Here is a 72,089-nt window from a genome sequence, read left to right as displayed (position 1 = left end):
GAAAGCCCACTCCACGAGGGCCATGGCGACATCTTGGGCGGAGAGAGCAGATGCTACCATCGACCAAATCTGTAAGGCGATTGGTCCTCTCCGTCTACATTTTTTAAACATTATAGGCTAGACCTATCTGCTACCTCTGATCTCACATTTGGGAGAAGAGTGTTACAATCAGTGATCCCTCCCTAGAAGAGAATACAAATCTCTGTAACTCTCTCGTGGTGCCGTCATGTATGATGGAAAAACACGGGTATTACATACCTGGTAATGTGTTTTTTTCATGAGACATGACGGCACCCTTATATTCCCACCCTTTTGATCACGTCATTAGTTGGGTGCATTATTAGCATTATTTGTATTATACACTCCCTGGGGTATCGGTGAATAGAACCGTATAGGATGTATTATTTATGTGTACACTAACCAGCGGAGTTCCTCTCGTACTCTGTAAAACAACTGAGGTGGAGAGAGGAGCCGCCCCTTTTATCTTGAAGGTTTCCTGTCCTTGATGGGCGGATCCCCTCTCTCGTGGTGCCATCATGTCTCATGAAAAAACACATTACCAGGTATGTAATACCCGTGTTTTTGGATTACAAGACACACTTTTTTCCCAAAACATTTTTTGGGGAAAAGGGGGTGCGTCTTATAATGTGGACATACCTTACTGGCCGTGGTGCAGCAGGGTCCCAGGGTTGCTGCTGGAGGAGGAAAGAGTGGAGGATTGCTGCAGGCCGCAGGCTCAGATGAGGGGGTATTTGGATGTGTGCCGCTGGTGGTGTTCGGTGGTGAGGGGGCTCTGCCGACATTTTGGGAAAGCCCAAAGCCCCGCACTTGGTTTACTGTGTGGTGGACTCCAGGAAAATGGCTGCCGGAGGGGGCGCATGCGCAGATGGAGATCTCGGCACCAAAATCTCGGGAGATGAGATCCAATAAACCCCTCTCGGCACTTGTGCTGGAGCAGTTTCCCTAGGCTCATATCACTAAAGCGAACAACCTTAGTGATACATTTCTCCCATCCAGTACATTACCAGTGACTTTGTCATATATCCCCCACCTCTGCCCAAAGCCGGGGGGTTTGGCACCTTTAGTCACTAAACAGGAAAGTCTGGACAGGACATCTGCATTACCATGCAGCTTCCAAGGCCGGTGTTCCACATGAAAGCTGAAGTCCTGTAACCCTCAGTTTCAACTCTTGGAAGACTATCTCTGCTTCAAAAGACCATTATGGCAATCGACGTCTTCGTGCCCTTAAGAATTTCGGCCAGGGGTGCGGCTGTGAGTAGGTGGCGGGATGCAGTGACGCACGAGAGGCAGAGCAAGGGTTAACAATTTAATTTAACGATGGGATACTCCTCGCAGGGAGACAAACAGTTAAATGAGGGAATAAACAGTTCAATTGTAAAGAATATATGGAGTTAATGAACAATAAACAAGGTAACGGCAGTCCTTTCAACCTCTTATCGTGTTAGAGGTTTCTCAGGCTGTAGATGATGCTAGGGAATCAGTATCGCCAACAACAGCTGGCGGGGTGCTTGTTCAATGAGGTCCTGTAGGCAATGGTGGTCTGTCTTCTGGTGGCAGCGGTCAGTCTCAGTTACCTTCCACTGAGCCCCTAGTCCATCAGTGGCTGTGGCCAACGCAAGCAAGGACGCAGTACTGTCAGAGTCCTGGTCAAGTGGTGTGGCAATGTCTGGTAGGGAGGGCAGCGGCGAACAGTCCTGCACTCTGTCCTGGCTCTTAGGCTGACGAGTGGGGCTTAGCTGAACAGGGCTCCCGGCTCGCTCCGTTACTGTGGTGGACTCCATCAGCGTCCTGGCATCGGATCGGCTACGTGTCCTTGCGGCCTGGCTGCGCACCCTGCGGAGCACGCTGCGCATGCACCTTGCCTCTCACTGCTGGCGGGAGACTACCTGATGCTGCATGCGCTTTTAACCTCGCCCCTGGCTTCCGGGTCAGAGCATCTGTCTGAGCCTTTTGCCTTCCTCTGGACAACATGGGACACAGCCTCGACAGTTTGGGACCCGGTATAGTACAGGTACCCGCAGTCCGGTGTTCCTCCTTACATGGCTATCATGACAAAATTCAAGATACACCGCTCATAGTATCCCAGCATTTCCAGAAATGCCCGAATCTGTTTCTTGGAGACCGGTTTTGGCCAATTTTGGATTGCCTCCACCTTAATCACTTGTGGCTTTAGTTTGTCTCTTCTTACAATGTAGCCTTAGTATTTTTCCTTTTTCCTCATGGCACACTTCTTTGGGTTTATGGTAAACCCCCCCTTCCTCAGTGTATCCAGCATAGCCTGGACCTTCTGCATATGACTTCCCCAATCCAGGCTAAGTATCACAATATCATTGACGTAAACTGTGGCAGACTTTTTGTTATGGACTAAAATCCAGTTCATGGCCCTCCAAAAGGTAGCTGGGGCTCCTTGCAGCCCGAATGGTCTTATGGTATAACGGAAGCAACCATCAGGTGTAGGATAGGCCTTCTCCAAAGTTGCACTATGAGAGGAGGATTTTCCAGTAATCTTTCGTCCAGTGTGGTGATGTATCTGGCTGACCCTAAGTTCATTGATGTGGGGCATTGGATATGCTTCAAATATAGCCATCTCCTTCTAAATCACCTCTTGTCTGGCTTCGGGGATTCCCTCAGGATTTCATGTTCAATCTGAGTATGTGCTGGCAACTCCAAAAACAGATCCCGGTTCCTCTGAAGCAGCTCTCAGCACTTTTGTTTCTGGGCCAGTAACAGTGTATCTGGCACTGTGACATCTTCAGTGTCCTCTTCTGGCCTGTCCAGCCAACATGGAGTTCCAAGGGGTCCCTCTGTTGCCCTGCCTTGATGGGTAGCAGCATGAGTAGATTTTGGAAGGGAAACATGCTAGCAGTTAACTGGCTGGTGTGACAGGACTTGCAATACCTAAGGCTTTCCCGGTGACATCTGGGCCAATAGAACCTCCGCATGATTTATTCTTGAGTTTTGTTCAACCCTTGATGGCAACTCAAGACATGTGAATGGGCCATGTCCAACACCCTTTGTCTATAGGGTCCTGGTACCAACAATTGCTTGTCTATCTCCTCCCTCACCTTAGTAACCCCGTACAATAAGTCCACATTCAACATAAAGTAAGGAAACCTGGTGTCAACCCCCGACTCCTGTGTTATGCTGTTTATAACGGTTACCTTATTTAATGCTTCTTTTAGAAATCCCTATGTAGGGTGAACCCCCAACTCTTCTCTGGTCACCCCTATCTCAGGAATATCTGCCTCAAGGGATACTACTTTCTCCTCTTTTCCCATTACACAGAAGGGAAACCCATCAGACTTTGGGGTTGGTGAGACTTTTTTAGGGCCAAACCGTTTCTTACCTGAGCAATCGAGGACTACGCCCCTCCTCCACAAGTCCTAAAACAACACAAAGTCCCAGCCTATGATAATTGGGTGCAATAAATCCTGGACCACGCTGACCTAATGAGACTCAGTACCTCGGGTCGTCTCAATGGCCACTCTATCTACTGGATAGTTTTTAGCATCCCTATGAATTCAGCGGATGCTCAACTTCTTCACAGGGATCAATTGGAGGAGTGTGGCCCTTACGAGGGTCACCAAACTCCCTGAGTCTAGTAGTCCAGCCATTTGCAGACCATTCACTTTTATAGAACAAGCTTGGGGCCCTTCGCCGGAAGGACAGTCCATACTGCAAACTGCATATGCGTAGATTGAACACCGGTGTCCCATGCTACAGTCCATTGGCTCGGTGATCAGGGGACAATGGGCAGTTATATGACCTGGGCCGTAACATCTCCAGCAAATTATATCATCCAATGAGGCCCTCAGCATCTTTTGCTGCCCCCTTAGACTTTGGATGCTCCACCCCCTTAGTTACCTCTGCCACCCAATATACAGTGGGTTGCCTCCCCAAGGACCCATCGAACCCCTGATACCTTTCGACCAGTCCGACCAAGTCATCGGGGATCTCCCTTTGCAAGCCAAGTCTGCATCGGGCTTGGAAGGGAATGCACGAGTCGGTCCATTACAACTCACTCGACCATCTGCGTTAGTGTAGAGAACTCCAGCTGTAACCACTTTTGAATGAGGTGCAGTAGATCAAACATTTGGGAGTGAGGGGGTTTTTCAATCGATATTCCCAGCGGTGGACCCATTGTGCCCTCACAGACATTGGCACCCCCATGCACACCAAAATTTCTGTTTTCAATTTTGCATATTTTTTTATGTCTTCTAATGCAAAATCATGATAGGTCTTTTGTGGCCTCCTTGATCATTATAGCGCCAAGACTTCAACCCACTGATCTGGCTGGAGTTTCTCCCTATGAGCGACCCTTTCAAAAACGGTTAAAAAGGCCCGTCATCACCCAGGGTCATTTTCTGCAAGGCTCTCCTTACAGTCTTCAGAACAGAGAAATCATCAGCTGACATTGGAGTCAAAGCTGCCACCGTGCCACGAATCACCTCTGTGACTAACTCTGCTGCTGTTGTTGGTTCTGTTTCATCAGCAGCTTATTTGTCTCCTGTTGTGCCAGCTGTTGCTGCAGCTGTTGTTGCTGGCTTTGGAATAGATGCTTGATCAGTTCCTCTATATTGTCTGACCGCTGTTCCATCCTTACAGCTGCCTTCACTCAGGACATGCAGTTTGTCCTCAGCTGTCACACTTGCTTCCTGAGGATCTTGGCATAGAGAAAAAAATATATAAAAGATAACTTTTATTTCAATTCCTTAAAAATTACCCATTAAAAACACTATGTTCAGGTGCATAGTATACAGGCACTTGACTACATATGTCCAATCGGACCAAACACATAGGGATCACAGATAAATATCACGGACCCTATCTAGTATAGTAAACGCACGTTCCACAGCTGACCCTTTTGTTAAATAGCCCTAGCCGTCCCTGTACATCCCGACGCGTTTCGCTCCTGCAGGGTGACCACCAGAGCCCGTGAGCTAGAGGAGAGGAGCAGTTACCATCCTGTTCCCGAGATAGCTATGTACCCTAATACAGCGTGAGGTCCCCTGAGGAGTCTATATACAGACGAAACGCGTCGGGATGTACAGGGACGGCTAGGGCTATTTAACAAAAGGGTCAGCTGTGGACTGCCCTTGTAAGGGCGGGAGTAAATTGGGGTCAGGGCCGCAATAGCCTGTACAGGGCACAACAGGGCCAGTGGACCTCATCTATCCCAGCTCGCAGGACGGAATTCTGGAGGGGAAGAAGCATTAATCATCACCAGAACGACTTATGGGTGAGATCTTTCCAGTATTTCCCACTCTGCATGTTTGTATTGTGGGTATGTAATATAACTACCCAAATAAGCTGGTCCACATATAGACTGTGATGTGTTATAACTCGATGGTCGCATATGACACGTAGTTTCTTCATTACATAGTCTAGTTATACATACGAGTTAATATCCAATCCTTGTTGGTTTAAAAAGTGGAACGTGCGTTTACTATACTAGATAGGGTCCGTGATATTTATCTGTGATCCCTATGTGTTTGGTCCGATTGGACATATGTAGTCAAGTGCCTGTATACTATGCACCTGAACATAGTGTTTTTAATGGGTAGTTTTTAAGGAATTGAAATAAAAGTTATCTTTTATATATTTTTTTCTCTATGCTGGGATTTATTTCGAACTAGAGAGATTTTTTTTTTTTTTTGGGACACAGAGTCCCGGTGCTGTTTTTCCTGAGGATCTTGCCCTCATTTCTAGCAACAACTGTGGTAGATCGGCTCACTTGGCTGTACATAGAGGTAGACACAGAAACTGTTTCTATTTAATGTCAGCCTGGATTATTGCAGTCCTCATAAACCACGTCGCCAGAAAACATAAATGTAGATTTGTCGAACATAAGGTAAAACAAAAAGTAACAAGTCCATACAATAATGCTGGTTAGCCCACCCTGGCTTACAGTTCATCTACTTAGTCCTTTCAATAAAGGCATTCAAATCCTGGAGATTTGAAACCTCCACACACTCAGCTCTGGAGTTCACAACTAAAGACACACCCACCACCAAATGACTCAGAAGGCTATTTACCTTTTAAACCCCACCCTGGGGAGGAGATATGATGAACAACCTCCCATCTGCTCTTCAGCTGTTCACTTAAAGACCAAGCACTTAAAGTGGCCGAGTAACCCCTCTCAGCATTTGTGTGCTGGAGCAATTTCCCATGGTTCATATCACTGAAGCTACCAACCTTAGTGATTCATATGTCCTATCCAGTACTTTACCATTGACTATGTGACAGGGAGGACCTATGTTACTCAAAATCTCAAGGTGGTGCAGAGTGGGTTTGAACATAGGATTGAAATAGTTCTATAATAAACATTTGTAACGTTTTCTGTCACAATTATTAGGTCAGACCTGCCGTTAAACCTATGGGATGTTACTGAACATGACATGCACCATAGGGAGGAATAGTAAATAGTATAGTAGATTATATGGGGCACTAATATAGCACATCATACGGTGCACTAGTAAAATGCAATATGCACTATTTTGATAATTATGCCCTGCACTAGCATAGTAGACTGTTCATGGTACTAGTATAGATTATTATGTAATACAAGTATAATTAAAATGTGTTTCCTGTAATCCTCCAATGTGAAAATACAAAAAAAAAATCAGAATAAAAGCAAACTAATTTATTAGGTGGTTTATATTTTCTGCCTTTAGACTTGAGGAAAACAAATACTGGTAAGAAATTTTCACTTTCCTCTGTGTCCTCAGGCAGCACATAAGGGATCTGAATAGCTCTAAAAATAAGGGTGGGAAATTATTCAAGCACTGCAATTAGTGTCTCTCTGATAGCCGAGCTTTTGGAAATTTCAATGTGATGCCTGTAATGTTTTTTTTAAAAGCAGACGAGGCAGACCATGACATGATGCTGATTTTAGCTTCTTCTGCCCATGATATGGAAGGATGAGTTTTATATACGAAAAACTGAGATAGTTCTTCCAGGTTATAAACTTGATGATACAAGTTTTTTATTCACCCGGCTAGAGTCTTTAGAAGACTTCGAGCCCTTCCTAAAGATTGAGACTAGCAGCAAAATATATGATAGAAGACAATTCATTTGAAAAGTTAAATCTCTATTGTTGATATCCAAGTGGAAAAAAACTTATTCATTACATGGATTTAAAGCAAATGCAGCTAATAATGATTCTGGAACTATTCCCCTTGAGGATGTATTGGTCGCAAAGAACCAAACCTTAAAGAACAACCAGCTGATGTCAACTTCAAAAATGAGGTCCAAACAGAGAGACTTTTAAAGAACAGAGAGATCTTGAAGATACTAGTGAGTAAAATTTGGCCCGATGGTTTTTGAGTCTTCAAGAGTTTGGGATTGTAAAACTCCCCATCCGTAAAACCGTTGATAGCAGTTAAGGTCATTGGTTCTGGGATCCTTAACAAAACCATCTTGCAGAAGTAAGCACAATAGATAGCTACAACCCCGGGCAAAAATTATGGAATCACCAGAGGATGTTCATTCAGTTGTTCAATTTTGTAGAAAAAAAAGCAGATCAGAGACATGGCACAAAACTAAAGTAATTTCAAATGGCAACTTTCTGGCTTTAAGAAACACTAAAAGAGATCAAGAACAAAAAATGTGGTAGTCAGTAATGTTAGTTTTTTTTAACCAAACACAGGGGAAAAATTATGGAATCACCCTGTAAATGTTCATACACAAAAATAACACCTGCATCAAATTAGATATGCTCATTAGTCTGCATCTAAAAAGGAGTGATCACACTTTAGAGAGCTGTTGCACCAAGTGGACTGACATGAATCATGGCTCCAACAGGAGAGATGTCAATTGAAACAAAGGAGAGGCTTTTCAAACTCTTAAAAGAGGGTACATCATCACGCAATGTTGCAAAAGATGTTGGTTGTTCACAGTCAGCTGTGTCTAAAATCTGGACCAAATACAAACAACATGGGAAGGTTGTTAAAGGCAAACATACTGGTAGACCAAGGAAGACATTAAAGCATCAAGATCGGAAACTTCAAGCATTATGTCTCCAAAACAGGAAATGCACAACAAAACAAATGAGGAACGAATGGGTGGAAACTGGAGTCAACGTCTGTGAGCGATCTGTAAGAAACTGCCTAAAGGAAATGGGATTTACATACAGAAAAGATAAACGAAAGCCATCATTAACACCTAAACAGAAAATAACAAGGTTACAATGGGCTAAGGAAAAGCAATCGTGGACTGTGGATGACTGGATGAAAGTCATATTCAGTGATGAATCGCGAACCTGCATTGGGCAAGGTGATGGTGCTGGAACTTTTGTTTGGCGCCTTTCCAATGAGATTTATAAAGATGACTGCCTGAAGAGAACATGCAAATTTCCACAGTCATTGATGATATGGGACTGCAAGTCAGGTAAAGGCACTGGGGAGATGGCTGTTATTACATCTTCAATAAATGCACACCTTTATGTTGATATTTTGGACATTTTTCTTGTCCCATCAATTGAAAGGATGTTTGGGGATGATGAAATCATTTTTCAAGATGATAATGCATCCTGCCATAGAGCAAAAACTGTGAAAACATTCCTTGAAAAAAAGATACATAAGGTCAATGTTATAGCCTGCAAATAGTCCGGATCTCAAACCAATTGAAAATCTTTGGTGGAAGTTGAAGAAAATGGTCCATGACAAGGCTCCAACCTGCAAAGCTGATCTGGCAACAGCAATCAGAGAAAGTTGGAGCCAGACTGATGAAGAGTACTGTTTGGCACTCATTAAGTCTGTGGCACCCCTAGGGGTATTTGCCACAAAAACAGTTACTGACACTAAATACAAATACTAAAATAGCAAGACTGCACTACCACATCCGGCCAGAAGGGGGAGCTCCAGAGACTCCCCTTGATCCATTCTGGTCTGAGAGAAGAACTGGCAGTTGGGCTAAGGAGCTGAAAGTGAGAGGTCATACAGCTGAATTTCTAACAGCCCGATGACGGTTTCCAGGCCCAAATCACCGGCCTGAGGAGAAGAGGGACAGAGAAAAAGGACATTGTGAGAACCGGGTAGCATTAACCACTACCCAGAACAGGGGCAAAGACGGATACCGGATCCGTGGCTGTATTCATTATATATAATACAGCAACCGGAAAACGTGAGGTGATATCAGCTTCACTAGGGCCGGACGCAGCAACAGACACAGAGTTCAGTGGTACTCCTGGAGGGGGTAAGCCGATAAAAGGACTCGGGTTGCCCGTCGAACCAGGACCCGGAGGGGACAGATTGGGCCGGCAGCCAGTTCACATACAGCAGCAGGGCCACATAGAAACTGCGTACAATAAGAGGCGAAGACCCCGGCAGGGTCAAAGTAACTCAGAGTTCCCATACAGACTCCAGTGACAGGACTGGTTGTAAATCCCTTTATGTTGAAGTAAACTGGTTAAACGTTTCAGTGCCTCAGTCTTTCATTTGGACAATAGCCATCTATCCAGGATCGGGATCATCACCGCTGGGAGAACCTGCTGCTGATCAAGTAAGTGCCTGTTCCCTCACGATACCCCTTACACTGTGCATTGCCTGAGGCCACAGCACCGGGTCAAGCCACCCGTGACATCCCCCTCAAGAGACAAACCCCATTGGTCCGGTGCTGGGTACCCCGGTCTCCTGGGCGTCACAAGTCCATGCCTCAGAGACTGCAAGCTGTTATAAAAGCCAGAGGTGGTGCAACAAAATACTTGTGATGTTTTGGAGTGTGTTTTTGTTTGTTTTTCATGATTCCATAATTTTTTCCTCAAAATTGAGTGATTCCATAATTTTTTCCCTATGCTTGGTTAAAAAAGTAACCATTACTGACTACCACATTTTTTTGTTCTTGAATACTTTTAGTGTTTCTTAAAGCCAGAAAGTTGCCATTTGAAATGACTTTATTTTTGTGCCATGTCTGTGATCTGCTTTTTTTTTTTTTACAAAATCAAACAACTGAATGAACATCCTCCAAGGCAGATGATTCCATAATTTTTGCCAGGCGTTATATTTAACCCCTTTACCCCCAAGGGTTGTTTGCACATTAATGACTAGGCCAATTTTTACAATTCGAACCACTGTCCCTTTATGAGGTTATAACTCTGGAACGCTTCAACGGATCTTGGTGATTCTGACATTGTTTTCTCGGGACATATTTTACTTCATGATAGTGGTAAAATTTCTTTGATATTACCTGCTTTTATTTGTGAAAAAAACGGAAAGTTGGCGAAAATTGTGAAAATTTCGCAATTTTCCAACTTTGAATTTTTATACAATTAAATCAGAGATATGTCACACAGAATACTTAATAAGTAACATTTTTCACATGTCTACTTTACATCAGCACAATTTTCGAACCAAAATTTTTTTTTTTGTTAGGGAGTTATAAGGGTTAAAAGTTGACCAGCAATTTCTCATTTTTACAACACCATTTTTTTTAGGGACCACATCTCATTTTAAGTCATTTTGAGGGGTCTATATGATAGAAAATAACCAAGTGTGACACCATTCTAAAAACTGCACCCGTCAAGGTGATCAAAACCACATTCAAGAAATTTATTAACCCTTCAGATGTTTCACAGGAATTTTTGGAATGTTTAAATAAAAATGAACATTTAATTTTTTTTCACAAAAAATTTAGTTCAGCTCCAATTTGTTTTGTTTTACCAAGGGTAACAGGAGAAAATGGACCGCAAAAGTTGTTGTACAATTTGTCATGAGTACGCCGATACCCCATATTTGGGGGTAAACCACTGTTTGGGCAGAGCTCGGAAGTGAAGGAGCACTATTTGACTTTTCAATGCAAAATTGACTGGAATTGAGATGGGATGCCACGTTGCATTTAGAGAGCCACTGATGTGCCTAAACATTGAAACCCCCCACAAGTGACACCATTTTGGAAAGTAGATCCCCTAAGGAACTCATCTAGATGTGTTGTGAGAGCTTTGAACCCCTGAGTGTTTCACTACAGTTTATATCGCAGAACCGTGAAAATAAAAAAAACTTTCTTTTCCCCACAAAAACTTTTTAAGCCCCCAGTTTTGTATTTTCCCAAGGGTAACGGGAGAAATTGGACCCCAAAGTTGTTGTCCAATTTGTCCTGAGTACGCTGATAACCCATATGTGGGGGGGGGGGGACCACCGTTTGAGCGCATGGCAGAGCTCGGAAGGGAAGGAGCATAATTTGGAATGCAGACTTAGATGGATTGGTCTGCAGGCGTCACATTGCATTTGCAGAGCCCCTAATGTACCTAAACAGTAGAAACCCCCCACAAGTGACCCCATATTGGAAACTAGACCCCCCAAGGAACTTATCTAGATGTGTTGTGAGAACTTTGAACCCCCAAGTGTTTCACTACAGTTTATAACGCAGAGCCGTGAAAATAAAAAAATCCTTTTTTTTCCACAAAAATTATTTTTTAGCCCCAGTTTTGTATTTTCCCAAGGGTAACAGGAGAAATTGGACCCCAAAAGTTGTTCTCCAATGTGTCCTGAGTACTCTGATACCCCATATGTTGGGCTAAACCCCTGTTTGGGCACACGGGAGAGCTCGGAAGGGAAGGAGCACTGTTTTACTTTTTCAACGCAGAATTGGCTGGAATTGAGATCGGACGCCATGTCGCGTTTGGAGAGCCCCTGATGTGCCTAAACAGTGGAAACCCCCCAATTATAACTGAAACCCTAATCCAAACACACCCCTAACCCTAATCCCAACAGTAACCCTAACCACACCTCTAACCCTGACACACCCCTAGCCCTAATCCCAACCCTATTCCCAACCGTAAATGTAATCCTAACACTTACTTTAGCCCAAACCCTAACTGTAGCCTTAACCCTAGCTCCAACCCTAGCCCTAAGCCTAGCCCTAACCCTAATGGGAAAATTGAAATAAATAAATTTTTTAAATTTTTCCCTAACTAAGGGGGTGATGAAGGGGGGTTTGATTTACTTTTATAGCGGGTTTTTTAGTGGATTTTTATGATTGGCAGCTGTCACACACTGAAAGACGCTTTTTATTGCAAAAAATATTTTTTGCGTCTCCACATTTTGAGAGCTATAATTTACTCGGACTCCCATGACAGCACGACGAGAGAGGGGATCCGCCCATTAGGAACAGGAAACCTACAGATACAAAAGGGCGGTACCTCTCCCTTGCCTCAGTTGGTTTCCTGTTCCTGAGAGGACGGGTGCCTACAGACAGAAGCCCAGGCCGGGCGGCCGATTACGGTAGCGGGGGGGTCTCCTACCTCGGCCGGTGCAGGAGATCCCTGGAGACGCCACAGTGGTCCTTGCTGGATTGAACGTCGGTGGCGTTCGCAGCAGGGAGCGGAGTCCGGAGGATTTCCTGCATCCATCAGCGTCGGCGCAGGTAAGTATTCCCATTGGTGGCGCAGTGGTGCGGCGTGGCTGTGGGTGCCGGGCTCAGGTGTGTGGGTGAGCTCCGGAGTGCTGCCAATCTGTCCCCGGCGTCCTGCACCGCTCTCAGCGTGTGCTGGAGCGTTTCTGGGTGCGGTGACGTGGGGGGGCGGAGTTTGGTAGCCGCTTCCGGGTCGCCGGACGTCTGCGCATGCGCGGTCGGTCCAAAATGGCGGCGCCCATGGCATCTGGATGCCGGTTCGTCCGACAGCCCTCCTGCCCTCCCTGCGGTGTCCAGAACCAATAGGGATAGCGCTGGCCCATCTGCTGACCGGATCCAAGGGGGGGATATAAGCAGGTTAAAATGTCAGAACCTTGCTTTTTGATCGCAATTCGTCATGGAGAGTGGTGGTGAGCAGCAGCAGCAGCTGTCAGACGAGGTGCGTCAGAAGCCCAAAAAGGATAGAGGCGACCAGCCCAGTCGAAAAAGCTCATCCGAGCAGGGATCCAGAGCTTCGACTAGGAAAGAACCCCCTCGGATTCCGGTACTTGACTTTGGCGCACGGGTAAGTGATCTACGTGAAAGTTCACTCTGTGACGCAGGCCCCTTATACTTTATCTTTCCAGGGGAAGAAGAGTTCGGACAAATCAAAACATAAGGAGTGTGCCCTCTGTGGAGTCCCCTTACCTGACTCTTGTTTGAAAAAGTTATGTGCCCCCTGTATACAACAGACGGTGAGGTCTACAGGAGTGGTTGGGTGGAAGTGACTTTAGGTCAGATAGTGGTTATCACCTATATTGTCCTCCCCTAGGTAGCTGAAGAGTCCGTGAGCACAGCAAACTTAAAGGAAATGATCCGGCTTGAAGTAAGGGAGTCATTACGATCCCTATCCCAAGCGGAAGGCTCGAAGCATAGGACGCCTCTGGACTCTAATTCGTCAGATGAGGAAAGAGAAGAAAGAACCTATCTCTCTAGTCCTTTCTCCTCTTCATCAGATGAGGAGTCTGGACGATTTTGTCTACCCTTGGATAAGATTGACAGGGTGGTCAAATCAGTTAGAGGCACGATGGGTATAGAGGAACCCAAATCACAGCCCTCAAAACAGGAGTTAATGTTTAGTGGATTAGATCGTAAAAAACATAGATCTTTCCCGGTAAATGAGAAGATCCAAGAACTGATCCTCCGAGAATGGAAGAAACCGGAAAAAAAGGGGGCCTTACCGCCAGCTTTAAAACGCAGGTATCCCTTTGATGATCCGGTGGTGGATACATGGGATAAAGCCCCTAAGTTGGACGCGGCAGTAGCAAAAGCGTCGAAGAAAGCCTCATTACCCTTTGAGGATATGGGGTCCCTCAAAGATCCCCTAGACAGGAGGGCGGATATCTTCCTAAAAGGTACCTGGGAGATGGCGGCAGGATCCCTCAGACCAGCCGTGGCCGCAACATGCACAGCCAGGTCATTAATGGTCTGGCTAGATCAATTAGAGTCTCAGCTTAAGGACGGTGCATCCAGAGATTCTATTCTGAAAGCGCTACCGACAATTCAGAATGCTGCGGCGTTCCTATCGGACGCATCTGTGGACTCTGTCAGAATGGCGGCTAGAGGGGCAGGACTATCTAACGCGGCTCGCAGAGCCCTATGGTTAAAGTGCTGGTCGGGTGACATTCAGTCCAGAACTAAACTCTGCGCCATTCCGTGCGAGGGACAATATCTCTTTGGTCCAACGCTGGATGAATTACTAGAAAAGGCAGGCGATGACAAAAAGAAGTTTCCCAGCCTGTACTCGGCATCCTACCGCCGACCCTTCAATCGAAGAAGGTTTGGACGCGGGAAGAAACGCGGGTCCTCTCCCACTAGAGAAAGTTTCAGATGGGAAGACAGACGCGGTAGAGGTACGGGCTACATGTTTCGCCGTTCCTCAAAGGATCAGAAAAAAACGGATCAATGACTAGCGATCCCTGTGGGGGGTAGACTGTCAGCATTCTCCTCAGCGTGGCTTGACATTACGAACAGTAGATGGGTCAGAGGTATTGTTACTAAAGGTCTAAGGCTGGACTTCAATCATTGGCCTCGAGATAAATTCAAATTAACCCCTTTTCGTTCCTCCCCCCTGGAGCAAGCAGCTCTAGAGGCAGAAGTCATGAACTTATGCGCTAAAAATGTATTGGTGGAAATCCCAGAATCAGAAAGAGGAAGGGGATTCTATTCTCCTCTTTTTCTGATCAAAAAGCCAGATGGATCTTTTAGAATGATCATTAATCTAAAATGTCTTAATGAGTTCCTGGTTAATGAATCCTTCAAAATGGAAACAATTAATTCAGCAATAAAAATGTTGTTTAACCACTGTTTCATGGTAGTTGTAGATCTTAAAGACGCATACTATCATGTCCCAATACATGAAGATTTCCAGAGGTTCCTGAGAGTAGCTGTGTCAATGGAGGGTAGCATTCGCCATTTCCAGTTCAGAGCTCTCCCCTTTGGCTTATCAGCGGCTCCTAGGGTGTTCACAAAACTAGTGGCTGAGGTCATGGCGCACTTGCGAGAGTCCGACATCCTGATCATTCCCTACTTGGATGACTTTCTTATAGTAGGGAGCTCAGCAGACCATTGCCTGTCCCAGCTAGAAACAGCCACATCCAGACTGGAGCGTCTGGGGTGGATCATAAATTATGAGAAATGTCGTTTACAGCCTCAAAAAATACAAAGATTCTTAGGACTGTCATTAAACTCAGAATCCCAACAGTGTTGTCTTCCACCCGACAAATCATTACATATCCAGCATCAGGTGTCTAAAGCAATTGACAAACCATCCATGACCCTTAGACAGGCTATGTCACTATTGGGTTCCCTAACCTCTTGCATTCCCGCTGTCCGTTGGGCCCAATTCCACACCAGACCGTTACAATCCGAGGTGCTGGTTAATGACAGAATCTTACAGGGGTCCCTGCAGAGTCAGATTACCTTAGGTCCAAAAGCGCTTACATCTCTTAGGTGGTGGCTAGACAGTGAAAACTTATCGGCGGGAGTTCCCTGGGTGTCACAGATAACACGTGTTGTAACAACAGATGCTAGCCCTTCGGGTTGGGGAGCACACATGGATGACATGATGGTTCAGGGTCTATGGCCCCCTCCCCTAACATCAGCCTCCTCCAACCAGAAAGAGTTAATGGCAGTAGAGCTTTCAGTGAAAAAATTCCTCATATATCTGCAGGGTCATCATGTAAAGATCCTATCGGACAACCAGGTGGCGGTCGCATACATAAATCATCAAGGTGGAACTCATTCCGAGTCACTGATGAGAGTGGCGGATCGTCTGTTCCAGACAGCGGAAAATCACTTCTTATCCCTAACCGCTCTACACATAAGAGGAAAAGAAAACGTCAGAGCGGACTTTCTAAGCCGCAACACCTTGAGGCAAGGGGAGTGGTCCCTAAACAATTGCGTGTTCGATCAGATTGTCCAAAGATGGGGACATCCAGAAGTAGATCTATTTGCTACCAGGGACAACCGGAAGACAACAAAATTTTGTTCCCTAAATCCCAGGGAGAATCCTCTGGCAGTAGACGCCCTTCTGATCAATTGGGATTTTCAGCTGGCGTATGCATTTCCTCCACTAGGCCTGTTACCCTTAGTAGTCAGGAAGATAAGAGAAGATCGAGCCAGAGTTATATTGATTGCCCCATTCTGGCCCAGAAGGGCCTGGTTCACTTGGCTCAGGATCATGTCAGTGGAGGATCCCTGGGTGCTTCCGGAGATTCCGGATTTGCTCTACCAGGGTCCGATCAGTCATCCGCAAGTAAAGAACCTTCATTTAACGGCATGGATTTTGAAAGGGCGTTACTAAAAAACAAGGGGTTTTCCCCGAGGTTAATTGAAACCCTTATGAAAAGTAGGAAGCAAATAACCACAACAATCTACGCTAGGACCTGGCGAAAGTTTCTGGCCTCTTCTGATTTCAATTTAGAAGAAGGAATACCCGTAAAACAAATTTTAGAATTCCTGCAAAAAGGCTTAGAGCTAGGTCTATCTACTAGTACTCTAAAGGTACAGGTCTCGGCCCTAGGGGCTCTATTCTCCTGTAACATCGCCAATAATTACTGGATCTCAAGGTTCATTAAGGCATCTAGTAGGTCTAGACCCATACATAAAGACAGATCTATGCCTTGGGATCTCAACTTAGTCCTATCAGCATTGACTAAAGAGCTGTTTGAACCTTTACAATCAGCTTCAATTAAGGCCTTATCCCTTAAGACAGCATTTCTGGTAGCAATTACATCTGCCCGTAGAGTAGGAGACATACAAGCTCTCTCCAGGGTATCCCCTTATACAGAGTTTCTACCAGACAGAGTAATCCTCAGACCGGACCCAGCCTATTTACCAAAAGTATCATCACGGTTTCACAGGTCACAAGAGATAATTTTACCATCCTTCCTCCCTAATCCTGCTAACCCTAAGGAAGAACTACTCCATACATTAGACGTTAGGAGATGCTTGCTAGAATACATCTCTGTTACCGACACATGGAAGAAAGATGATGCATTATTTTTATCTTTCCAAAATCCTAGAAAGGGACTCAGGGTATCAAAATACACGCTAGCAAAGTGGATTAGGGAGGCTATCTCTTTGGCTTATACTGCAGGTGGGGGTCCGGCTCCGCAGAATCTGAGGGCGCATTCCACCAGGGCCATGGCTACATCCTGGGCGGAAAAATCTGGAGTATCAATCGACCAGATATGTAAGGCGGCCACATGGTCATCCCCGTCCACCTTCTTTAAACACTATAGGTTGGATTTGGGGGCTTCCTCTGATCTCACATTCGGGTTAAGGGTGCTACAAGCCATAGTCCCTCCCTAAGGTACCTTACATCTCTGTAATTCTCTCGTCGTGCTGTCATGGGAGTCTGAGTAAAGCATTAAGCTACTTACTGGTAGCGGCATTTCTCGGAGGCCCATGACAGCACCCTTAGTTCCCTCCCTATTCACGTGGGGGTTGCACTTCCTATAGATGTATATATCTCACATATGATACCCAGTTCCAAATATATGGCTGAAATTTTGTATATAATCTGTATATAGTGTATATTTTTTGTGCCACTAACCGCGGTAGTCCTCTCAAGACTCTGAAATACAACTGAGGCAAGGGAGAGGTACCGCCCTTTTGTATCTGTAGGTTTCCTGTTCCTAATGGGCGGATCCCCTCTCTCGTCGTGCTGTCATGGGCCTCCGAGAAATGCCGCTACCAGTAAGTAGCTTAATGCTTTTTCCATATTTGGGTCCACAGAGTCATGTGAGGTCTTGTTTTTTGCGGGACGAGTTGACGTTTTTATTGGCAACATTTCCGGGCACGTTACATTTTTTGATCGCTTTTTATACCGATTTTTGTGAGACAGAATGACCAAAAACTATCTATTCATTAATTTCTTTTAGGGGAGGCGTTTATACCATTCCACGTCTGGTAAAATTGATAAAGAGGTTTTATTCTTCGGGTCAGTACGATTACAGCGATACCTCATTTATATCATATATGTTTTAGCGCTTTTATACGATAAAAACTTTTATAGAAAAAATAATTATTTCGCATCGCTTTATTCTGAGGACTATAACTTATTTTTTCTTTGACGCTGTGTTGTGGCTCGTTTTTTCCGGGACAAGATGACGCTTTCAGCGGTACCATGGTTATTTAGATCATTCTTTTTGATAGCGTGTTATTCCACTTTTTGTTTGGCGGTATGATAATAAAGCGTTGTTTTTTACCTCGGTTTTTTTTTTTTAACGGTGTTCACTGAAGGGGTTAACTAGTGATATAGTTTTATAGGTGGGGTCGTTTCGGACGTGGCGATACTAAATGTGTACTTTTATTGCTTTTTATTAAATTTAGATAAAGAAATGTATTTATAGGAACAATATTTATTTTTTTAGGAATTTTTTTTTTTACACTATGTCAATATATATATATATATATTTTTTACACTATAACATTGCCCCAGGGGGGGTGCATCATGTTATAGTGTAAGATCGCTGATCTGACACTTTGCTGTGCACTGTGTCAGATCAGCGATCTGACGTGCACTGATGCAGGCTTACCAGCAGCTGGCGCTGGTAAGCCACCTCCCTGCAGGACCCGTATGCAGCCCCGCGGCCATTTTGGATCCTGGCCTGCTGCAGGGAGGAGGTAAGAGACCCTCGCAGCAACGCGATCACATCGCGTTGCTTCGGGGGTCTCAGGGAAGCACGCAGGGAGCCCCCTCCCTGCGTGATGCTTCCCTATACCGCCGGAACACTGCGATCATCTTTGATCGCGGTGTGCCGGGGTTAATGTGCCGGGGGCGGTCCGTGACCGCTCCTGGCACATAGTGCCGGATGTCAGCTGCGATAGGCAGCTGACAGCTGGCCGTGATCGGCCGCGCTCCCCCCATGAGCGCGGCCGATCGCGTATGACGTACTATCCCGTCGGTGGTTGTACGGGCCCTCCCCACCTCGACGGGATAGTACGTCACATGTCAGAAAGGGGTTAAAGAATAATTCGGCACTTTGAACCAAAAAGAGAATTTCTTGAAGCCTACAGTACTGCTGAATTTTTTTTTTTATATATACCTTTGGACCATGTAAAGAATTTTATTATACCATGAAGAGAGTGCCAATCTTCTTTTTGATATAATCCCAAAAATGAGTCTTTACTCAAGAGACTGCACTGATAAAAGTTAACAGCCTCAGACCTCTGATTGCTACATGTACTGAAATAAAAGAATAAATAACAACTAAATTGTTTCTTGAACATAAAAAATATTTTCCTCAGGAAGAAACAAGGTTTGGGAAGTTGAGTCCATCATAAAACTAAAAAATCCAAAGAACAACTTTTTGGTCTCTGGAGACAAATTTGGTTGAAAAGGAACCAGAGTATCTGGAGAAGATGGAGAGTCATTCGCAAGGAAGACTGAAGGCTTATTGCGAAAAGATGCTATAGATAACCAATCAACATAACATAAAGCTCTTATGGCAAAAAAATTGGGAACAACTCTAAAGCTGGTGAAAATCCTGAGAGCTCTTTATAGGAAATGGAAACTCTTCCATGAACCACAGCACTTCTTTAAAATAAGAATGTGCAACTAGTTATTTAAAATATCTAGACTGCCCATAATGTCTTTAGGCTGCAAGATGGCAATAGTGAAATTTGATTCCATTGTGAATATCGCTTTTCACCAGAGCACTCATGGTTACAGCCCTGGAACCACTCATTTTACATCATACGGTACCCATTTGTTTGGTCAGGAACTTTTTAAGGCGACATATGGATTCATTTTACGTAACAGAATAACCTGGCTGGTTGAACTTGAAAAAATATAGGCAGTACCCTTCTTGTGTGATCTTTAACATCCATTCATCTGTAATGAAACCTATGGCATAGAATTTAGACTTGCTAGGACTTACATTACTCTTTACTTTTTTGTATACATCCTAAAATTGTTTACCATATTTGACCAGATTTACTTAGAGCAAATAATTTCCTATTCCAGTAATGAAGGACTCAAAGGGATTGTCTACTTCTGAAACAACCCTTACTCAATCTGAATGTTTGTCCCCGTTAAAATAAAAACACTTCAACACACCTCCGGTGCCATTCCAGTGGTGTTGGCACTCGCGTTCCCTGGGCTCACATGAGTTTATTACGTCATGTGAGCCCTGTGCTCATTTCACACTGGAGTCCATGTCTCCACCTTCCTCTCAAGACGGAGTGGGAGCTGTGACTGGCCTGAGCACATGGCTCACATGACGTAACAACCTCATGTGATCATCGGGAACGCGAGTGCCGACACTTGAAAAGAGGTTGAAGTAGTGGTTCTCATTGTGAAGCCTTGAAGAAGCACACAGCCATAGCCGTCCATATTGGCCTGTAAAATTTTAAATCTTGTCGTATTTGCCAAGATAATATTTATAGAAATATTTATCCTTCCTACTTTCATATTAATAAAAAATTGTCCTTTGATACTGGTGCATCAGACTCCTAAGAGTCATAATCAGAGGAATATGTTCCATCAAAATTAACAGGAGACCAAAACAATTTTACAGAAACATCTAGGAGGACACCTGCTGGCTTTAGATGTAGAGAACAGCATCAGCCACACAAAACACTTATTGACTTTCTATTTCATGTCTAAAGTCTATTGAAGGATTCCCATAGAAATAGCGGAAAAAAGGAGCGCTAGCTAAGCGTAATAACCAAGGTAATAAATGGATTGGGTGAAAAAATGGTATGTGTGCTCATCTGGCAGAGTTGTGCTAATTGAGGCACAACATTAGAAATTAATGAATCCAAGATGTTGCTCATGTTGTGGACTGCAGCCGGCCTGGTGGAGTGTAGATGATTCCTCCCAACGGGGGTTCCAGCGTCCATGAATAGCAATAAAAATAAACCAGGAAAAGGCTCTTCCACCACAGAGGATATGGGTATCACGAAAATTATAGGTAAAAGGAAGTTTGCTCAACCAACAATTAGTTTAATAAAAACAATGATTAAAAATGTACATAAAGCACCAGGTGTCTACAAACAATGTCACATACAACCTTCATATACCCTCTCTGGTTAAAAAGTGGTGGAGTTAATGGCAGGTAAAATAATTCTGTTATTTTTAATATTTATTTTACATATAGAAAAGGTATTCATAGCGCTATCATGGCCTCAAAATAGAAAATGCAAAAAATGTCTCATACAAACAGAAAACTATGTCATCTGTTGATTTACATTGATTATGAACACCAATGCAATCATATTAGTGAATGGGCTACGGAAGCCCAGATGGCTCTAAAAAAGTGTGGGAAAAGTTGTTCATTTAAACGCTGCCACACATTTACCAAATATACTCGAGTATAAGCCGACCCGAGTATAAGCCGACCCCCCTAATTTTGCCACAAAAAACTGGGAAAACTTATTGACTCGAGTATAAGCCTAGGGTGGGAAATGCAGCAGCTACCGGTAAATGTCAAAAGTAAAAATAGATACCAATAAAAGTAAAATTAATTGAGACATCAGTAGGTTAAGTGTTTTTGAATATCCATATTGAATCAGGAGCCCCATATAATGCTCCATACAGTTAATGATGGGCCCCATAAGATGCTCCATATTAAAATATACCCCATATAATGCTGCACAAAGGTTAATAATGGCCCCATAAGATGCTCCATAGAAACATTTGCCCCATACAATGCTGCATAAAGGTTGATGGCCCCATAAGATGATCCACACATTAGGGGCCCCATGAGATACTCCACACATTATGGCCCCATAAGATGCTCCACACATTATGGCCCCATAAGATGCTCCACACATTATGGCCCCATAAGATGCTCCACACATTATGGCCCATAAGATGCTCCATACATTATGGCCCCATGAGATGCTCCACACATTATGGCCCCATAAGATGCTCCACACATTATGGCCCCATAAGATGCTCCACACATTATGGCCCCATGAGATGCTCCATACATTATGGCCCCATGAAAAGCTCCACACATTATGGCCCCATACATTGTGGCTCCATGAGATACTCCACACATTAGGGGCCCCATGAGATGCTCCACACATTATGGCCCCATACATTGTGGCCCCATGAGATGCTCCACACATTATGGCCCCATGAGATGCTCCACACATTATGCCCCATACGATGCTCCATACATTGTGGCCCCATGAGATGCTCCACACATTAGGGGCCCCATGAGATGCTCCATACATTATGCCCCATAAGATGCTCCTCATATATGCCTCATAAGATGCTCCTCATATATGCCCCATAAGATGCTCCATACATTTGCCCCATTTGCTGTTGCTGCGATTAAAATAAAAAAAAATCACATACTTACCTCTCTTCGCTCAGGCCCCCGGCACTTGCGATAGTCACCTTCCACATTCCATCACTGCGCGCTGCTCTGTCTTCCATCCTCGGCACTGACTGTTCAGGCAGAGGGTGGCGCGCACACTAATCGCATCATCGCGCCCTCTGACCTGAACAGTCACAGCCAGAGGATGGAAGACAGAGCGGCGCGCAGCGATGGAACGTGGAAGGTGACTATCGCGCAATGCTCCCCCTCCCCTGATATACTCACCTGCTCCCGGCGCGGTCCCTGGCAGCGTCTCACTGTCAGATGGTTTTCCGGGAGCCGGCGGCATTTTCCTGTGTTCAGCGGTCACGTACCGCTCTTTAGAGTAATGAATATGCGTGCATATTCATTACTTTAATGAGCGGTACCACGTGACCGCTGAACACAGAAAGCGCAGCCCGGAGACCATGGGACATGCAGGGACAGTGCCAGGAGCAGGTAAGTATATCACAGCCGCCGCTCCCCCTCACCCGCCAACCCCACACCGACACTGACTTGAGTATAAGCCAAGAGGGTCACTTTCAGCCCAAAAAAGTGGGCTGAAAATCTCGGCTTATACTCGAGTATATACGGTATGTTACTGCGCTAGACTAACTGCGTGGAGATAATGTATCTAGTTTTTTCATGCTGGATACAGTGGCATGTAAAGGTTTGTACACCACTAGTCAAAATTACTGTTATTGTGAACAGGCTTGTTTTGATGTTCTTTTGCATACTTCTGAAGCTGAATTTTATGGTGAGGGCATAGGAGAGGTTTTCTTCTGATGACTCTTCCATGAAGGCCATATTTGTGCAGGAGTCTCTGAATAGAAGAATAATGTACCACAACTCCAGAGTTTGTTAAATTTTTCTAAAGGTCTTTTGTAGTAGTCAAGCAGGGTTTCTGATTTGCCTCTCTAGCAATCGTACAAGCAGTTCTCACTGAAATGTTGAAAATTCTACCAGACCTTTTGTTGACCTCCAATGTTCCTGTTTTTATCTGCCATTTCTTAATTACATTTCAAATTGAGGAAAGGGCAACTTGAAAACACTTTGCTATTTTCTTATAGCCTACTCCTGCTTTGTGGGCCTCCACCATTTTCATTTTCAGAGTGCTTGTCAGCTGCTTAGAAGAACCCATGGCTGCTGTATTTTGCACGAGGTTAGAGAAGGCTGGGTTTTTATAAAATTGGGAAATTTGCATTACCTGGCCTTTCCCAACGATGATAGTGAACAAGCCATAACCCTAGCAGGCTAATTAAGGCCTGAAACATTGGTCAAAGTTATCTGAGCACACAAAGCCCATTTTACTTTTTGTAATTTTTAAAATTTAAGAAATTACAATTTTTTTTTTGCCTAAAATAAAAGGAAATGTGTCAACTTTAACGTTATGACTTTTAGAGATCATTTCTTCTTCAACTTGTTTAACGTTTCACAATAACAATAATAATTTTGACCAGGGGTGCCCAAACTTTTACATGCCACTGTATATGTATAATAATTCATGCTAAATCTATTATATTCAAACATTTGGTCATGTAATAAGTTTTGTATTTAGAATCTGTCACACAATGGAAAATGTAGGTGTATTGCTACTCTAAATAAACCGCTGGGGAGTTATTTGTGCATATTTCCATATTAAGTGTGTTCTATTAGATCGCTTAATCCGTCTGGATACAAACTTTGCAGTTTGTATATCCAGTAAGATTCTTTGGAATTTAGAATTTTTCTTCTATTCAGCGTTTGAAATAGGATCTGTTCTAGAGGTGTGACTCGAACTAGATGAAAATTCTTAGGGTATGTGCACACGTTGTGGATTTCCTTTGGATCCACAGCGTTTTTTTTGCGGTGCAGAAATGCTGCAGATCCGCAATTGATTTACAGTACAATGTAAATCAATGACAAAAAAAAAACACTGTGCAGATGGTACGGAAAATTCCGTGCGGAAACGCTGCGGATTAAAAGAAGTAGCATTCCCCATACCCATTCCATTATAGAAATCCGCAGGGGTAAAAAACACTGAAAATCCGCAGCAAAACCGCACCAAAAACGCTGCGGATCCACACTAAAAACGTGACAAATCCGCAGCTGCGCTTTCTGCCAAGAGATGCAGAATCCGCTCCAGAAATTCCTAAGGCTATGTGCACATGATGTGGATTTTGCTGCGGATCCGCAGCTTTTCCGCAGCTGCGGGTCCGCAGCAGTTTGTCATGAGTTTACATTTCAATGTAAACCAATGGGAAACGGAAAACGCTGTGCCCATGCTGCGGAAAAAAAACGCGCGGAAAAACAACTGTTTACATTCTGCAGCATGTCACTTCTTTCTGTGGATTTCGCAGCAGTTTTACACCTGCTCCAATAGAAAACCGCAGTGAAATCCACAAAAAAAACAAGGTAAATCTGCAGCAAAAACGCAGCGTTTTTGCCCTGCAAATTTATCAAATCCGCTGCGGAAAAATCTGCAGTGGACCATTCTACGTGTGCACATACCCTTAGGCTAATCCGCAACATGTGCACATAGCCTTATTATTCCTATTTGTTGTTTACTTCAAAATGAAAATAAAGCCAAATGTTCAAGGTTGTAGGCATGTTCTTTACATAAACTGATGCAAACCTAAAAAAAACACAACTGTGAAATTCCAGGTTCTGAGGTAGTAAAACACGAAAAATGCCAAGGAGGTGAATACTTTTGCAATACACTAACTATGGACACAGTAATATGTTGCAGACAACAAAAACTCATGAGAAAATGACCTAAATGACATAAATCTATGTACAGCCCTGATACAATATTTTACATGTAATCTGCAGCAGCGTAATTTCCATACACACCATGGACTGCAATTTAAGCAGGAGCATTTAATGAGCAGCAATGTAATTTGTATATGCATTGAAGATTACTCCGGACACTGCAAAATGCTAGACAGGAAAAAGCACTATTTAATAGGCTGCACATTTTCCACCAACACTGAACATCCTTGACGCTGCAAAATACATGTAATAACATCAGCGTGATTTCCATACATTATGCACAGGGCACCGGCACCCCCTGCCATAGTAATATAATACGGTATATATAATATATAATGCAACAGTTGGGGGCAAACATACAGCATTATAGAACGCTGTATATCAGTCATGAAAGGTGTTGGCCGTATCTCATATGGGACAAACTTGGTGACATGCTCCCTTTAAACATGAAATCAATGTGTGTGAACCCAGTTCACCGTGCGTTTATCCACAAATGCAAGCTGAAGCTCTATGATGCAATGGAGAAGTCACAGATCAATATAATCCTGAAATTCTACCGTCTCCTCTGGGCCACAGCATATTTAAGATGCGGTCAGATAAATCCACATGTGAAATTCTTTATGGAAACCACTTTACCCCCGACAAAGACGGTAGCCGAAACGCGCATTGGGGTGGACGCCACTTGGAAGAGGAAGCCTGACCAACTATGTACTAGCATCTGTTATATACCATACAGTACAATATAATCCTTATTGTGTTAGCACTTTACCTACCCACTAATCTGGCCACTCTATGTGCTGGCAAATACAAGTGCTTCTCACAAAATTAGAATATCATCAAAAAGTTACAGTATTTTTTGGACTATAAGGCACACTTTTTTCCCACCAAAAATGTGGAGGAAAATGGTGGGTGCGTCTTATAGTCCGGATGTACCGGTTCTATCTGTGGTGGGGAGGTGGGAGAGCGGCATTGGCAGAGCAGCGGGCCACAGAGGCAGGAGCCGCTGCTGTGGCTAACTCCTGTGCCCGCTGCTAAAGAGAAGTTAATATTAACTGCATTCCACACCCATGGGCATGGAGGGCAATGAATATTCATTACTCTTTAGCATCCTGGTATGATTGGCCCCCATCCCGGTCCTGGCATGCATGGCCCCATCCTGATCCTGGTATGATTGTCCCCCACCCCCATCCTCGTGCGCATGGCCCCATCAGAAAACATTTAAAAAACCAAACCATTACACTTACTTTCCCAGCGCTCTCTCACAGCATCTTGTTCCGATGCCAGCAACTGCTCTATGCTTGTAAGCAGTGCATGGCAGGGACTTCATGCGCTGCTTGCCAGCCAAAGGGGAGCTGCCGGAATACTCACTGCTCTGCACACCAAGACTGTATGCGTGCAGAGCAGTGAGTATTCATTGCTCTTCATTAGCGTGCACAGTGTCAGCCGGAGCCTTCTTGCAGCTGCCAGCGGGTGGTCACGTGTGCAGCTACTTAAGAGAAATTAATATTCACCGCATTCCACGCCCATGGACGTGGAATGCGGTGAATATTCATCCCCTTTAGTAGAGGCACACCTGACTGCTGTCAGCTGCAGGAAGCCGGCGGCTGACACTGTACTAGTTACTGAAGATGGCATACCAGAATGGGAGTGAGGGCCAATCATACCAGGATAAGGATGGGATGGGGCCATGCATAAAAGGACAGAGATGGGAGCCCTACATACCAGGATGGGGGTCAATCATAAAAGGACTGGGATGGGAGCCAATCATACCAGGTTAAGGATGGGGCCATGCATATTATGACGAGGTGGGGGCCCTGCATACCAGGATAGGGATGAGGCATGCATACCAGGATATGGATGAGGGGGCCACACCTACCATATGGATGAGGGGGCCATGCCTACCAGGCTAGAGATAAGGGAGACATGCACACCAGGCTAGGGGTGAGGGAGTCATGCATACCAGAATGGGGATGAGGGCCATGCATTCCAGGATCGGGATAAGGGGGCCATGCACACCAGGATAGGGATGAGGAGGCCATGCATACAGGACAGGGATAAGGGGGCCATGCATACCAGGATAGGGATATGGGGGCCATGCATACCAGGATAGGGATGAGGGGGGGCATGTGTATCAGGATGGGGATGAGGGGACCCTATATATATTCCAGGATAGAGGATATTGAGTACAGAATTGACCACATTTTTGGCTTCAATTTTTTCCCCCCTATTTTCCTCCTCTAAAACCTAGGTGCTTCTTATGGTCCAAAAAATACAGTCATTTATTTCAGTTCTTCAATACAAAAAGTGAAACTCATATATTACACTATGTTCCAAATTATTATGCAAATTAAATTTTTCTCGGATTTTCCTAAATGGTCGGTGAAAATGACAGTCAGTCTAATAAAAGTCATCACCTGTTAGAGTATACATTGAATTTCATTGAAGAAACCTCCCAATGATAACAGTATAATCTCCAAAATTAATAAAAACTCAAAATGCACTGTTCCAAATTATTAGGCACAGTAGAATTTCTAAACATTTCATATGTTTTAAAGAACTGAAAATGCTCATTTGTGGAATTTTCAGCATTAGGAGGTCACATTCACTGAACAAAAAAGTTATTTAACTCCAAAACCTCCTAACAGGCCAAGTTACATGTTAACATAGGAACCCTTCTTTGACATCACCCTCCCAATTCTTGCAACCATTGAACTTTTGAGTATTTTGGAGAGTTTCTGCTTTTATTTCTTTGCATGAAGTCAGAATAGCCTCCCGGAGCTGCTGTTTTGATGTGAACTGCCTCCCACCCTCATAGATCTTTTGCTTGATGATACTCCAAAGGTTCTCTATAGGGTTGAGGTCAGGGGAAAGATGGTGGCCACACCATGAGTTTATCTCCTTTTATGTCTATAGCAGCCAATGACTCAGAGGTATTCTTTGCAGCATGAGATGGTGCATTGTCATGCATGAAGATGATTTTGCTCCTGAAGGCATGTTTCAGATTAAGATTGATCTCAGTGAGCCATGAGAAACAATACCATCCATGAGTTTATTTGCAAAACAAAACAATTAAATCTTTATGACACTTAAATCCAATTTGCATAATAATTTGGAACACAGTGTATATAAAGTCATTACAAACAGAGTGATCTGTTTCAAGTGTTTATTTCTGTTAATGTTGAGGATTATGGCTTACAGTCAGCAGTCATCCCCATGATTTTGGAGCCTACTGAAACAGACTAAGGAACCTTTTTAAACGCTTAGGAAGCCTTTGGTTTTTTTTTGTTAATTATTCTAATTTACTGAGATAATGACTTTTGGGTTTTCATTGGCTGTAAGCCATAGTCATCAGCATTAACAGAAATAAACACTTGAAAGAGATCACTGTTTGTAATGACTATATAATAAGAGTTTCACTTTTTGTATTGAAGAACCAAAATAAATGAACCCCTTTCTGCCAGCTAACGGAATAGTATGTCAGCTGGCAGTATCCCCCGCTTTGAGGTGGGCTCCAGCGGTGAGCCCACCTCAAAGCTGCGACATGTCAGCTGACATGTGCCCGCAATGGGTGCAAGCAGAATCGCTAGTTAAATGCCGCTGTCAAACTCTGACAGCGGCATTTAAAAAGCCCTGCCGGCCGCACGCGAACCGCTGACCCCCGTCATGTGATAGGGGGTCATCGGTGCGTTGCCATCACAACCAGAGGTCTCCTCGAGACCTCTATAGTTGTTGATGGCAGATTGGTATGAGCGCCACCCTGTGGACGGCGCTCATAGCAAGCATGTAATTCTGCTGCATAGAAGTGATCTCTGCATCACCTCTATGTAGCAGAGGTGATCGAGTAGTGGATGCTTCTAGCCTCCCATGGAGGTTATTGAAGAATGCCAAAATTTAAAAAAAATGTGTTTAAAAATATAAAAAAAAATCTGAAAGTTCAAATCACCCCCTTTTGCCCCAATCAAAATAAAACAATAATAAAAAAAAACCTACACATTTTGGAATTGTCGAGTTCAGAATCACCCAATATGTCAATAAAAAAAAATAGATTGACCTGATTGCTAAACGGCGTAGCGAGAAAAAAATCAAAATGCCAAAATTACAGGTTTTTGTCACTGCGACATTGCATTAAAATGTAATTAACGGACAAACAAAATAAAGTATCTGCACAAAAATGGTATAATTAAAAACATCAGCTAGGCATGCAAAAAATAAGCCCTCACCCAACCCGAGATCAAGAAAAATGGAGACGCTACCGGTATCGGAAAATTGCGCAATTTTTTTTGGCAAACTTTGGAATTTTTTTCCCCACTTAGATAAAAGAGAACTAGATATGTTTGGTGTCTATGAACTTGTAATGACCTGGAGAATCATAATGACAGGTCAGTTTTAGCATTTAGTGAACCTAGCAAAAAAGCCAAACAAAAAACAAGTGTGGGATTGCACTTTTTTTGCAATTTCACCACACTTGGAATTTTTTTCCCGTTTTCTAGTACCCGACATGGTAAAACCAATGGTGTCGTTCAAAAGTACAACTCGTCCTGCAAAAAAAAAAGCCCTCACATGGCCATAATGATGGAAAAATAAAAAAAGTTATGGCTCTGGAAAGAATGGGAGCGAAAAACAAAGAAAGCTCCAGGGGTTATGGGGTTAACTTTTTGATGATATTCTAATTTTGTGAGAAGAACTTGTATCTGATATGAGTAATGGATAAATATAGATGCTATATCCATATGGATTTAGCTATCAGAGGGGATTATCCAGTTGGCATTACAATAGGCACTTCTATATGGTGGAGATTAGATCCTTTGTGTGACCTGTAGAAGCAATAGTATGTATTAGGCTGGTTTCACATTTGCGTTTTTTGCCGCTGCGTTTGTACCGCATATAAACGCATGCATCGTGTTTTCCTATATTTAACATTAAAAACGCATGCGTTTTTTTTGTTCGCGTTTGGCCGCGTTTGACAACGCGTGCGTCATTTCGATGCTTGCGTCTTGGCGCGGAAATGCAACATGTAGTAATTTCTAGAGGCGTCTATTTGCCGCAAAGAAACGCATGTGTTCGATTGCGCAAGGTTTGCGTCAAAAAAACATATTGCTGTCTATGTAAACGCATGCGTTTTTAAGCACATGCGTTTGGTTGCGTTTTTGAACGCATGCATTTCAATTAAGATAACCATGTCTAGACACTGATAAGCCACTCCCCACCATCAAGGTGATAAAAGGGAGGGTGTGGACAGTTGCAGGTCACTTCTCACCAGACTCTGAAGCCGAAGAGACACGGACAGGCCACATCTTGGAGGACAAGACCCTGAACAATGTGAGTATATCCTAGCCAATGCCTTTATTTTCTATTTTCTGTCTCTACATGTCCTAATTTCTGCCATTTCTTTCTTTCTACATGGATCAGAATCTTCGGATTCTTCATCTGGTGAGGAGTTTCAGCCACGACAGTCGGAAGTGGAGCATGTCAGTGAGGTGAGTATTTGCCTCGTCAGATTGGTAAGTATTCACTGTCACATCGACACGTGACAATTTGATTTTTCCTTTTTTTTAGAGCTCTTCTACTGAGGCACAGACAGGGCAGGAGCAGAGGAGTCAAGGTCCGGTGGAAAGACGGCAGCGGGTACGTATACAAGGCTGACTGTCCTCAGTGTAATATTCTTGAATCTTCCTTTCTTTCCACTCGTATTTCTAAACTTTTTCCTTCTGGAATCCTTTTGTATCTTGACTTTCCTATTCATGCCATTTCTCAGCATCTTTTTTCTTTCTTTTCCTTATGTAATTGAGCAAACTTTAATGACTTTCTTTAATTTTTAGGTTTCACAACGGGACGATAACCTGATAGACAATGACCTACTTATCACCCTGGTCCAGGAGCGAGTCCCGTTGTGGGACACCCGGGATCCACTGCACTCGAACAACACCACGATCCGGCGTTTATGGAATGAGGTGGCCCAAGCGATGTGGGATGGCTGGGACAACGCCACGCCACGGATCCGAAGTGCATTTGGTAAGTATTGCACTGCAGTGTGAAGCAACAGAGACCTTGGCCGTGCTCACTCGACTGTGTGTGATGAAAGAAACTCTCTGGAGTTTCTCTCATCACACACAGTTGTCTGAGCACGGCAAGAAGTCCATTTTCTGACCATAATGGTTTTTTTTTTTTTAACAGTGGACAAAGTAAAAACACGTTGGCGTTCGATGAAGGACCGCTTCAACAAGGACCTGCGTCAAGAGAGTCGTGTTCCCAGTGGTTCAGGAGCAAGGATCCGAACATACAAATACCATCGCGTTCTGGCATTTTTAAGACCGGTGCTTGCCCAGAGAACGTAAGTATTTATCACATGCTTTATGCTTCCTATGCTTCACATGCTTCCTATGTTACTATACCAAGGAAGGTGACGGGCACAAGGGGGCATTCTTTGCGTCTGGAGGATAGAAGGTTTTTCCACCAACATAGAAGAGGATTCTTTACTGTTAGGGCGGTGAGAATCTGGAATTGCTTGCCTGAGGAGGTGGTGATGGCGAACTCAGTTGAGGGGTTCAAGAGAGGCCTGGATGTCTTCCTGGAGCAGAACACTATTGTATCATACAATTATTAGGTTCTGTAGAAGGACGTAGATCTGGGGATTTATTATGATGGAATATAGGCTGAACTGGATGGACAAATGTCTTTTTTCGGCCTTACTAACTACGGTATGTTACTATGTTACTTTAGGTTGTATTGTATTGCCAGAATCTGTATTTTTAAATTCCACAGGATTTTGCGTCTGGTAAATTAATTTTATTTTTCCTTTTTTCACAGCACATACAGCACGACTGTCGGCCTAGGTTCTAGAGCGGTCCTTCATCCGACAGCCACGGACCCGTCCCAGCCATCCAGCAGCGCAGCAACAAGCGGGCCTTCCACACTAACTGGAGACCAGGGAGCTGGTCCATCAGGTCTTCCCCTTTCGCAGTCCTCTTCCACTGCCCCCTTTTTTTTGGGCTCATCCCGGCAGCGGCAGAGGGCTTCGGACAGGTCACTCATACCCGAGTTTTTGCACTTGAGCTCGGTTTTACACGATGCAATCAAGGCTTTAGGTGACCGAATGGATATTTCACATAACCTCTTGAATGCACGTATCCAGGAGGTCACCAAAAGCCTTGATCAAGTGAAAGCTGACCTCCAGAGGCCAGCTCATCATTTTTTTAACCAAATTGAGCAGGGCATGTCGGAACACCTTACTCCTGATCTCCAGCTGAGTGTCATGCAGGCCTGCAATGCTGCTTATGTGCAGGCTATGCAGCAGAGTCGGTATTTCCAGCAGACAGTGGCGGCTTATCCCACTGTGCCTTCACTGTCACGATTAACCTCAATGCCGACCTCTGCTGCATACCACTGCACGGCCACCTCAATTCCTTCCACAGGCAGACTCCACTACAGCGCCAGCACCATGACAAGTGCAGTTGGACATCCCACCGCCACCACCGTGACAACCGCTGCTCCTGGTTGGACCTTCTCCACTGACACCACGATGCAGAGGACCCTGGCATGGCTTTCCATACCGCCACCACCACGATGCAGCAGGACCCTGGCATTGGTTTTCCGTACCGCCACCACCACGATGCAGCAGGACCTTGGCATGGCTTTCCGTACCGCCCCCACCACGATGCAGCAGGACCCTGGCATGGCTTTCCGTACCGCCCCCACCACGATGCAGCAGGACCCTGGCATGGCTTTCCGTACCGCCCCCACCACGATGCAGCAGGACCCTGGCATGGCCTTCCGCTCTCCAAGTGCTATGGACTCTGGCATGGCTGCACGCTCGACGAGCACTATGGACTCTGGCATGGCTGCACGGTCTACGAGCACTATGGACTCTAACACAGTGCAGCCGGACCCTGAAAGGTCACCCGCCACCACGCCACGGCATATAAGCCCACCAAGACGTCCCCCAACCAGGCAAACCCCCCCCTAAAAAAACAGAAAAAAATACAAAAAACAGAGGACTCTTAGCATTCCTCCCCCTTCACCTACCAATGTGTGTCTGTAATGTCAGTTTTGTCTCACCCTTCCAGTGCGTCTCAAGCCTCTCATGTGTCAAGCCCCATCCCCGAACTTCCAGACCCTTCTAGTTTCATTGCCCCTTCTCCTGCCACCTCTGCGTCGTCCACGGTTAGCCAGGCCTCAGTTCTTCACACCCCCCGTTTACATCACTCTACCCCAAGCCGGTGCAGTAAAAAATATTTTTTTTCAGTTAACAAAATAAAAAAAGTTTGATTTGCCACAATTATGTTTGGTTTATTGTGTCTATCGCTGCCGGCAACACACACTGTGCGCCAAGAAACGTCACCACACACTTACTTTTTGGGCCACATCATATCTCCAGTAGTTAAAAATAAAAAGACTGCAGCTTTGTGTGTCTTTAGTATACAGATATGAGGTGGGCCAAAAAATATTACAAGTATCTCCATAATCTTATTTTTGTCTGTGCCTAGTGTGGCAGTCTGAAGAGAAAATGGTGGAAATACAGTGCAGACTGTTATGATCCGGTGACCTTGGAGCCGCATGGAACTTTCTCTGGAGTTGGTGGAAACTATACTGACCGCAAATCCTGAACTTAACACCGCAACTAGAAGTAGCCGTGGGGTGTGCCTAACAAATCCTAGACACCTCGACACAGCCGGAGGACTAAATACCCCTATAGATGGAAATAGGAATTCTACCTTGCCTCAGAGCAGAACCCCAAAGGATAGGCAGCCCCCCACAAATATTGACTCACGCAGGCAGGAAACAGGATTTGGCAAAAGAGGCCACCCTAGCTAATATAGGAAAGGATAGAACAGAATACTAAGCGGTCAGTATTAAAACTCTTCCAAAAATATCCACAGCAGAAAATACAAAAAACTCCACCATCTAACTAAAGATGTGGAGCGTATAGAATTCACAACAGCAGACCTCTACTGAACAGGTCAGGTGTCAAAAAACTCATTAGTTATGACACCTGACCTGTTGAGTAGAGAACTGCCTTTTATAACCACCATTTTCTCTTCTTTATACATAATCTATTACACACAAATTGAGGGGACAATGGTTGTCACACGCTACATATCTATGCTCACCTGCACAGGTGTCAGAAATAGTGAATTCATGAGCCTGTATATGTTTATCATGAATTCATTATTTCTGACACCTGACTTGATGAGTATAGATAGTGTGACAGTGATTGTCTCTTAAGTTTGTGTCCAATGGATACAGGAGAAGACAATCATGACGCAATGACGTCAACAAGCTTACCAATAAAGCAACATGGCTGCCATTACTAGCAGTATGTGGCCAGTGTTTTATATCAGTATTTGTAAACCAAAACAAGGAGTGGAACAATTAGAGGTAAATTATGATATTAACATAATAACTAGCACCTCTGCCTTTATCACCCACTCCTGGTTTTGGATTACAAAAACTGATATTAAATACAGATCAAATACTGCCAGTTTTAGGACAACCTTGGTTTGGAGAGGAAAAAGATAGGAGAGATGGTCAACACAAACAAAACTAAAGTTTATTAATGAGAAATATTATTATCTTTGTAGAAAATTACTGGTACAGATATAATTACAACAGGACATTTACACAACATTGTCCTGCCATGACACACGTCCAATATCTGAATAAAAAAAGGCAGCAAATTGGTCCCGCATGTGACCAACGGCTGCAGTTGACCGCAGCGGGTGATGCTGGAAATCGGGCAGTGGGTGTGCAACTGGTTCATCCAGTTCAATGTTGGGTCGCTCCTTAGTCATTATGTAATTGTGGAGAACCACACAGGCTTTGACCACCTCGCCGACTGTTTCCACTTTTAGATTTATGGCTGATGCAAGAATGCGCCATTTAGCGACCAGAATGCCAAAGGTACACTTCTAGTGTGGTTCAAGTCCCGACTGGAATATGGCTTCAGTAGGTTTTCACACATCTGGAAGGCCTCATCCCCAACCATAACAAATGGCATCGGTGGACCTTGAGTGTTGGGGAGAGGTTGTGGCAGTGGAAAATTGAAATTGTTGCCATACACACGGCGGCCCATATCAGAGTTCTTGAAACTCTGGGAATCGTTGCCACGGCCTAAAGCTCCAATGTCCACGGCGATGAAGCGACAGTTCGCATCGGCTATTGCCATGAGCACCACAGAAAAATATTTTTTGTAATTTAAGTACTCCGATCCTGTCCTGGCTGGTTTGATAATGCGAATGTGCTTTCCATCCACCGCTCCTAAACAGTTGGGGAAATCACACACATTCCAGAATTTTTCCGCAATTTCAAGCCACATGTCCAAGGTGGGTAGGGGTATAAACTCATCCCGAAGTAAATTCCACAAAGGCCAGCAGGTGTCCGCAACTATTCCGGACAGGGTGGATATTCCAAGCCGGTATTGGAAGTGGAGGGATGATAAACTCTCTCCGGTGGCCAGAAATCTGGAAGAAAAACAAACACAAAAAAAACATTACAATCTATTCTTTTTATGGTGTGGTTACGATAAAAAAAGAAAGGAAAATACACAAAAAATACATGTCAGAAAAAACTAAATTTGGACTGTCATTGGTTTAGATTTTGAACGTACCTTAATGTAACCAGCAGATGTTCCTCGGGTGGAATCGCTCTACGGAGCTGGGTGTCCTGTCGCCGTATGGCTCCTTGGACACGAGAAAGCAAATCCCGGAACGAGTCTTGCGACATTCATGTGTATTCCTCGAATTTCTCCGGGTTGGCATTAAGCTCGGCATAGAGCGTGTGATAGGCTCCACGGTTCTCACGTACTTCAATAATGGGGTGCCTCCACAAACGCCTACGTTGTCTCCTTCTCCATCTTTCGCGATTTCTGTCTTGCTCCCAAGCAAAAGCACAGGCAAGAAACAGCTTGAAGCTAAAATCCAGGTTGAAATAAAAGCTCTCCATGCGAAGATCCATCATATGACACAGGATACAGTAGCAAACTGTTAAAATTTCAGTAGCCCTAGGGCAGGGGTGTCAAACTGCATTCCTCGAGGGCCGCAAACTATGCGTGTTTTCAAGATTTCCTTAGCATTGCACAAGGTGCTGCAATCATTATGTGTGTAGGTGATTAAATTATCACCTGTGCAGTACAAGGAAATCCTGAAAACATGACCTGTTTGCAGCCCTAGAGGAATGCAGTTTGACACCCCTGCCCTAGGGTCTATATATAGAGATCCCATCATATACGCCCTCTGTAGTCCCATTGGCGGTGTCTGGTTATCTTGATTTTTCTCTTGTGAAATTTCTCATCATGCGCACCAAAAACGCAAATGCAGGAAAAAACGCATGTAAATGCGGCGTTTTTTTAACCGCATGCGACAACGCATGCGTCTAAAAAACGCTGCGTTTTAACGTGTTTATATGCGTTTTTTCCACCACTTGCAGATGCGTTTTAAATGCTGCGGATTTAAATGCAAATGTGAAACCAGCCTTAGTGGATGATATATGACAGGTTATTGTAGATTATGACAGGTCATTGTGGATTATATGAGGGGTCATTGTGGATTATATGACGGGTTATTGTGGATTATATGAAGGGTAATATTAGGTGTCGGGTCCCCGCAGCTGCACAGGGGGAATCTCAAACCATATCCTGTGCGTTCTTCCATTCTTCCTCAGCCGCAGAGGAGTCTGCTCAGCAGAGATGTCAGTCCCAGCATCTTGCTCAAGCCGATGCTGTGTGTCTGATTACTGCTGCTGTCCCAGGTCCAGCCATTGTAACCAGGACTGGCTAGGCTTTCACATTATCGTCGGTACGGGCCCGTCGCGCTGCGTCGGCCCAACATACCGACGCATACTGTGCAAGCGCTGCACAACGGGGGCAGCGGATGCATTTTTCCAGCACATCCGATGCCCCATTATGAGTTGCGGGGAGGTGGGGGCGGAGTTCCGGCCGCGCATGCGCGGTCGGAAATGGCGGACACAACGCAGCAAAAAACGTTACATGTAACTTTTTTGCTGCCGACGGTCCGCCACAACACGGCGCAACCGTCGCACGACGGTTGCGACGTGTGGCAAAGCGTAGCTAATGTTAGTCAATGGAGAAAAAACGCATCCTGCAAGCAATTTTGCAGGATGCGTTTTTTCTCCTAAACGACGCATTGCGACGTGCAGTCCACGACGCAAGTGTGAAAGTAGCCTTAGCGGAGAGCAGACGCTTCTGGGACTAAGTCCTGCTTTTTGTCTACTGAGCATGCCCGTGGGACAACCTCTCATTGGAGGTCGGAGGTCACATGCCCAGGTCCTCAAGCGGCTCTGATTGGACCACAGGCACGGTCCCGAAAGGCTGCAACTCTAAAAGGTTTGCATGGCCGCACTAGTATAACCTAAAATCATTATTTAAGTGTGGATGATTGGAACTAACATAGCGCCAATTTGTGCAATCCAGCACAGAGCACAAAATACCAGCGTCATTTTAGCAGCGTTCGCCAGTGCAGCGCCGTACGCAATTAGTGCGCTTTCCTCTCTAGTTAGGGCGGTTAGTGGCATTCGCCAGTTCCTCCTGGCATCGCAGTTGCGGTGCCATACGCTCAGTGTGTCTAAAAGGACTCTTACCCCACGTCCTAGGGGCTGAGTGCTGTGACCATACACTAGTGCTCTCTCAGCTGAGCTCTGTGAGGTTAACAGGCTGCGGCATTTACATTCCGCGGCATTTGCGGCTCTGTGAATCAACAGAGTCCGCTTCTGTACACACCAGGTGGCGATAACCCATGTGTGTTGGTCTGTTATACCGCTATATACTGTCCGCCATTACTGAGCCGCAGGTAACATCTCTGCACGGTGGACCCAGGGCTGCGAACGCACCTTATATCTTCCTTTATATTATTTGGTGCATTCCGCCAGCCCTAACATTATACTAGCGCCAGGGTGGCTAGTAATGGCGGTCAAACAGCGACTGCAGCGGTAGATTCAGCAGCTGGGAGGCAGGTTGGTGTCTCTCGAGCGTACAACCTCGGCTGTGGATGTTACCGCAGTAGCTGTTCAGGCTGCTAGCGTGGCTGCAGCTCGTATGTCTGCTGTCACTCCTGTTCCGACATTATCCTGCCTTCCACTGCCAGATAAGTACTCTGACGATAGCAAGTTGTATAGGGGATCCGTGAGCCACTGTGCAATACACCTTGAGCTCCTGGCTGCATGTTTCCCCTCAGAGCAGGCTAAAGTGGGATTCCTAATATCCGTCATCGGACAGGGCGTTGGAGTGGGCTACACCGCTGTGGGAGTGCGACGATCATGTGGTGCAGAGTGCTCCGTGGTTCCTGGGCACTCAGGAACAGGTCTTTTTGGGACCTCGAGCCACCCATGATATGGCGCTCCAACTGCTGGCACTGACACAGGGTTCATCCATGGTCACTCAGCCATTTTGCCGTCCACTTCCAAACTTTAGCATCTGAGATGGAGTGGCCGGCTAAAGTCCTCATCCCTGTATTTTGGAGGAGACTGGCTGACCATGTGAAGGACGCTTTGGCCACTAGGGAGATTCCCGCGACACTAGAGGAGCTCATAGTGGTCTCCACTCGCATCGTCCTTCATTTACAGAGCGAAGGTTGGAGTGAGCCCATTGTCGGAAGAGGTTTTGGCTGGCTCCCACCTTCGCCAGACTTCTTTAATCTCCGTATCAGGCGTCTGAGCCACAAGAGGCCATGGAGGTTTCTCGAGCGGGATCTATGTCCCGAGTCGCTCGAGTACCCATGGTCTGTCCTGTCTGCCAGCAGTTGGGACATTATGCCAAAAAATGTCCCCAGCGGTCGGGGAAACGACCACATCTAGTGGCCATAGGAGGTTCACTAGACACAGCGGCGTTTTCCTCCAAACTGTCCTTCAAGGGGACAATTACCATAGGCCCATCCACTCACACAGCAGAGCATTGAGTGGATTCCGGGGCAGAGGGCAACTTCATGTCGTCTCCATTCGCCCAATGGCACGCAATACCCCTGGTGATGCTCACCAAACCAGTGACCGTGCAAGTGGTAAATGAGTCGACACTGCCCTCACAGATTACACACCAAACCATTCCACTTATTCTCTCCATGTCTCCTTCCCATCAGATTATCTCCCTGCTAGTCATACCCGAGGGAATTGATGAGGTCCTGTTAGGGATACCTTGGCTACGTTACCATTCCCCTCATATTGAGAGGTCCTCAGGGAGAATTCTGGGATGGAGTAAATCTTGTGAGGGTAGATGTCTGAGGGAGTGCGTTCAGGTTGCTACTAGAGAGGTACCCGCAGATCTTTCCTCTCTCCCCAAACACTATTGGGTCTATGCAGACGTGTTCTCCAAAAAGGCTGTGGAGACCCTTGCGCCTCACCGCCCCTGACTGTCCTATTGACCTCTTGCCTTGTGCTGAGCCTCCCCGGGGTCGAGTCTATCCGTTATCTCTCCCGGAGACAGAGGCAATGTCTCAGTACATCCAGGAGAATCTGGCAAGAGGATTCAATGGGAAGTCAGTGTCACCTGCAGGGGCTGGGTTGTTCTTCGTGCAGAAGAATGGAGAAATACGGCCATGCATAGACTACAGGGGTCTTAACGCCATAACCGTTAAGAATAAGTACCCTCTGCCACTAATATCGGAGAAAGGTTTCTCCGATATTGCTCCCCGCAACCTTTGATAGGTTGCGGGGAGCAAGGGTATTTACTAAGCTTGATCTGCGGGGTGCTTACAACCTGATTCGCATCCGTGAGGGGGACGAATGGAAGACGGCTTTTAGCACCAGGGACGGGCACTACAAATACCTGGTGATGCCCTTCGGGCTCTGTAATGCCCCTGCCGTTTTCCAAGACTTTGTGAATGACATCTTCTGGGATATGCTCTCCACCTCGGTTGTAGTCTATCTGGATGATATTCTCATCTACTCTCCAGATATAGACTCCCTCCGGAGAGATGTTTGCAAAGTCTTTGACCTCCTAAAGCGCAAACTCCCTCTATGCCAAGTTGCCGAAGTGTGTGTTTGAGCAGGAGTCCTTGCCTTTCCTGGACTATATCATCTCCGCCCAGGGATTGGCCATGGATCCTGCCAAGCTACAGGCTATGATGGGCTGGCAGGCTTATGATAAAAAAGGTATAAAAATATGGTAATAAAGAGACATACAAATATGCAAAACAGTTATAAAAATAAACAGGAGAAAACTTACAGAAATGTCTAACTTTGTAGTCTGCTTTTTGCTCCCTAAGGGTAGGATGAATATGGACTGAAACACATCAGCTCGGCGGCCCCCCAATATGTGAACAACTTTATATGTATACAAGCCTAATTTATAGAGTTACTCTGGAGGTTAAATTTCTAGACCAGCCTCTCAGGTTAATATTATAATTGCTTGTGTTTGATTGGGCCACGGCCGCTCCCCCAATGAATATATTATTTTCTTCTGAGATTCCCTGTGTAAAAGTTTCTCACAGATAGTGTCAGGCCGTAATTGACATCTCTCTTCAAAGAGCTAGAAGGTATGAAATGTTTCCCCTTCTTCCTGGTTCCAGCCGGACCCCCTGTCAAGATTGGAGACAGTAGACTGCCTTCCTAAGATACACATGTTGTAACCTTTGTGAGACCTGCAAGTCTCAGGACAGATGTTGGTTACACATGTAAACCTTTACATTTTCCGCCTTCACAGTATGCCTGACAAAATTGTCCATGACCGGTATTCCCAGTTCGCGTCTCGGTTGTAGAGTATATCAAGCGTCATTGTAGATTATATCACGGGTTATTATAGATTATATGATGGGTTATTGTAGATAATAATAATCTTTATTTTTATATAGCGCTAACATATTCCGCAGCGCTTTACAGTTTTGCACACATTATCATCACAATCACAATCTAGAATCCCTATCAGTATGTCTTTGGAGTGTGGCAGGAAACCGGAGAACCCGGAGGAAACCCACGCAAACACGGAGAGAACATACAGATGTTGTCCTGGGTAGGATTAGAACCCAGGACCCCAGCGCTGCAATGCTAACCACTGCGCCACCGTGCTGCCCACGGTAGATTATATGAGGGGTTATTGTGGATTATATAGCAGGTTTTGTGGATTATATCATGGGTTATTGTAGATTATATGACGGTTATTGTGGATTATATGATGGGTTATTGTGGATTATATGAGGGATTATGGTAGATTGTATGATGGATTATCTGAAGGGTTATTGTAGATTATATGACGGTTTATTGTGGATTATGTCACAGGTTATTGTAGGTTGTATGATGGGTTATTGTAGATTATATGGCTCATTATTGTGGATTATACGAGGGGTTATTGTGGATTATATGACAGGTTATTGAGTATTATATGACGGATTATTGTAGATTATATAAAACACTACACTAACCATTCATTATATGAATGGTTATTGTGGATTATATCGCAGGTTATTGTGGATTATATCACAGGTTAGTGTAGATTATATCACAGGTTATTGTGGATTATATCACAGGTTATTGTGGATTATATCACAGGTTATTGTGGATTATATCACAGGTAAGTGTGGATTATATCGCAGGTTATTGTGCATTATATCGCAGGTTAGTGTGGATTATATCACAGGTTAGTGTAGATTATATCACAGGTTATTGTGGATTATATCACAGGTTAGTGTGGATTATATCACAGGTTATTGTGGATTATGTCGCAGGTTATTGTGGATTATATCACAGGTTAGTGTAGATTATATCACAGGTTATTGTGGATTATATCACAGGTTAGTGTGGATTATATCACAGGTTAGTGTAGATTATATCACAGGTTATTGTGGATTATATCGCAGGTTATTGTGGATTATATCGCAGGTTATTGTGGATTATGTGCTGGATTTCCCTGCTAAGTAGATGCCGTGTTTCTACAGTAGACTTCCACATCTCTGGAGGGAGTCTCACATATTGGGGGATGAGGGCCACATATGGCTCCAGCACAGGAGCTGCTCCATGCACGTTTCCCCGCACGCTGCCGCCCTTCTCTCCGGGTACCCGCGGGGCTCTCAGGCCGCGGCCTCCTCCGCCCTCCCCGCTCTGGGCCCGGGCCTCTGTGCTGACAGCAGCCCGTGCGCTCTGCGGCCTCCCCCTTCCGCATTTTCCTGAGGCTCTGCGGCAGTGACGTCTCCGCTGACGGCGGCCCGGCCAGGAGAGCGGCGGCTTTTCCTCTCCCTCCTTCCCCCCTCTCTTTCTCTCTCAGCCATCGCTCGGCCCCTCCCTTTCTGCCTGTCGCACTCGCTCTCTACCTTCCCCCTCCCTTCGAATCAGCCATCGCGAACAGGCCTAACAGACCAGGAGCCCCGGTGCCGGTGCACGGAGGGAATCTCTGCAGTGTTCTCAGGTGAGGCCGCGGCGGGAGCGTGTGCGGAGGCCTGGGCGGGCGAAGAGCGCGGTCGGGGGGAATCTGTAAGGCCGAGGGGGCGGCTGGCAGCGCTGCAGCCTGGGCTCTGCCCCGAAAGTGTGCAGGGAGGGCCCGTGAGCGGCGCCGCCTGGTCCCCGGTGTAACGCCGAGCCGCCTCCACGTTATCGGTGACGCCGCTGAGGGGAGACACGGGCCGCGGCCTTGTACAGCCCGTCTGTAGGCCTGCGTCCGACCGCCCGCCCTTCCAGGCCTCAGAGGAGGCCGCAGCTAGGCCCTGGTGGGGGGAGGGGGCCACGGCGCGGGAACGGCGGACGGCGGCGCGGATTAGCCTTTACTGCCTTATCGCACACGACATGTAATAGTGTAGAGGCAGCTGTGACTGGCCGACACTCTGCTCAGTCGTGACACAAGGCTGATACTTGATAAACTGTATATGATGCGGTGAAAGCAAGATGGCGTCTGCCCACATGCGGCGTGTGAGGGGAGCGCCGCCATCTTGGATCACTGAGGGAACAGGCGGCGGAGGAGGGAGAGAAGGAGAGCGGCCTGATCACACCCGGCCTGCCCTGGGGCCGAGGCGGGACCGAGCGGCGGACACTCCCTCCTGTCATCACTGACTGTTGTACACCGCTGTCTTCTACATGGGACCGTGTATAGCGGTGTCCTTACCCGGGGGGCCACAGTGTACAGCGGTGTCCTAACCCGGGGGGCCACAGTGTACAGCGGTGTCCTAACCCGGGGGGCCACAGTGTACAGCGGTGTCCTTACCCGGGGGGCCACAGTGTACAGCGGTGTCCTAACCCGGGGGGCCACAGTGTACAGCGGTGTCCTTAGGCTACGTTCACATTGGCGTTCCGCCAATGTGCGTCGCTGTTGCGCCGGCGACGCAGCGGCGACGCAGCGGCGACGCGCCCCTATGTTTAACATAGGGGACGCGTGCGTCGTTTTGGTGGCGTTTTTCGCCACGTGCGTCGTTTCCGACGCTAGCGTCGGACGCAAGAAAACGCTACATTGTAGCATTTTCTGTGCGTCCGATTTTCGTCAAAAACGACGCACGCGTCGCAAAACGCGCGCGTTTTTGCGCGCGTTTGCGCGCGTTTTTACGTGCGTCGCGCGTTGCGTCGCCGACGCAGGGCGGCGCAACGCTAGTGTGAACCTAGCCTTACCCCGGGGGGGCCACAGTGTACAGCGGTGTCCTTACCCCGGGGGGGCCACAGTGTACAGCGGTGTCCTTACCCCGGGGGGGCCACAGTGTACAGCGGTGTCCTTACCCGGGGGTCCACAGTGTACAGCGGTGTCCTTACCCGGGGGTCCACAGTGTACAGCGGTGTCCTTACCCGGGGGTCCACAGTGTACAGCGGTGTCCTTACCCGGGGGTCCACAGTGTACAGCGGTGTCCTTACCCGGGGGGGCCACAGTGTACAGCGGTGTCCTTACCCGGGGGTCCACAGTGTACAGCGGTGTCCTTACCCGGGGGTCCACAGTGTACAGCGGTGTCCTTACCCGGGGGGCCACAGTGTACAGCGGTGTCCTAACCCGGGGGGCCACAGTGTACAGCGGTGTCCTAACCCGGGGGGCCACAGTGTACAGCGGTGTCCTAACCCGGGGGGCCACAGTGTACAGCGGTGTCCTTACCCGGGGGGCCACAGTGTACAGCGGTGTCCTAACCCGGGGGGCCACAGTGTACAGCGGTGTCCTTACCCGGGGGGCCACAGTGTACAGCGGTGTCCTAACCCGGGGGGCCACAGTTTACCCGGGGGGCCACAGTGTACAGCGGTGTCCTTACCCGGGGGGGCCACAGTGTACAGCGGTGTCCTTACCCGGGGGTCCACAGTGTACAGCGGTGTCCTTACCCGGGGGTCCACAGTGTACAGCGGTGTCCTTACCCGGGGGTCCACAGTGTACAGCGGTGTCCTTACCCGGGGGGCCACAGTGTACAGCGGTGTCCTAACCCGGGGGGCCACAGTGTACAGCGGTGTCCTAACCCGGGGGGCCACAGTGTACAGCGGTGTCCTTACCCGGGGGGCCACAGTGTACAGCGGTGTCCTAACCCGGGGGGCCACAGTGTACAGCGGTGTCCTTACCCGGGGGGCCACAGTGTACAGCGGTGTCCTAACCCGGGGGGCCACAGTGTACAGCGGTGTCCTAACCCGGGGGGCCACAGTGTACAGCGGTGTCCTTACCCCGGGGGGCCACAGTGTACAGCGGTGTCCTTACCCGGGGGTCCACAGTGTACAGCGGTGTCCTTACCCCGGGGGGCCACAGTGTACAGCGGTGTCCTTACCCGGGGGGCCACAGTGTACAGCGGTGTCCTTACCCCGGGGGGCCACAGTGTACAGCGGTGTCCTTACCCGGGGGAGCCACAGTGTACAGCGGTGTCCTTACCCGGGGGGCCACAGTGTACAGCGGTGTCCTTACCCGGGGGAGCCACAGTGTACAGCGGTGTCCTTACCCGGGGGTCCACAGTGTACAGCGGTGTCCTAAACCGGGGGTCCACAGTGTACAGCGGTGTCCTTACCCGGGGGAGCCACAGTGTACAGCGGTGTCCTTACCCCGGGGGGCCACAGTGTACAGCGGTGTCCTTACCCGGGGGAGCCACAGTGTACAGCGGTGTCCTTACCCGGGGGGCCACAGTGTACAGCGGTGTCTAACATGCCATACGCAGTGTACAGTCAGGCACCGCGCCAACCCCAATGCCCACCCCCCCCCACCCCCGTATTATAACACGGGGGGCTGCAGTGTACAGTGGTGACTAACACGCGTGGCGTGGTACCAGGGATCTATAACATGCGGCACGCAGCGATATATAATATGTAGGGCCTGAGGGATCTCTGTATATCATACAGTGATATAAATACACATATACCCCTACACCAGACCCGGTCACACCCTGCAGACACCCACACTGGGTCTGTGCCTTTCATGCCTCAGTCCATAGAAGGCAGAATTCATCTCGATCACAGACAGGACATCCTCTGGGTGTACAGACAGAAAATGCACAATTTACAAGGTCTGCAAAGTCCCTTGTGTGACTGTACTGAGCATGTGTGTGTCCGCTCCCATTGACAGTGAATGTGGGAGCGGTAACTCGTGCATGCTACCGAACCCTGTTCTTGTGAGAGGTATCGGTAATGGCAGGATTGGATAGTTGAGAATTCTCATAATCATGCAAATCCCTGCTACCCTTCTGATCAGCAGACCCTGCGGCATCACTGTGGTGTGAGGCATATATGACATCTTGCCGAGCCTACTAATAAGAAAAAGGGCCAGTGAAGAGAATGTTTTCAGGGCTCTGGTCCATCGTGCACGTGTGACTGGTTTGACAGCAGGAGCGTCCTGCAGATGTTTTTGCTTAAATCTAGTGCTACAGTTTTGTGACAGCACTTTTTGAAAGGACCTGTTACAAAGTCAAAAATTGGCCAATCCTTCTTGAACTAATTGTTTGACCCCCAATAAAATAATTAAAAAAAAAAGCTTAAAGGGAACCTGTCACCGCGTTTTTTTGATGAGATAAAAATATGGTTCGATAGGGCCTGAGCTCTGCTTTACATTAGTACCTTTCATATCCCCCGATTCCCCACCTTTGCCGAGAAAATACCTTAGTAATCTCTCCATTTTCGCATGTCAATCACCCCGGTCCGATGGGCGGGGCCTAATTGCAGATCCTCCCCACCTCCGGCTTTGCTCTACGAATCTTCTTTCTGGCGTTGTTTTCTGCGCCTGCGCTTTCAAGTGGCGTCTCGCGCGTGCGCAGTATGTTTTGCCCAACAGTGTTCAAGCTATTGGGCAAGTATTCAACTCATTATTGCGCATGCGCTGGTATTTTTCTTGATGTTCTGTGCCCCGGAAGTCTTTCTATGTTTCTGGGGCACAGAGCATAGGCTCAAAAGCCAGTGCATGCACAGTAATGATTTCATGCTTGACCAACTGTTGGCAAAAGCATACTGCGCTGGCGCTAGAGGCTAATGCAATGCGCAACCGCAAAAAATGACCAGGATCTGTGCTATTCACAGATCTAGTTTTGTCTGACGTCTGACATGCCGAGGAGCGGGGGGGGGAGACAGCGATTAGGCCCCGCCCATCGGACTGGGGTGATTGACAGACGAAAACAAAGAGATTACTAAGGTATTTTCTCTGCAAAGGTGGGGAATTGGGGGATATGAAAGTTACTAATATAAAGCAGAGCTCAGGCCCTATTGAACCATATTTTTATCTCATATCGAAAAAACGGGGTGACAAGTTCCCTTTAACCCCTTAGTGACCGAGCCAATTTTTACAATTCTGACCACTGTCACTTTGAGGTTATAACTCTGGAACGCTTCAACGGATCCCGCTGATTCTGAGATTGTTTTTTCGTGACATATTGTACTTCATGTTAGTGGTAACATTTCTTCGATATTACTTGCGATTATTTATGAAAAAAACGGAAATATGGCGAAAATTTTTAAAATTTTGCAATTTTCAAACTTTGTATTTTTATGCCCTTAAATCAGAGAGATATGTCACGAAAAATAGTTAATAAATAACATTTCCCACATGTCTACTTTACATCAGCACAATTTTGGAAACAAAATTTTTTTTTGTTAGGGAGTTATAAGGGTTAAAAGTTGACCAGCAATTTCTCATTTTTACAACACCATTTTTTTTTAGGGACCACATCACATTTGAAGTCATTTTGAGGGGTCTATATGATAGAAAATAACGAAGTATGACACCATTCTAAAAACTACACCCCTCAAGGTTCTCAAAACTACATTCAAGAAGTTTATTAACCCTTTACGTGCTTCACAGGAACTGAAACAATGTGGAAGGAAAAAATGAACATTTAACTTTTTTTTGCAAACATTTTACGGTAATTCAGAACCATTTTTTTTATTTTCACAAGTGTAAAAACAGAAATGTAACCATAAATTTTGTTATACAATTTCTCCTGAATACGCCAATACCCCATATGTGGGGGTAAACCACTTTTTGGGCGCACCGCAGAACTTAGAAGTGAAGGAGCGCCGTTTGACTTTTTCAATGCAGAATTGGCTGGAATTGAGATCGGACGCCATGTCACGTTTAGAGAGCCCCTGATGTGCCTAAACAGTGGAAACCCCCCCACAAGTGACACCATTTTGGAAACTAGACCCCTTAAGGAACTTATCTAGATGTGTGGTGAGCACTTTGAACCCCCAAGAGCTTCACAGAAGTTTATAACGTAGAGCCGTGAAAATAAAAAATCGAATTTTTTCTACAAAAATGATCTTTTTGCCCCCAAATTTTTATTTTCACAAGGGTAACAGGAGAAATTAGACCACAAAAGTTGTTGTGCAATTTCTCCTGAGTACGCCAATACCCCATATGTGGGGGTAAACCACTGTTTGGGCGCACCGCAGAGCTTGGAAGAGGAGTGCCGTTTTACTTTTTCAATGTAGAATTGGCTGGAATTGAGATTGGACGCCATGTCGCGTTTGGAGAGCCCCTGATGTGACTAAACAGTGGAAACCCCCCACAAGTGACCCCATTTTGGAAACTAGACCCCTCATGGAACTTATCTAGATGTGTGTTGAGAACTTTGAATGCCCAAATGCTTCACAGAAGTTTATAATGCAGAGTTGTGAAAATAAAAAAGATTTTTTTTTCCACAAAAAAGATTTTTTAGCCCCCAAGTTTTTATTTTCACAAGGGTAACAGGAGAAATTGGACCACTAAAGTTGTTGTCCAATTTATCCCGAGTACGTTGATGCCCCATATGTGGGGGTAAACCACTGTTTGGGCGCACGGCAGAGCTCGGAAGGGAAGGAGCGCCGTTTTGGAATGCAGACTTGGATAGAATGGTCTGTTGGCGTTATGTTGCGTTTGCAGAGCCCCTGATGTACCTAAACAGTAGTAACCCCCCACAAGTGACCCTGTTTTGGAAACTAGACCCCCCAAGGAACTTATCTAGATGTGTGGTGAGAACTTTGAATGCCCAAGTGCTTCACAGAAGTTTAGAATGCAGAGTCATGAAAATAAAAAATATTTTTTTTCCACAAAAACGATTTTGTAGCCCCCAAGTTTTTATTTTCACAAGGGTAACAGGAGAAATTGGACCCCAAAAGTTGTTGTCCAATTTATCCCGAGTACGCTGATGCCCCATATGTGGGGGTAACCCACTGTTTGGGCGCACGGCAGAGCTCAGAAGGGAGGGAGCACCATTTGACTTTTTGAGCGCAAAATTGGCTGTCGTGTTTGGAGACCCCCTGATGTACCTAAACAGTGGAAACCCCCTAATTCTAGCTCCAACCCTAACCCCAACACACCCCTAACCCTAATCCCAACCCGATCCATAATCCTAATCACTAACCCTAACGATAATCACAACCCTTACCCCAAAACAACCCTAATGTCAACCCTAACCATAACCCTAATAAAAACCCTAAATCCAACACACCCCTAATCCTAATCTCAACCCTAACCTCAAACCTAACCCTAATCCCAATACACCCCTAATCACAACCCTAACCTTAACCCTAATCCGAAACCTAACCCTAATCCCAAGCGTAACCCTAATGCCAACCCTAATACCAACCCTAATCCAAACCCTAACCCTAATCCCAACTCTAACTTTAGCCCCAACCCTAACCCTAGCCCTAAGGCTACTTTCACACTTGCGTTTGGCATCCGTCGCAATCCGTCGTTTTGGACAAAAAATGGATCCTGCAAATGTGCCCGCAGGATGCGTTTTTTGCCCATAGACTTGTATTGCCGACGGATCGCGACGGATGGTCACACGTCGCGTCCGTCGTGCACTGGATCAGTTGTGTTTTGGCGGACCGTCGGCACAAAAAAAGTTCAATGTAACTTTTTTTTGTACGTCGCGTTCGCCATTTCTGACCGTGCATGCGTGGCCGTAACTCTGCCCCCTCCTCCCCAGGACATAGATTGGGCAGCGGATGCGTTGAAAAACTACATCCGCTGCCCACGTTGTGCACAATTTTCACAACGTGCGTCGGTATGTCGGGCCGACGCATTGCGACGGCCCCGTACCGACGTAAGTGTGAAAGAAGCCTAACCCTAAATTTAGCCCCAACCCTAACCCTAAATTTAGCCCCAGCCCCAACCCTAGCCCTAACCCTAATTTTAGCCCCAACTGCTCTTCTCCTGCTGGCCAGCAGATGGCGACAGATGGCGGGCGCACTGCGAATGCGCCCGCCATTTTCTTTTGCCATGAAGACGCCGGCGGCCAGGAGGAGCTAAAGGAGGACCGAGGGACACCGGTGAGTATGGCAGGGTCCCCGAATCCCCCTATTTCTCTGTCCTCTGATGTGCGATCACATAAGAGGACAGAGAATTACACATTACTTTTTTTTTTTTTTTTTGCGGTCGCCGGTAAACAGTTAATTACCGGCGATCGCAAAACGGGTCGGTAAAACCGACCCCGATCATGTTCTTTGGGGTCTCGGCTACCCCCGGCAGCCGAGATCCCAAAGATTCTCCCGGTGCCGGCCGGTGGGCGCACTGCGCATGCGCCCGCCATTTTTTTGCCGGAAAAAGATGGCGGCGCCCATCGGGAGCCACGAGGAGCACCGGGGGAGACAGGTAAGTATTGGGGGGCTACCTGGGACCCCATTTCTCTGTCCTCTGATGTGCGATCACATCGGAGGACAGAGAAATTAAAAAGAAATCGCGGTTTGTTTGTTTTTTGCGATCGCCGTTAAACGGTTAATTACCGGCGATTGCAAAAGCGGGGTCGGTAAAAAAAAACCCGAATCATGTTCTCTGGGGTCTCGGCTACCCCCGGCAGCCGAGACCCCGGAGAAAATGGGACTCTGGGGGGCGCTATTTACTTTTTCCACAGCGCCGTTAATAAACGGCGCTGCGGTTTAAGTACCCTTATCGGACGCCGTTAAAAGGCGTATCGGCGGTCGCTAAGGGGTTAAGACACCCAGAGTATGAACAGCAAAGACTTGTTTTAGAGGAGAACTATGCTCTTGTCACGAGCATCTATAGCTACTTTCACACTTCCGTCTTTTGTCCTCCGTCGCAATCCATCATTATGGGCAAAAAACGGATCCAACAAATGTGCTCGCAGGATGCGTGTTTTGCCCATACACTTGTATTAGCGACAGATCGGGACGGATGGGCACACGTCACATCTGTCGTGCGACAGTTCTGTCATGTTTTGGCGGACGCGACGCACAAAAAAGCGTTCAATGTAGCGTTTTTTTGTCCGGGCAGCGGATGCGTTGAATAACTGCATCCGTTGCCCACGTCTTGCAGTTATTTCACAACCAACCACATCAACTAAAAACATGAACAGCCAAAAGAGTGTAACCCACACAGAAAATCAGTATAAATAGCCTTTATTAAGGTGGAAGTGGCACAATAAAAAAATATAAAATAATTAAGTAAGCAAATTTATGACCGGAGAATAAGATAAAAATATCACAAATAGATATAAATTGGTGACCCCAATATATCCATTGCAGATTATATGCCAAAATGGTGTAAAAAAAAATCCAAATGAGTAGGAAAAAAATAAAATAAAGTGCAATAGTAGAATCACTCACTACAAAATTAAACACCAATGATTGCGACAATGGCAATAAAAACCGTGCATTAAAGAGTAACAATGTATACGTGAAACCACAGGATAAAAACCACACCTGCGGACACAGTAAAAATACTTATAAAGTGCAAAGTGCGAGAATAATAGACACCCTTAGGAGAGACATGCGTATCTGCAACATACCTTTTTAGGGTCACCAAATCCCATCACCGAGCACCCCGACGCTCGTTTCGGAATATCTTCCATCGTCAGGGGGTCTCCTATCTTAGTGTTTAGTCACTACTTTTCACAGAACACCATTACTATGATAATTTGGAAAATTATATTTAACAATCCTCTATTTTTATTGGTGTATCTGTGTTTCTAAACAGTTATTTCACAATGTACGTCGGCCCGATGCATTGCGACCAAAGTGTGAAAGTAGCCTATGCCCCTTTGAATTGTTCTCATGATTTTATTTGTCTTGGCAGCAGCTGCCTGGCATTGGTTAATAGAGTTGATTTTGCTGTCCATCAATACACTCAAAGCTTTTTCGTATATTTTTTTTTAGCATATAATTATATAATGTATTTCCTCTGCTTAAATGCATGACTTTACATTAATCTACATTAAACTTCAGTGTCCATTTCTCACCCTAAATCTCCCGCTTTTATAAATCTTTCTATAACATCAAACTATCCTCTCTGTTGATTACCTTGCAGAGTTTAGTATCATCTGCAAATATTGAAAAATATTATTACTGTAATCTCTCTACAAGTCGTTACTCATCCTCCCAGGGACCAGCGCTGCCTGTTTGCCTCACATCGGTCTTTTACTGCAGTGGCGACATCGCAGCTACAGCACTTATTACCACTGCAGCAATAGTGGTATTTCTGGGCTGTTATATATTTTTTTTAGATTTTGGAATTTCCATCTTTATGAAGATTTTGTTGGACATACAAGAGGCTTTTAGTATTAATTTAGACCCCATTTAAATTACACAAGACAGGCCGCGCTACATTCATCACAGTAGTCTATGCTATGAGATAACTTTAGCACCTTTTACTATACATATTGAACATTTTTCCTTACACCACCTTAACTTTAAATTACACTAATAATAATCTTTATTTTTCTATATAGTGCAAACATATTCCGCAGCGCTTTGCACACATTATCATCACTGTCCCCGATGGGGCTCACAATCTAAATTCTCTATCAGTATGTCTTTGAAATGTGGGAGGAAACCGGAGAGCCCGGAGGAAACCCACGCAAACATGGAGAGAAGATACAAACTCTTTGCAGATGTTGTCCTTGGTGGGATTTGAACCCAGGACCCCAGCGCTGCAAAGTTGCAGTGCTATCCACTGAGCCACCGTGCTGACCATTTTGCTCCACAATTATGGGGCACACCATTAATGAAACCCTATTGAAAAAAATATTGCCGTTCAGCTAAAATACATCGATTGAAGTAAAAAAAAAAAAAAGTTTTTTTACTTTTGTTTGTCAAGAGTCCCTGATATTCCTAATGTCCAAATATGTACCGAGAACTGTGTTATATATAACGTAAAGTTTTCTTGTATGCTGTTTTCCAGAGCATTCGAGCCCTGAGAGAACACTTTCCAGTCTCGTGTATGCTGGGCTCTTACATCCTCATTTCACGGTGTGTGTAAAAGCTATGATTTCTGTACCGATTGTAGGTCTCTGGAATTGAAAGAACAGCTGCTGTATGCCTATGATGTGTGTGGTTCAGGTCAGGAGATGTGCGGGCGCTTTGGGCATTACTGTCCGTGTATGGACTGTATAATACGTTTATGTGAACGTACCCCTAGGCCAAATTCACATGATGGCCGTGGTGTCCAGCAGGCTTTCCCTACAGCCATCACTTAAAGGGAACCTGTCACCCCGTTTTTTCAGATTGAGATATAAATACTGTTAAATAGGGCCTGCGCTGTGCGTTACTATAGTGTATGTAGTGTACCCTGATTCCCCACCTACGCTGCGCAATACATTACCAAAGACGCCGTTTTCGCCTGTCAATCAGGCTGGTCAGGTCGGGTGGGCGTGTTCACAGCGCTGTTTCTTCCTCAGCTTTACGTTGGTGGCGTAGTGGTGTGCGCACGTTGAGGTGACTAATCCACTGTGGGCACGTGAACAAGGAGCGCGCGATCTGCGCTATCACCCCCTGTCATCGGTGGGGGCGGCCATCTTCCTGGGGCCGCGCGTGCGCAGATGTAGTGCTCTGCTGCACGGGGCTTCAGGAAAATGGCCGCGGGATGCCGCGCGTGCGCACAAGAGATCGCGGCGGCCATTTTCCCAAAGCCGAGATGCAAACTCGGCTTTGGGAAAATGGCCGCCGCGATCTCTTGTGCGCACGCGCGGCATCCCGCGGCCATTTTCCTGAAGCCCCGTGCAACAGAGCACTACATCTGCGCACGCGCGGCCCCAGGAAGATGGCCGCCCCCACCGATGACAGGGGGTGATAGCGCAGATCGCGCGCTCCTTGTTCACGTGCCCACAGTGGATTAGTCACCTCAACGTGCGCACACCACTACGCCACCAACGTAAAGCTGAGGAAGAAACAGCGCTGTGAACACGCCCACCCGACCTGACCAGCCTGATTGACAGGCGAAAACGGCGTCTTTGGTAATGTATTGCGCAGCGTAGGTGGGGAATCAGGGTACACTACATACACTATAGTAACGCACAGCGCAGGCCCTATTTAACAGTATTTATATCTCAATCTGAAAAAACGGGGTGACAGGTTCCCTTTAAGCAAAAAGGAGGTCTTGTGAAGCGCTTACTGCATGGAAGTGTGTGTCAGTATTGGGGAATACGCTAGATTAAAATCTACGCTTTGATTTTCATGCCGCTGCTACTACCTTGTAGAAAGTTATGTTTCAGCACTATAGATTTACTAGCTAGCACGGTCAACCATCTGGCATGGTCAAAACTGCTGAGAGACTTGTTTAAAGGGTTTGTCCTGACCCAAATGATAAGTCTGCAGTCCCTCTGTGTGACTGCAGACTTATGAAACCTCCCAGCGTGTGCACTGCGCCGACTCCGGAGGGTATATGTGCGTTATGCATACTCCCGGAGCCTGACCAGTGGACGCGGCCTCGTTCCATTTTCATACACTTGTATTGAGCAAAGTCGCACCCTACCTAGTGACCTGGCCATACAGTGGGCATGGGGTAATTATATAGCACTGTGCACTTACAATTGCTCATTTTGCCTTTCTACCCAGATAATTCTTCTGTTTTCTCAGCTGTCCCTGCAGAAATCATTCCCCTCTTTACCTGCTGACCCAGCTGCTCCGCCCCTTTGTCAGAGACTTTTGCAGTAACTCATGAGTCATACAGGGAAAATTGACCACCTGTTTCTAGATAGAGCTTAGAAAGATTCAGCTAGTCTGTTTTTAATCACATCATGTCATAGACCTAATGGAATATAAAATAATTAACTGGGTAGAGAAGCTAAATGAAAAATTGTAAGTACATAGTGCTATGTAATATGATTACTGCAATATATTAAAATGATAACACTTTTGATGGGAGTGCTTCTTTAAGGCATGGAGAGATATAACTGCATGCTGGGCAGTACAATTTCCAAGGCCCTGCAATATCATCCTGTACTTAACTTGGTATCATCATCTTAGCAAAACTATCACCTGATTGAGTCTTTCCACCACGAATGTCTGATGAGAAAGTGTCTGTGGGCTACATGTTATAACGCTTCCCATCGTAGCATCACTGATGTTCTCTTGTATATAGGAATTATCCCTAACAATGTTGGAGGTGTCACGTTTTACACACTTTGTGAATGGATCATCTTGGTAATTGTACATTTTTTTTATATTTTACAGAATAAAATCAGCTAATGATTGTTCAGAGTCATGGAAGAAGATGTGGCCGAGCTTGCTCTGCGAGCAACAGAACCGCATGCCTTTTTTCATACTTCAGGTACTTCTAGATTTACATGATTATATTTCCAGTACATGAATACATGTATATTAAGCACAATATAGTAATCAAGAACATTTAATATGAAAGTGGGATGAAAATGTAAGTAGAAAAAACAAATGGCTTCTTCATTAAATAAAAGTGATTACTAAAACTGTAAGGAAACTAAATAATCATTTCTACTGGAGTAATTACATGTAGTGTCTGTCGTTTCCTATCTTTTTGCCCATACCTTTCATGCAAATGCAAGTCAGTCAGTTTCCCTTTGGAGAAAAATGAGGAGACTGATTCATACATGTAGCAATAGCCTATGGCCACATACACATATCAGTCAGCAAGTGGGCAGATTAATATGTGCAACTTAGTCTCTCACTCTTACATCCCAAGCACCCAGAATATTGAGCTTGGTGTTATAAAAGCCAGACTCTCAGCTTTTTATTGATACCAAGGAATAAGCACTAGCTGTTTTTCTAGAAACGACATGCACTTAAAGGCAAGGTACATTTAACCCCTTTACCCCCAAGGGTGGTTTGCACGTTAATGACCGGGCCAATTTTTACAATTCTGACCACTGTCCCTTTATGAGGTTATAACTCTGGAACGCTTCAACGGATCCTGATGATTCTGACATATTGTACTTCATGATAGTGGTAAAATTTCTTTGATATTACCTGCGTTTATTTGTGAAAAAAAAAGGAAATTTGGCGAAAATTTTGAACAGTCATTTTGCAATTTTCCAACTTTGAATTTTTATGCCCTTAAATCACAGAGATATGTCACATAAAATACTTAATAAGTAACATTTCCCACATGTCTACTTTACATCAGCACAATTTTGGAACCAAAATTTTTTTTCTTTTGTTATGGAGTTATAAGGGTTAAAATTTGACCAGCAATTTCTCGTTTTTACAACACCATTTTTTTTTAGGGACCACATCTCATTTGAAGTCATTTTGAGGAGTCTATATGATAGAAAATAACCAAGTGTGACACCATTCTAAAAACTGCACCCCTCAAGGTGCTCAAAACAACTTTCAAGAAGTTTATTGACCCTTCGGGTGTTTCACAGGAATTTTCGGAATGTTTAAAAAAAAAAAAAAAAAAAAAAAGAACATTTAACTTTTTTCACAAAAAATTAACTTCAGCTCCAATTTGTTTTATTCTACCAAGGTTAACATAAGAAAATGGACCCCAAAAGTTGTTGTGCAATTTGTCCTGAGTATGCCAATACCCCATATGTGGGGGTAAACCACTGTTTTGGGCGCATGGCAGAGCTCGGAAGGGAAGGAGCGCCGTTTGATTTTTCAATGCAAAATTGACTGAAATTCAGATGGGAGGCCATGTTGCTTTTGGAGAGCCCCTGATGTGCCTAAACAATGAAACCCCCCACAAGTGACACCATTTTGGAAAGTAGACCCCCTAAGGAACTTAACTAGATGTGTTGTGAGAGCTTTGAACCCCAAAGTGTTTCACTACAGTTTATAACGCAGAGCCGTGAAAATAAAAATTATTTTCTCTATCGCCTCTCATTGGGGGACACAGGAACCATGGAGTGTATGCTGTTGCCGCTAGGAGGCTGACACTATGCACAAAAAAGTTAGCTCCTCCTCTGCAGTATACACCCCACAGACTGGCATTATACACTTCAGTTTAGCTTAGTGTCAGTAGGAGGTGGACACAGGTCTTTCATTAGACCCTTATCTCCCTCAATGTGCGTCGTTTTTCTTTTAGGTTCTCCGGAGGGATACAGGGTGAGCAGTCACACCTGTAGTCCCACTATGCGGACTATGAGTACGGCGTGTACTGCCACCCCATATCCTCATAGATCCCTCAGCAGGACCATGTTCCTGGCACACAAGCGTGCTCAGAAGTCCGGTCCTACCTCTGTCTCTCACCCACTCGCAGAGCAGAGCAGTGTGTTAGATCAGTGATCTGACGTGCACTGCTGCAGGCTTACCAGCGCCTGCTCTGAGCAGGCGCTTGTATGCCACCTCCCTACAGGACCCGGAAGTAGCCCCGTGGCCATTTTGGTTCCGGGGCCTGCAGGGAGAAGGAGGTAGGAGACCCTCAGAGCAATGCGATCACATTGCGTTGCTCCAAGGGTCTCAGGGAAGCCCGCAGGGAGCCCCCCTCCCTGTGCGATGCTTCCCTATACCGCCAGAGCACTGCGATCATGTTTGATCGCGGTGTTCCGGGGGTTAATGTTCCGGGGGCGGTCCGTGACCGATCCTGGCACATAGTGCCGGGGGCGGTCCGTGACCGATCCTGGCACATAGTGCCGGATGTCAGCTGCGATAGTCAGCTGACACCCGGCCGCACTCCCCCCGTGAGCACGGCCGATCGTATATGACGTACTATCCCGTCGGTGGTCATACTGGCCCACCCCACCTCGACGGGATAGTACATCTTATGTCAGAAATGTGTCTTTGAGAGTGAAAGAGTTTAAAAGTGAACCACGGAGTTCTTTATAAGTAGTAATTTTTAGTTGTAATAAAAATATGAACATTTTTTAATGGTCTGTGGATCCTATGTTCTTTTATCCCCATGCCAGTGCTTCTCTGCTCTCATAGTTCTGTGTGGTCTCCCTGGCTGTTTGCACAAGGGCATGTTCCACCCTATTAAATGCAGGATCGGATTAGTAAAGTTACTGAACAGCATGAATGATTAGTCATAATTTAAGTACCTCAGTAACATGAATATATTGCAGTGTCTGACTTTTTTGTTTTTTTGTTTCACCATGTTATAGAAACGGGAACCCCTCACCTTAATGGGAATGAGATTATTGTGGAAATCCAAGAGACTGTCTTTGTGGCAGATGGAGACGGAGGCATGGCTGTTCAAGGGTTCCACGATGATGCAGACTCAGTTGTTATTCAGGACGTAATTGAAGATGTGGTCATTGAGGATGTGCAATGTTCTGATATCTTGGACGGAACACGGGTATCGGAGACCGTAATAATACCGGAGCAGGTCCTGGAGGATGAGATTGGCCCTGACACAGAGGAACAGGAACTGGAAGATGATGTGTTATCCAATTGTGATGTTCCTGACAATGTTTTAGACTCTGCTTTAGTGGAAGGAGCATTGACTGTTCCCAGCAGTCGAAATGCTATCCATCCAAATCACGTAGTAGAAGACATTGTAGAGGATGGTCTTGGTGATGACATGATTTCAGAAGAAGTCCTTGTAGCAGACTGTGCTTCAGAGGCAGTGATTGATGCTAATGGCATTCCAGTGCAAGGTCCTGATGGGGAAGAAGTCAATTGTGATGACTACCTTATGATATCTTGTAAGTTACGCTACTCATTAAATGTTATACAGCTGATACAACAATAAACTGAAATATTCTTTTGGCACACTATAACAATGCAATAATTAACTCTTGAGAACAGTGGATGGGACATAATGAGATATCACATTTGACATCTGCTATCACAGGAGATTCAGGATGGATTCATAAACATTAGATTCCTTTAACAACACACATAACTTCTGATTTTGATCCTTTAGAAAACGTCTCCATTTCTGCAGTGACATTTTGCTCTTTAGATTGAAAAACGGGTCAAATCTAACTACCAGGAAAGAAAATTTCAATTTACTTATTATAGTGGGCCTTGCTGGAATAAAGAAATTCACTTTAAAGGGTAGTTCAGCTAGGCAAAAAAAACTTGTTTTAATGTCTTTCAGATAAAAAAAAAAAAGATTAATAGTATGCACTTTACAGTAAATAATTTAGTTGCCTCGATGTTAAGATTTTAGCGTAGGCCCTCTTTTGTCTCTGTATCAAGCAAGATGGAGGAAGGACTGGTTTACATAGTTACAAAGGTTGAAAAAGACCTAGGTCCATCACATTCAACCTTTCTCCACCAATTAGATATTTTGGTCACTAAATTATCTATAACCTACAATGTTATGAGCGCTGAGGAAATCGTCCAGCCCTTTCTTAAAAAGCTGTTATGGTGTCTGCCATTACTAGCTCTTGTGGTCGGCATTCCACAGTCTGACTGCTCTAACTGTAAAGAACCCTTTCCTATTTAGCTGCCAGAATCGCCTTTCTTCAACTCTTAATGAGTGCCCCCTGGTCCTCAGTGTGGTCTTTGGAAGGAATAAGTCATGTGCCAGTGTTTTTGTACAGGCCACACATATATTTATACATGTAAATGAGATCTCCTCTGAGGCGTCTTTTTTTCCAAGCTTTTTTCAAGCCCAACTTTTCCAACGTCTCATCTTATGAGAAGTCTTCAATCCCTTGTAAAAATCTAGTTGTTGCCTTTCAACTATAACTTCTGAATATACTTTTTAAACTGTGGAGTCCAAAACTGGATCCCATATTCTAGATGTGGCCTCACCAGTGATTTATAGAGGTGCATAGCAGATTCTGTATCTGCTGCTCACCAGCTGTTCGGCACTGCATTACGGCAGCTGTGTGCTGCATGTATGCAGGTAAAACAACCTTCTTTTACTGTATGCTACAGGCATAGTGGATTTAAAATACAGATACCACTATTTTTGCCCGCGGTGCGATTTTCAGTGATTTTTGTCCCCCGTATACGAGCTCTGCGTGTACCCTGTTCATCAAGTCTGTATTTATATTTATTCTGTTTTTTTTAATAAAATGTGTTACTTTTTTAGAAAGCTATGTCTTGGGTCTATATTTACTCCGTGGTTGTTGTAGGATATATCTAGGCATAGTGGATTTGCTTGTAATACATATTTTTCGTTATACTTTACCTGTTTAGTGGACGATGCTGAAAAGATTGAAGATGGAGCAGAAGCAATCACTATGGGTTGTGAAGTTGGAGACCCAGCTAAGTTAGATGGCTCATGTCCAGAAGTCATCAAGGTTTACATCTTTAAGGCAGACCCTGGGGAAGACTTGGGTATGAAAGTTTAATTTCATTGAGAAACTCACTTTATTACTTATGCATGAGACATTGTGTTATATAATCATGTTTGACCTTCTTTATGTAACATTAGTATCTTCCTTGTCAGGTGGCACTGTGGACATTGTGGAAAGTGAGTCTGAAAATTATCCAGGAGATGGGCTTCTTGATCCCCATACTGGTGGTCGTCTTCTTCCCCGTGAAAAAATGGTTTACATAGATGTGAATGACTGTCAGAATGATACTGACGATTTGGGTGAGTTCACTCGATGATTTCTTACTCGTCCTTTCCGTATGGTGTGTATTCTGTAGGTTGTATGCAGGCTGCAGCTATCTCTATTTTGGAGTTTTAGCCACTTAGTTTGCATTGCTCTGGTTTGCAGATGGTGATATATATGTTTTTGTTTCTTCAGATGTAGCGGAAATTGCTGATGAAGTGTATATGGAGGTGATTGTTGGAGAGGAAGATGCTGCAATAACACATGAACATCAGCTGGATGATGCCGAACTAAGCAAGACTTTCATGCCAGTTGCCTGGGCTGCAGCTTATGGTAAAGGCCAGATGTCGCATATTTTCCGAGTCTATATTTGCATTATACACCAAGTCGCCAATTTATTACAGTTATCTTACTAATATTTTGAGTTACTTTTTAACCCCCTCATATGGTGTGCACAACTTTGCACTGCACTTTATGGTTATGACGCTTCTTTTTGCGTCTGTTTATTTTTGTAAAGCCACGTTCACACGTTCAGCATTTGGTCAGTATTTCACAACAGTATTTGTAAGCCAAAACCAGGAGCAGGGGAAAAATAGAGAAGTGGTGACTTGTTTTTATTCTACTTTTCATCTGATTAATGATTATTCCACTCCTCCTGATTTTAGCTGACAAATACTGATGTAAAATACTGACCAAATACTGTGAACATGGCCTAATTCGAACAATCTCACATTTTATAGGGACCTGTCATCATATTCATGCTGGTGAAGTATAGGCAACAGGAATTGGATACTGGCTGCGCTGTTGGTCATTGATGGTTCAATATATTTTATGAATATGTCTCTGACATGTGTGGGGCTAGTCCCCATATAGCTTCTCCCTGCCTGCTCCTTTTGACTTGACAGGTCTTTCCTTATGTATACAGCCAGACCTGCCTCAGACTAGTTGACCAAGGCACGCCGTCCCCGGTTGGCATTTTCTTTGATAAATGCAGCATTTCAGAGTGAAACATACAAAGCTACAATCGCGCAGACCGTGCTTTCGGTAGTATGAATTTGATGACTGGTTCTCTTTAATAGCCATTTACCACTGCCATGGAGTTCATACAAAATGTAGTTTTCTCCTCTATAGAAATGTTACCAGTGTAGCAGCTCATATTATGAGCGTGAAAACTTGTCCACAGTGACCGTCATCCACATTCTGTGGCTGTGAGATGACATCTATTGCTCACTATGAAGTATAATCGCTGGTGGTGTCTGCTTGTCTTTATATTAACTTTCTTATACCTGCAGTGTCTTCATGTTCATAGTAGGAGAATCACTTTCCTGATCTGTGGCCCACAAAACTGAAATTGAACAATTTAGTCATTCATGTAGAGATTTGGTCCTGTAAAAAAACATACTGGTATTTTAGATTTTAATAAATGTGTTTTCAAAGAAAAACTTTTTTATTAGACATGTACGTGAGGGAGCTTATAGCAGCAGCATATGGCCATTATACAGAAGAGAGGTAGATGAGGGCGCGTACACTGAAATGGTGCTTGTTTTCTTCCCTAACCTGTGCCCGTCGGCTGCCGCTGCTTTGTGATCCTGTGTGTAGCAGCTTCTACACACAGGAGGGGGTCAGAAAGGTGAACCGAAGCCTTCCCATTTACATATGTAATAAAACTGTGTTCTTCTAAAATGGACAGTACCAGTGTGATTTTTATAGACACTATAGTTACATTTAATTTCTGGGGGGTGAAAGACTTGCTTTAAAATGTTATACTTGTCATAATAAACTGTCCCACATTGTGATTATTGTTACTATGGTAAGTCTTGTCAGATCTCCTTGATAATTTTGACTGTGTTGTAGGTAATACTATGAATAACAGCTTGGAGGGCGTGGAGCACAGGAATGGCACTGCTAGCGCCCTATTGCACATAGATGAGTCTGATGGACTGGACAGGCTAGCGAAGCAAAAACCAAAGAAAAAGAGAAGAGGGGAGAACCGTCAGTACCAAACAGGTGTGTGTTTATCATCATACTGGGGCGTAGAACAGTTTTTTTTATCTGTAGTATGCATCAAAAAACTTTTGGAGATCTTTTCCTATTGGATAGGTTTTCCAGAGCTTAAACATTTGTCTCAACAGTTATGAAACTCTCACAATTTTTAAAAAATGTTACGGTTCAACTTCCAGGCCTCTGTACCCAACACATTTAGAGTAAGGCCACACTCATATGCCACGACATTTCCATGCCATCAAAGCTTCTTTTTTAGTGTACGTGTAATAAGGCTGCATTCTTGCGTTGTATCTGCATCGTACTTGTGGTTTTCCAAAATTGAGGCACCACAATTGCAGCAAATGGTGACAAGAAAAACATTCTGGCTGCAGAAGGCAGTTTATTTAGCCTTACTGGTTTGACATTAAGGTCACATTCACACGTTGCGTCCTGTCCTGCGGGTTCTCCCGCAGCGGATTTGATAAATCTGCAGGGCAAACCCGCTGCGGTTATCCCTGCAGATTTATCGCGGTTTGTCCTGCGTGTTCCGCTGCGGGATTTTACCCCTACTATTGATGCTGCATATGCAGCATCAATAGTAATGTTAAAAATAATAAAATAATTATATACTCACCCTCTGACGTCCCGATCTCCTCGGCGCTGCAGGCGGCAGTCCGGTTCCAAAGATGTTGTGCGACCAGGACCTTCGTGACGTCACGGTCATGTGACCGCGACATCACCGCAGGTCCTGGTCGCATAGCAAACCTGAGACCGGACGGCCGCGTGCAGCGCTGAGACTTCAGAGGGTGAGTATATCATGATTTTTTTTATTTTAATTCTTTTTTTTTTTTTTACTCAAATATGGTTCCCGGGGCCTGGAGGAGAGTCTCCTCTCCTCCACCCCGGGTATAACCCGCACATTATCCGCTTACTTCCCGCATGGTGTGCACAGCCCCATGCGGGAGTAAGTGGATCAATGCATTTCTATGTGTGCAGAATCGCTGCGATTCTGCACAAAGAAGTGACATGGTCCTTCTTTTTTTCCGCAGCAATTCAGCGCGGTTTTTTTCAGGATTTTCCGCAATGTGGGCACAGCGGTTTTTGTTTTCCATAGGGTAACATTGTACTGTACCCTGCATGGAAAACAGCTGCGGACCCGCAGCGGCAAAATCGCGGCGGTTCCGCAGTAAAAACCGCATAGTGTGAGCATACCCTAAAGGTTGTGGATGTTGCCTTTTCATGAATATTAACAAGATTGCACATGAACAGTTCATACAATGTGAATTTCTTTTAGAAATTGTGCACACAAGTCTGTTTGCTGACTCTTCGGAGCAGAGATGCCCAAGTTTTTGAGGAGGATTTGAGAGGTTTCACGAAGTGTGAGCAAACCCTTAAACATAAGAAAAGTAATACCTCAAGCATGCCACTAGAGGTCCTATATGATTGGTTATTTTTTCCCTTTTACTAGGGTTTATGTTGAATGGTATGCATTGATGCATCGGTATATAGCACAGTTCAGCATGGCTCATGCCATGGTTGGCTTCCTCAGTACGTCTCATGCTGAGCAGCAGACTATCTAGCTGCAGAGAATTTACACTAAATCCTCGCAAATGTGTTACTTTCACAGAGGGACATTGAATTATTTAAAAAGGGATCAAGAAAAAAAAATAGTTTTAAAAGAACAAATGAACCTAAGGGTCTGTCATCTGCATCTTGTGACTGTCTGCTAGTATTGTATGTTCTGTGTATGTACACAGTGTACAGTACAGATGCAGGCTGCTTTCTTACAGAAACACATGGACAGATCAGTACACAGTCATATGTTTGTGTATATATTCACATGAGACACAAGTGGCAGCAGCTCATCCTATACGGAGTCTGAGCTCAGGATTATAGACATTCAGGGAAAGCAATTGTTATATTGCACAAAAGCACTTTTAGTATCATCACTATAGAGAGTGAGCTATAAAACTAGCTACAAAAACAGGAGACAGTTTTTCTCTAACGTCGGACAACGCTATTAATCTGCAGCTATGAGAATAATCTGCAAGTTAATAGCGTTAGGAAGGTGCCAGCCTGCTATACTGAAAGTGGGCCACCAACTTCTTTCCATGAGCCTCCAGCATTCAGTCATACAGGTGTAGCTGCCATCACTGATCACATCACTTTGACTGACAGTCGGCTCTGTATTGTTGCACTGTTGAGCTCTGTCAGTCAAAGTGCCGCGGTGTGCTTACAGCCTCCATTCACAGTATAATGAGCAATGACTGAAATCTGGTGGCTCCCGGAAGGAATAAAGTTAATTTTCTGCTGGGTGACGAACATTTGGTACAGCAGCCGTACACCTTCCTAACACTATTAACTTGCAAATGAACCTTATATCTCTAGGTCAATAGTGTTGTCCGACTTAACAAGTTCCATTTTAAAACATGTAAAATTGATTGTATAATTCTTTTGCAGTTGTTTCTATCTGCAGGAGACTCCTGGACATAGAAACTATAAGCAATGATGTCAGTGTCTCTTGTCTCAGGAGATGTGACTGCTGGAAATTCCCAAGCATCACAAATGAGATTCAGGCTCTCAAAACGGCAGCAAAGGCCTCTCGTTTGGAGATATCGGGAAAAAAAAATGACTTTATTTAAACTTTATTCCCTTCAAACATCTTCATCAGTAACGTGTAACTGTGTGTTTGTTTTATTTTATAGCCATAATTATTGGCCCTGATGGCCACCCTCTTACTGTTTACCCATGTATGATCTGCGGCAAGAAATTTAAATCCCGAGGCTTTCTGAAGAGGCACATGAAAAACCACCCTGAACATCTGGTGCGTAAGAAATATCGCTGCACTGACTGTGACTATACCACCAATAAAAAAGTAAGTCTACATAACCACCTGGAGAGTCACAAACTGTCTGCTGTAGTTATTAAAACGGAGAAGGAATTGGATTGTGATGAATGCGGAAAAGTATTTCTACACGTGAATGCTTTGTTTGCCCACAAGCTGACACACAAGGAAAAGGCAGGCAACAAAATGCACAAGTGCAAGTTCTGTGACTACGAAACTGCTGAACAGGGCTTGTTAAATAGACACCTTTTGGCCGTACACAGCAAGAGCTTTCCTCACATCTGTGTGGAGTGTGGGAAAGGTTTCCGTCACCCATCAGAATTAAAGAAGCACATGCGCACTCATACCGGCGAAAAGCCATATACCTGTCAATATTGTGACTACAAATCTGCTGACTCCTCCAATTTGAAAACTCACGTTAAGACAAAGCACAGCAAAGAAATGCCATTCAAGTGTGAGATTTGTTTCCAGACATTCGTAGACTCTAAAGATTTGCAGGCACACGTCATCCTGCATCAGGAGAGCAAAAGTCACCAGTGCCTGCATTGTGACCACAAGAGCTCTAACTCGAGTGACCTGAAAAGGCATATTATCTCTGTGCACACCAAGGACTATCCTCACAAGTGTGAAGTCTGTGAGAAGGGCTTTCACCGGCCGTCGGAGCTTAAAAAGCATGAAGCTGCGCACAGAGGTAAAAAGATGCATCAGTGCCGGCATTGTGAGTTCCAAATTGCGGACCCTTTTGTGTTAAGCCGCCACATCTTGTCTGTACATACTAAGGAGTTGCCGTTCAGGTGCAAACGCTGCCGTAAAGGCTTCAGGCAGCAACAAGAACTGAAAAAGCACATGAAGTCTCACAGTGGTAAAAAAGTGTATCAGTGTGAGTACTGCGAGTACAACACCACAGACGCTTCTGGCTTTAAACGCCATGTCATCTCCATTCACACCAAAGACTATCCCCACAGATGCGACTACTGCAAGAAAGGCTTTCGCCGGCCATCTGAAAAGAATCAACACACCATGAAACATCATAAAGAGGCTAGCTTAGTTTGACTTGGTCTATTGCGGTCGTTTGCAGAGTATTGCTAAAATATACCCGTTCTTGTAGAGATCCTGTCAGGTTTTTTTATTGTTAATAATCTATGTGCCTCTAAACTAATACTTATTTTTATATTCGAGTCCTGCTCTTTGTTTAATTAACAAAGTTGTAAATGCAGGGAGACCACTGGATACTTGTGTTCAGTTCATTTGTCCAGATGCTTGTAAGTTTCCCCTCAGTCAGTATCCATTCCTTTTACTCCATCTTGGCCCGCTTTCCACAGATCACAGTGCACTTTTTTTTTCCAAAGGGAAAACTTGGAGTGTATCCTAAAGAAACAAGTTTAAAGAAAATACTTATCTTTTTGGATCCACATCTGGTCTTAGCTGGAAATGTTTATTAAAAACTGCACTTTAAGTCAAGTTTTTGAATGGGGTTTCCAGAAACTTAAATGGGTTGTCCAGCCTTGGGGTACATGTATGCAATCACTCTGTGACTGCAGACTTGTGAATTCTCATATCTCACGCACTGCTCGATGTCAGGATTCGCAAACATGTGGTCACATGCCAACTAGACATGAGAGGCCTCGCTCAATGCAAGTGTATTGAGCGAGGCCGGACACGTCTAGTCAGAATGTGGCAGGAAGTGCTCAAGTCATATACTTGTGATCACATGACCGCCAGCATTGAAAAATCCTCGTTATGCAGTGTGCGTGATGTGAGGATTTGCAAGCCTGCAGTCACATAGTGACTGCAAACTCTACCCTAAGGCCGGACAACCCCTTTAAATTGATCACCTAGTCTTAGGATGAGACTATCAATGTGTGATGTTTTCTTGGTGCCACATACAGACCATCAGTGATTAGGAAAAAAGCACGGACTTGCTAGAGATGTCTGGTGACATCCATACCTATGAGGCTGTGCTTGATACTGTCACTTAGGCCATTCGAGTGAGCGGTAGTAGTACCAGGTAGCTGTAGTACCAGGCACAGTGCCATGGGCACGTGTGCTGTACAGCAGTGAAAGGGCCATTGCTGCACTTTCGTCTTATCCTGGGGATTTTGTGGCATGACCCCAACTATTCACGCATTAGAGGACTACCCTAACTATTGGTGATCATTGCAGATTTTTATACACTCTACACTTGATGGAAGGTCATTTTCTGAAGACGTAATGTCTCATAATTTAAGCTTTCTTTTATAACCTAATTCAACTCTTTGAGACAGAAAGGAAAGCTCAGCTAATCTACTCTTGCAAAATTCAAGCAAATCTTACCAGAGATAACTTGTTGATCCATTTTGTTTATTTATTGGTATTTCCAAATATGAAATAAAGACCCAGACGTCCATGTAGGGGAGAGTATTTACTAATGTAAAACTGTAATCCTTGTCCTCATTGTGGGTTCCCAAATACCCTGTCGTTCTTTCCATGGGTTTTGTAGATTTGTGGCTTTTTTTTTTCTTCATCTGTTTTGTAGACTGTGCTATTCCCTTGCAATTTGGATGTTCCTGACGATCCTTTTTAAAGAATAAAAAGTCCATTTCAAAATATATTCCCAGTATTTTAAAGAGGTTTTTTAGATGTTGTCTTTTTTTAAAATAAATGATAAAAATCTTATACTTCACGAAAAGCAACTCTATCTTCAGGTTGAGAAACTAAATACTTTATTGTAAATAATAAATGGGAAAGCTGGAGAAATTCTTACAATAAAAGTATTGATGGCTATTTTATAAAATGTTGACAACTGATAATTTTATTTGCATCAGAAGATTTATTGTCAGAAGCTATGCAGTGCAATTATGCAAAGAGCAATGTAGATATATTCACTTATTACATAATGAAATAGATGGCACGCCGTTAGCAGTGTACCGTATGTAACGATCATATGTACTTCTTTGTCTGTCCTGTCAGTGAATTGGCACAAGGAATTTTATGGAGATTTTAAATGCTGTTTACACTTGTGATGTTTGGCTTTTTTTTTTTTTAATTTGGGTCTTAAATTATTGAAAATTTGCACTTTTTTAATATAACTGCTAGTGTTTTTGCTGCATGCAGATTACAAATGGCTTTGGGAGAAAACCGGACAAGTATTGCAAACAAAAAAATAAATTGATTAAAGTCCCATTAATGTTTTGCATCTTTGTGGATTGGGTAAAATGTTAATGGCGCTTTCTTACAATGGACCTTTGTAATATATCGTGATCCGCTCCCTATGCTTTATATACAGTCGAGATGTTTTATTTCTTTGCACATAAGACACTAAACTTGTACAAAAATTGTCCTATGCTAAATGTTAAGAGAACATTCATCCATGTAGAACATGAGAAGTACTTGATGCCAATGTGAAGGTGGGCGTCCTCCTTGTCGGCTCACACTGTAAGTAGGGCTTTTCTTCACTTTGACGTTTCTTGTGTTACCAGAATGTATTACATTAGCCTCTAATAGTTACTGAGATTACTCCAAAACATATGACAAATCCATGCAGTGTTTATTATTCCCAACATGCATTCAGTTCTTCTACATAGAATATAATCAAGATTCAATTTACTTTTTGTTACGAGAACGGGGCTGTATAAATGTACATTTGTTTTTTTAAAACTTATTTTTTTTTTTTTAGTACATCATTCATCTGGCTTTTGTAAAGACCGCGTCTGTATAAAGAGGTTGTAGTTATTGTTCATACTTTTTGTTTTGTTTTCGGTTCCATGGTTTTAGTTTCAGCTGAAATGTTTCGTAAGTGATCCCAAATTTGAATGTTCAAGAGGTACAGGTTGTTTTAGTTTTTTTTTTTTGTTTATTTCCTTTGTACAAGAACATAATGTAAATTATTCATTAGACAAACCCTGTAAAATATTTTATGGTCTTTATTCTGTGTATAATTTTGTATAAAAAGTAAAGCAAAATCAATATAGGGATGTGAGATGACATTGTAATTGTGCTCTTGATAATGTGGTAAAATAAAAATCAGAATATTTTCCTGTTGAATGTTCACAGTATGTTATTTTATTTTTGGGAGGGTGAAAGAAGTAGCTCAAACCCTGCAATTACTGTTCCCATGTGGAGCCATGAAAAATACCTATTAAAGCTAGAAATGATAGATCAGCAATATCTTGATAGGGGGCATGGTCTTTAAAACAAAAATTGAATACATTATCCATAAATTTGTTGATATTTACATGTTTTCAGAAATAGTGGTGCGATATTAGCCCCTTAGTGACAGAGCCAATTTGGTACTTAAAGGGACTCTGTCACCTGAATTTGGAGGGAACAATCTTCAGCCATAGAGGCGGGGTTTTCGGGTTTTTGATTCACCCTTTCCTTACCCGCCGGCTGCATGCTGGCTGCAATATTGGATTGAAGTTCATTCTCTGTCCTCCATAGTACACGCCTGAGGGGTTAACCACTGTTTGGGTGCGCCGCAGAACTTGGAAGAGAAGGAGTGCCGTTTTACTTTTTCAGTGTAGAATTGGCTGGAATTGAGATCGGATGCCATGTCGCGTTTGGAGAGCCCCTGATGTGCCTAAACAGTAGAAACCCCCCACAAGTGACACTATTTTGAAAACTAGACCCCTTAAGGAACTTATCTAGATGTGTGGTTACCACTTTAAACCCCCAGGTGCTTCACAGAAGTTTATAACGTAGAGCCGTGAAAATAAAAAAAATCTTTTTTTTCTCTCAAAAATGATTTTTTAGCCTGCAATTTTTTATTTTCTCAAAGGTAACAGGAGACATTGGACCCCAAAATTCGTTGACCAGTTTGTCCTGAGTATGCTGATACCCAATATGTGTGTGTGTGTGTCACTGTTTGGGCACCCATCGGGGCTCGGAAGGGAAGGAGCGCTGCTTGGAATGCAGACTTTGATGAAATGGTCTGCGGGCGTCATGTTGCATTTGCAGAGCTCCTGATGTACCTAAACAGTAGAAACCCCCCACAAGTGACCCCATTTTGGAAACTACCCCCCAAAGAGCTTATCTAGATGTGTGGTGAGCACTATGAACCCCCAACTGCTTCACAGAAGTTTATAATGTAGAGCCGTGAAAATAAAAAAAATAATTTTTTCCACAAAAATGATCTTTTCACCCCCAAATTTTTACTTTCACAAGGGTAACAGGAGAATTTGGACCCCAAAATTTATTGTGCAATTTATGCTGAGTAGGCTGATACCCCATATGTAGGGGGGACCACTGTTTGGGCGCATGGCAGAGCTCGGAAGGGAAGGAGCGCCGTTTTGGAATGCAGACTTTGATAGAATGGTCTGCGGGCGTTATGTTGCGTTTGCAGAGCCTCTGATATACCTAAACAGAAGAAACCCCCCACAAGTGACCCCATTTTGGAAACTAGACCCCCCCAAGGAACTTACCTAGATGTGTGGTGAGAACTTTGAATGCCCAAGTACTTCACAGAAGTTTATAATGTAGTCGTGAAAATAAAAAAAGATTTTTTTTATCGCTTCATTGGGGGACACAGGTAACCATGGGTGTATGCTGCTGTCGCTAGGAGGCTGACACTATGCAAAAAAAGGAAAATGGCTCCTCTGCGGCATACACCGACCGACAGGCAGGAAGTACCTCAGTTTAAGCTTAGTGTCTGTAGGAGGCGGACCTGGATCTGTTCCCAGATCCGCATCTAATCCCTTTTTCCTTACAGGTATTGTGTTTTATTAACAATTTCCCTTTGTCTTTCAGATAAAGTTTCAGGGAAACGGGGTGTAATTTCTCACTCTGCCTTCCCATATTAGGCGGCTGAACGAGCAGTGTGGTGTCACCCACATCGCAACTCTCAGGCCCGCTGGCAGGACTTTATCCCCTGTCACCTTCACAGGTGCTCCAGGGCTGATTCCGGTGGCCAGTCCTTGCCATTTCCCTCCTTACCCCTCTCCTCGGAGAGGGCTGAGAGGAAGACTGTCATCAGCGGTGGCCTCCCCCTTGTAAGGGGTTGATGCCGTCTTCTGCACCATCTGGAGACAGTGCGGGAAGGAGGATCCCGGTTTCCAGTGACCCTCACCCTTCCTGAGGGCTTCTGATGTGATCCTCGTCAGTGAAGAGGGATTCGGGACTCCCGTTTTACAGGTATGTCCTTTTCTCTGTCCCCGGCAGCTACCCGCCTGCCTCACCGTTTACCCGCGGAACGCTGCACAGAACATGACGTCACTGAACAACGGCCATCTTTTCCTCAGCTAGTGCTTCGTTAACTCCCTCCGTATTAAGCGCACATATTTATTGCGCGTTTTTCTCCCTATCAAGGGGCCTCCTCCCCCCTACCCGATGCATTTCTCTGGCGGCACAGTCAATGGAAGGGCCCCTACTCCCACCAGACGCAGACTAGGCCCTGCCCTGCGGGTGCCGAGACTGCACATAATTCCATGTCCTTTGCTATTTTAGTCCCCAACTTTGGGGCCCCCACTTCCTGACAGTGTCAGACGTGGCCAATTTTCATACCGGACTAGTACCTTCTTGAATGCCAATTTCCGGTCCTGTCGTCGGTGTGGAAGCTTCGCATAATTATATGTACCCGTTAATTTAGCCCCCAGTGTCAGGGCCTTTTCCCCGGCCTCTGTGTAGCCGCGGTCGCCTTCCGCTTAGCTACGCCCTGTTACGGGACTTTCTGCTCATTAGGGCACACCGTACGCTGAGGCCCCGTCTCCTGGCCTAACGAGAGTGTTTTTCCTCTCTCCCGATACACGTCCCCCCCACAGGGGGGGACATAGTGCATCTCAGATTGAGGGAAGATTCGAAACCGTGTGAAGAATCGAGCAGCCACGATCGCCTTCCGAAGGGCACAAAAGGCGTCCATCATTAACCTACTGGTTCTGGGGACACTGCAGCCTGAACATTGACAGCCGTCTCTATTATCAGGTAGGACCAGCTCAGACTGGTTATTTTCTCTCTTCACAAGGGCTTAGCTCTCCCAGCTGTAGCCCTAGCCTATTATTACTTATTCCCAATCTCAGGGAGGCCCATTCCTGTCCCTATAATCCGCGATGCTTGTGCCATCCGTACAAGAGCAGTGGCATTCAGATAAACCCTCTAACACCTGGGATGAGAGCACTCCCCTCCTTCTGGAGTGGGCTGTTGCCAGGTCACAGTCATTCTCAGATCTTACCAAACTCTCACAATCCCTGGTCCAGGTCCTGGAGCGCCCTTCACATTTGTCTTCTATCACCAGTGCTCCGAACACCTCTCACGGTGATTGGATGCATTCCTCATCCATGCCCCTCCTCAGAGGCAGTTTTTGGGTCTGATATGGATTCCCAGTCTGAGTCCGATACGGACCAGACCTGAAAGATGCAAGATATCCCTTGCAGACTG

The 72,089-nt window shown here is 45.0% G+C and overlaps 1 protein-coding gene across 1 annotated transcript; it reads left to right on the top strand.

Annotated features, from left to right (window-relative positions):
• Positions 1-41,963: 41,963 nt before the first annotated feature.
• ZFX (zinc finger protein X-linked) lies at positions 41,964-68,769 on the top strand. Its single transcript, XM_069761456.1, has 8 exons — positions 41,964-42,315; positions 54,717-54,813; positions 57,560-58,102; positions 59,553-59,693; positions 59,806-59,952; positions 60,110-60,247; positions 61,769-61,921; positions 64,603-68,769. The coding sequence occupies exons 2-8, from the start codon at positions 54,747-54,749 to the stop codon at positions 65,793-65,795; spliced, it is 2,382 nt and encodes a 793-aa protein (XP_069617557.1). The 5' UTR covers positions 41,964-42,315; positions 54,717-54,746; the 3' UTR covers positions 65,796-68,769.
• Positions 68,770-72,089: the final 3,320 nt, after the last annotated feature.

Source organism: Ranitomeya imitator, chromosome 3 (assembly GCF_032444005.1).
Source record: "Ranitomeya imitator isolate aRanImi1 chromosome 3, aRanImi1.pri, whole genome shotgun sequence".
NCBI classification, from domain to species: domain Eukaryota; kingdom Metazoa; phylum Chordata; class Amphibia; order Anura; family Dendrobatidae; genus Ranitomeya; species Ranitomeya imitator.
Note: the sequence above shows the minus strand (reverse complement) of the source record. Positions and strands in the feature narration are given on the sequence as shown.

Coding starts and splice junctions, on each gene's coding strand:
- ZFX (XM_069761456.1), top strand. CDS start 54,747: ATGGAAGAAGATGTGGCCGAGCTTGCTCTGCGAGCAACAGAACCGCAT. Junction 54,814..57,559: donor TGCCTTTTTTCATACTTCAG/GTACTTCTAGAT, acceptor ACCATGTTATAG/AAACGGGAACCCCTCACCTT. Junction 59,953..60,109: donor GAATGATACTGACGATTTGG/GTGAGTTCACTC, acceptor TTGTTTCTTCAG/ATGTAGCGGAAATTGCTGAT.